This window comes from Coregonus clupeaformis, chromosome 34, assembly GCF_020615455.1.
Source record: "Coregonus clupeaformis isolate EN_2021a chromosome 34, ASM2061545v1, whole genome shotgun sequence".
NCBI classification, from domain to species: domain Eukaryota; kingdom Metazoa; phylum Chordata; class Actinopteri; order Salmoniformes; family Salmonidae; genus Coregonus; species Coregonus clupeaformis.
This window is the reverse complement of record NC_059225.1, coordinates 9831685-9903773: the sequence shown is the minus strand read 5'-3', so window position 1 is coordinate 9903773 and position 72089 is coordinate 9831685. Positions and strand designations below refer to the sequence as shown.

The following is a 72089-nucleotide window of genomic DNA, read 5'->3' as shown; positions in this document are numbered from 1 at the left end:
GTCAGACCATCATGTAATAGGCATATATATTACTCTTACTGAATTTCCACGTGGGCGAGGATATTGGAAATTTAATCAAAGCCTATTGGATGATAATTTATTTATAATTAGAACAAAGGAATTTATAACTGATTTTTTCCAACATAACATAGGTACAGCGAATCCCCTTATTGTATGGGACACCTTTAAATGTGCCTTTAGAGGCCATGCAATTCAGTACTCATCTCGAAAACAAAAGCAATTTAGGTCAAAAGAGTTTATACTAAGAAAGGAAATAGAAAGTCTAACAGAACAGATAGATGGCAATAAAAACTGTAACATAGAGGCTCAGAATAAATTAGAGGAAAAACAAAAAGAAATTGAGAAATTTATTCAAGAAAGATCAAGTGTAACATATTATAAAAATAAAGCAAACTGGATGGAATATGGGGAAAAATGCACAAAATTCTTTTTTAATCTTCAACATAGGAATGCTACCAAAAAGAACTTAATGAAACTGGTTACAATTGACGGAGTCACCCATGATTCACCAAATGACATTTTGAAGGAAGAAACAAAGTACTTTAAGCATATGTTTTCTTTTCAGTCGCCTCCATCTCCTCTAACTGAAGCTAATTGTAGAGATTTTTTTTCTATTGATAATGTCAAATTAACAGCCACACAGAAAGACTCATGTGAAGGTGAAATTACAGAGGAGGAACTTCTGGATGCAATTAAAGACTTTAAGTCTGGGAAAACTCCAGGGTTGGATGGCATACCAGTCGAGGTATACCAAACCTTTTTTGATATACTAAGAGGACCGTTATTAGCATGTTTTAACCACTCCTATGTAAATGGTAGATTATCTGACACTCAAGAAGAAGGACTGATCTCGTTATTACTGAAACAGGATACAAGTGGAAAATATAAAGATCCAGTCCATTTACAAAATTGGAGGCCCCTTACACTTCAGTGTTGTGATGCAAAAATCCTAGCAAAATGTATAGCGCATAGAATTAAAAAGGTATTGCCGGATATTATTCATTCTAATCAGACAGGTTTTTTTACATGGAAGATACATTGGAGATAATATAAGGCAAGTATTGGAAACATTAGAACACTATGGAAAATATGGGAAACCAGGCCTGCTATTCATAGCAGACTTCGAAAAAGGCATTTGATAAAGTTCGACTGGGGTTTATATATAAATGCCTGGAGCATTTCAATTTTGGAGAATCTCTTATAAAATGGGTCAAAATCATGTATAGTAACCCTAGGTGTAAAATAGTAAATAATGGCTATTTCTCAGAAAGTTTTAAACTGTCAAGAGGAGTGAAACAAGGTTGTCCACTATCGGCATATCTATTTATTGTGGCCATCGAGATGTTAGCGATTAAAATCAGATCTAATAATAATATCAGAGGATTAGAAATAAAGACCTTAAAAACAAAGGTGGCATTGTACGCTGATGATTCATGTTTTTTTTTAAATCCACAACTAGAATCCCTCCACAGCCTCATAGAGGATCTAGATACATTTTCTAACCTCTCTGGATTACAACCAAATTATGACAAATGTACTATATTACGTATTGGATCACTAAAAAATACAATTTTTACATTACCATGTAGTTTACCAATAAAATGGTCTGATGGTGATGTGGATATACTCGGAATACATATCCCAAAGGAAATAAATGATCTCACTTCAATAAATTTTAATAGAAAATTAGCAAAAATAGATAAGATCTTACTACCATGGAAAGGAAAATACCTGTCAATTTGTGGAAAAATCACCCTGATTAACTCATTAGTATTATCACAGTTTACCTATTTGCTTATGGTCTTGCCTACGCCTAGCGAACAGTTTTTTAAATTATATGAGAAAAAAATATTCAATTTTATTTGGAACGGCAAGCCAGACAAAATTAAAAGAGCATATTTATATAATGAATATGAATTCGGAGGACAGAAATTATTAAATATTAAAGCATTAGACCTATCACTAAAAGCTTCAGTCTTACAAAAGTTATACTTAAATCCGAACTGGTTCTCAAGCAAATTAGTAAGATTGTCTCACCCAATGTTCAAGAAAGGCCTTTTTCCCTTTATTCAGATTACAACCTCACACTTTCAGTTATTTGAAAAGGAAATAATCTCCCAAATGTCACTATTTCTAAAACAAGCCATAGAAAGTTGGTTGCAATTTCAATTTAATCCTCCAGAAACGACAGAACAAATAATGCAACAAATATTGTGGTTAAATTCAAATATACTAATTGACAAAAAACCTTTATTTTTTGACAGAATGTTTAAAAAGGTATAATCTTTGTAAATGATATCATCGGTAGGACTGGTGGAGTTATGACGCACATGCAGCTAACAAAAACATATGGAAATGTCTGCTCTACCCAAAATTACAACCAAATAATGGCAGCATTACCGCAAAAATGGAAGAGGAAAGTGGAGGGGGGAGAAAGTAAGGAACTTGTCTGTCGGCCTTGCATTAAAGAACATAATTGGTTAAGGAAAACTGTGATAAATAAAAAAATATATCAGTTTCACTTAAGGACCAAAGGATTGACAGCCGTCCCATATAGATTGCAAAATAGTTGGGAAGAGATCTTTGATGTACCGATCCCATGGCATAGTGTTTATGAACTGACACGCAAAACGACACCGGATTCAAAAATTAGAATCTTTCAATTTAAATTATTATATAAAATCCTTGCTACCAATAGAATGTTATTTATATGGGGGATACAATCCTCCCAGCTCTGCAGATTTTGCTGTGAAGAGACGGAATCATTGGACCATTTGTTTTGGTTCTGTCCATTTGTAGCTTGTTTTTGGACACTGGTCCAGGAATGGCTAAAGGATTGCAATATTTACCTGGAACTAACCTTGCAGATAGCATTACTGGGTGATCTGAAAAGTCATAGTCAATCAATCAATAATATAATAATACTTTTAGCAAAGCTGTTTATTTTTAACTCTCAATCTGTAGAAGCAATGAGAATAGAAAGGTTCAGAATTATTGTAAAACATCACAGTACGGTTGAAATATATATGGCAAATAGAAATCCGATATGGATGGTGTTAAGAGATAGATGGGAGGTATTGAATAGAGCTGAAGGATGGGACTAATAACAAATAACAACAAATAATAACAAAGATAGCTAATAATGTAAAGCATACTGTGTCCATAATAAGTATATAGGCTGTATGTTGGGAGCTTTTGGGAAAGAGCACAGTTAGAAAGATATGGCATATAGAAGCAAACCGGATGGACATCATGAAAACGATCGGAGAGGTTGAGAGTAGAAGTAGTTCAGGAGCAAAAAATAAATAAATAATAATAATAATAATAATGATATATATGTATGTATGTATATGTATATATATATGTATATATATAATAGAATTATTGTAAAATTAACTGTGTCCATAAGGTGTAGATAGTAAGTATAGACCGGAAGTAGAGACCTGGGCATTGTTGTTCACTAATTTACTCCAAGTAGGGAAAGGATGGTGGGGTTGAAAAGTAATAAAGGGGAGTATATATATAAAAAAAAAAAATAAAAAAAAAAAATGGGGGATTGGAAGTGATGCAGACAATTACATTGATAGAAGATACAATCTATCTGCAATATTAAGCTGATCCATTCCCCCAATAAAAAAAAAAAAAAAAAAAAAAAAAAAAAAAAAAAAAAAAAAAAGTATTTGAAAACCGCTCAACAGATAAATAATATCGTGCACTATCATTAGTGTTAGGAGTTACCACGGCACATTTTGGAATGCATTTTTCGTGAATACAACATTGTACCATTTCGAGATGAATTCTGCGTTTGGATTCCTGCAACACAGTAAAATTGTCAGTTGGCAGAAGGGCCTATTGAAAAACAGTGATGGACAATTAATGACTAACAAGACGATAGTAAATCACATAGAGGCGTTTATCATCATGGCAGTGGAGGGAGAGGCACATTTTTATGTTTCTGAACAATGATAGCTTTCTTTAGCCTCCTCCATTACTCACACAGACATCCAAACAGAGAAGATGGTTTCTAAGGAGAGAGGGAGGGAAGGAGGGAGGGAAAGAGAAATAAGGGATGACGGAGGGAGGGAGGGTACAGGGAGAGATGGAGGGAGGGAGGTAGAGGGAGAGATGGAGGGAGGGAGGTAGAGGGAGAGATGGAGGGAGGGAGGTAGAGGGAGAGATGGAGGGAGGGAGGTAGAGGGAGAGATGGAGGGAGAGAGGGTAGAGGGAGAGATGGAGGGAGGGAGGGAAGTAGAGGGAGAGATGGAGGGAGGGAGGTAGAGGGAGAGATGTAGGGAGAGAGGGTAGAGGGAGAGATGGAGGGAGGTAGAGGTAGAGGGAGAGATGGAGGGAGGGAGGTAGAGGGAGAGATGGAGGGAGAGAGGGTAGAGGGAGAGATGGAGGGAGGGAGGGTAGAGGGAGATATGGAGGGAGAGAGGGTAGAGGGAGAGATGGAGGGAGAGAGGTAGAGGGAGATATGGAGGGAGGGAGGTAGAGGGAGAGATGGAGGGAGGGAGGTAGAGGGAGAGATGGAGGGAGCGGGGTAGAGGGAGAGATGGAGGGAGGGAGGTAGAGGGAGAGATGGAGGGAGGGAGGGTAGAGGGAGAGATGGAGGGAGGGAGGGTAGAGGGAGAGATGGAGGGAGAGAGGGTAGAGGGAGAGATGGAGGGAGAGTTATTTGACCCCAAAAACTACCGTGGGATATGCGTCAACAGCAACCTTGGGAAAATTATCTGCATTATCATTAACAGCAGACTAGTTCATTTCCTCAGTGAAAACAATGTTCTGAGCAAATGTCAAATTGGCTTTTACCAAATTACCGTACGACAGACCAGGTATTCACCCTGCACACCCTAATTGACAAACAAACAAAACAAAACAAAGGCAACGTCTTCTCATGCTTTGTTGATTTCAAAAAAGCTTTTGACTCAATTTGGTATGAGGGTCTGCTATACAAATTGATGGAAAGTGGGGTTGGGGGAAAAACATTATAAAACCCATCTACACAAACAACAGGTGTGCGGTTAAAATAGCAAAATACGCACACATTTCTTCCCACAGGGCCGTGGGGGGAGACAGGGATGCAATTTAAGCCCCACCCTCTTCAACATATATATCAACGAATTGGCGAGGGCACTAGAACAGTCTGCAGCACCCGGCCTCACCCTGCTAGAATCTGAAGTCAAATGTCTACTGTTTGCTGATGGTCTGGTGCTTCTGTCACCAACCTAGGAGGGCCTACAGCAGCACCTACAGTGGGGGAAAAAAGTATTTAGTCAGCCACCAATTGTGCAAGTTCTCCCACTTAAAAAGATGAGAGAGGCCTGTAATTTTCATCATAGGTACACGTCAACTATGACAGACAAATTGAGAGAAAAAAATCCAGAAAATCATATTGTAGGATTTTTAATGAATTTATTTGCAAATTATGGTGGAAAATAAGTATTTGGTCACCTACAAACAAGCAATATTTCTGGCTCTCACAGACCTGTAACTTCTTCTTTAAGAGGCTCCTCTTTCCTCCACTCGTTACCTGTATTAATGGCACCTGTTTGAACTTGTTATCAGTATAAAAGACACCTGTCCACAACCTCAAACAGTCACAATCCAAACTCCACTATGGCCAAGACCAAAGAGCTGTCAAAGGACACCAGAAACAAAATTGTAGACCTGCACCAGGCTGGGAAGACTGAATCTGCAATAGGTAAGCAGCTTGGTTTGAAGAAATCAACTGTGGGAGCAATTATTAGGAAATCGAAGACATACAAGACCACTGATAATCTCCCTCGATCTGGGGCTCCACGCAAGATCTCACCCCGTGGGGTCAAAATGATCACAAGAACGGTGAGCAAAAGTCCCAAAACCACATGGGGGGACCTAGTGAATGTCCTGCAGAGAGCTGGGACCAAAGTAACAAAGCCTACCATCAGTAACACACTACGCCGCCAGGGACTCAAATCCTGCAGTGCCAGACGTGTCCCCCTGCTTAAGCCAGTACATGTCCAGGCCCGTCTGAAGTTTGCTAGAGTGCATTTGGATGATCCAGAAGAGGATTGGGAGAATGTCATATGGTCAGATGAAACCAAAATATAACTTTTTGGTAAAAACTCAACTCGTCGTGTTTGGAGGACAAAGAATGCTGAGTTGCATCCAAAGAACACCATACCTACTGTGAAGCATGGGGGTGGAAACATCATGCTTAGGGTCTGTTTTTCTGCAAAGGGACCAAGACGACTGATCCGTGTAAAGGAAAGAATGAATGGGTCCATGTATCGTGAGATTTTGAGTGAAAACCTCCTTCCATCAGCAAGGGCATTGAAGATGAAACGTGGCTGGGTCTTTCAGCATGACAATGATCCCAAACACACCGCCCGGGCAACGAAGGAGTGGCTTCGTAAGAAGCACTTCAAGGTCCTGGAGTGGCCTAGCCAGTCTCCAGATCTCAACCCCATAGAAAATCTTTGGAGGGAGTTGAAAGTCCGTGTTGCCCAGCGACAGCCCCAAAACATCACTGCTCTAGAGGAGATCTGCATGGAGGAATGGGCCAAAATACCAGCAACAGTGTGTGAAAACCTTGTGAAGACTTACAGAAAACGTTTGACCTGTGTCATTGCCAACAAAGGGTATATAACAAAGTATTGAGAAACTTTTGTTATTGACCAAATACTTATTTTCCACCATAATTTGCAAATAAATTCATAAAAAATCCTACAATGTGATTTTCTGGATTTTTTTTTCTCATTTTGTCTGTCATAGTTGACGTGTACCTAAGATGAAAATTGCAGGCCTCTCTCATCTTTTTAAGTGGGAGAACTTGCACAATTGGTGGATGACTAAATACTTTTTTTCCCCACTGTAGATCTTCTGCACAGATTCTGTCAGACCTGGGCTCTGACAGTAAATCTCAGTAAGACAAAAACAATGGTGTTCGAAAAAAGGTCCAGTTGCCAGGATCACAAATACAAATTCCATCTAGACACCGTTGCCCTAGAGCACACAAAAAACTATACATACCTCGGCCTAGACATCAGCGCCACATATTGGGTCTACCTCTAGTTCTATAGCAAACATATTGGGTCTACCTCTAGTTCTATAGCAAACATATTTCACACAAACTACATTGACACTCCCACACACATTCACTACATACACACAGACACACGCATACCGACACGACACAAACACACATACACACGTTACACACACACTTATCATTTGCTGCTGCTACTCTGTTCTTTATTTTAGTCTTATTATTATCTATCCTGATGCCTAGTCACTTTACCCTGCCTTCATGTACATATCTACCTCAAATACCTTATTATTATCTATCCTGATGCCTAGTCACTTTACCCTGCCTTCATGTACATATCTACCTCAAATACCTTATTATTATCTATCCTGATGCCTAGTCACTTTACCCTGCCTTCATGTACATATCTACCTCAAATACCTTATTATTATCTATCCTGATGCCTAGTCACTTTACCCTGCCTTCATGTACATATCTACCTCAAATACCTTATTATTATCTATCCTGATGCCTAGTCACTTTACCCTGCCTTCATGTACATATCTACCTCAAATACCTTATTATTATCTATCCTGATGCCTAGTCACTTTACCCTGCCTTCATGTACATATCTACCTCAAATACCTTATTATTATCTATCCTGATGCCTAGTCACTTTACCCTGCCTTCATGTACATATCTACCTCAAATACCTTATTATTATCTATCCTGATGACTAGTCACTTTACCCTGCCTTCATGTACATATCTACCTCAAATAGCTTATTATTATCTATCCTGATGCCTAGTCACTTTACCCTGCCTTCATGTACATATCTACCTCAAATAGCTTATTATTATCTATCCTGATGCCTAGTCACTTTACCCTGCCTTCATGTACATATCTACCTCAAATACCTTATTAATATCTATCCTGATGCCTAGTCACTTTACCCTGCCTTCATGTACATATCTACCTCAAATACCTCGTACCTCTGGTACTCCCTGTATATACTACAGCTCTGCACATTGATCTGGTACTGGTTCTCCCTGTATATACTTTATATATGTACTGTATATATGTACAGTAAACTCCAGTCGTACTTTATCAAATGCCTTTTCAAAGTCTGCTATGATTGTTCATAGTGTTCTGTTGTTTCCAGTACATGCCTTGTATTATATCCAATTAAAGGCCTGATTGATGGAGTGCTGCAGAGATGGTTGTCCTTCTGGAAGGTTCTCCCATCACCACAGTGGAACTCTGGAGCTCTGTCAGAGTGACCATCGGGTTCTTTGTCACCTCCCTGACCAAGGCCCTTCTCCCCTGATTGTTCAGTTTGGCCGGGCGGCCAGCTCTAGGAAGAGTCTTGGTGGTTCCAAACTTCTTCCATTTAAGAATGATGGAGGCCACTGTGTTCTTGGGGACCTTCAATGCTGCAGAAATGTTTTGGTACCCTTCCCCAGATCTGTGCCTCGACACAATCCTGTCTCAGAGCTCTACGGACAATTCCTTCGACCTCATGGCTTGGTTTTTGCTCTGACATGCACTGTCAACTGTGGGACCTTATATAGACAGGTTTGTGCCTTTCCAAATCATGTCCAATCTATTGAATTTACCACAGGTGGACTCCAATCAAGTTGTAGAAACATCTCAAGGATGATCAATGGAAACAGGATGCACCTGAGCTCAATTTCGAGTCTCATAGCAAAGGGTCTGAATACTTATGTAAATAAGGTAGTTCTGTTTTTATTTTTAATGAATTTGCTAAAATTTATAAAAACCTATATTCGCTTTGTCATTATGGGGTATTGTGTGTAGATTGAAGAGGATTTATTTTTATTTAATCCATTTTAGAAAAAGGCTGTAATGTAACAAAATATGGAAAAAGTCAACGGGTCTGAATACTTTCCGAAGGCACTGTACATACAGTCAGATTTTAGGTGACTTTCAGATTTTACAAGATTATCTTATTAATGTACTAAAACATAAATTGGCATTAGGAAGTAAAAATATACTTTTAATTGTAACTGACAAGTTCCTAAAATGGAACTTGTCAGTTTGGATGATGACCAATGTGTAACAGCCTCCTTTAGTGTAATGGTTTTACTTTATATTTTAAATTCAGGGAGAGAGATTTCACATGGCCTGGAGCGCTCAGCTGATCTATCGAGGGAGTGTGTGTCTGGCCAGGCAGTCTGTTGAACCTCACTACACCCTCTGGCTTCCTCTCACACACACACACACACCGTCACACACGTCACACACACTCTCACGCAAAACCATCACACCCCCACAGCCTCCGGTTTCCTCTGTGCTCAGGGTGCCTGCAAGGTAAATAACAGCAGGACTGAGACACTCATTCCTACCGCTGTACCCCTCTCCCTAACACACTGGGATTTCTTCCATTTCACAAGTCTTATAAACAAACACGCAGACACTATCACTGCTGACCTTCCACAGACAACCACTGCCAAAACTCCCCTATACACACCTGTCCTGTATGACGAACAAGCTGTGGGAGTGCTCTCCCTCTTCAGTCCAGACATACACAGATGGATTATCTTTCATTACACCGGCTTCTCTGGCATTATCATTCATTACCTCTAACACTGTTTATTTTCCTCCGTCAACCCCTCCATCCCTCCCTCCCTCCTTCCTTGCATTTCTGGCCAGCAGGTCCTTCCATCTGTTGGCCAGCTGGTGAAGGGGGGGATGATGGGAGGGAGCGATGGAGGGGAGGGAGGGGTGAGGGGAGGGGGGGAGTGGTGAGGGGAGGGAGGGGTGGAGGGGCGGGAGGGAGGGGTGAGGGGAGGGGAGGTAGGGGTGGAGGGAGGGATAGAGGGGTGAGGGGAGGGGGGGGAGTGGTGAGGGGAGGGAGGGAGGGGTGGAGGGGAGGGAGGGAGGGGTGAGGTAAGGATGGGTGGAGGGGAGGAGGGAGGGGTGAGGGGAAGGAGGGGTGAGGGGAGGGGAGGGGAGGGGAGGGAGGGAGGGGTGGAGGGGAGGAGGGGTGAGGGGAGGGGAGGGAGGGGTGGAGGGAGGGATAGAGGGGTGAGGGGAGGGAGGGGAGGAGTGGTGAGGGGAGGGGGGTGAGGGGAGGGAGGGGTGAGGGGAGGGGAGGGAGGGGTGAGGTAAGGGAGGGAGGAATGGGTGAGGTCATGTCATATTTAGGGGACAGCAACTGGTACTGGGACTGGATTGCTGGGATCAACTCAACTCACCACGATGAGGTCATATTCAGGGGACAGTAGAGTACTGACACTGGGCTGATGGGTTCAATTCACCACGATGTTGAGGTCATCTTCAGGGGACAACAGTGCTGTGGCACTGGACTGCTGGAGTATTGCGTTATTCGGAACCCACGCTGTTCTCAGGACAGATCTGCCGGTTTTGACTAGTAGAAGTGGCTTTTCGTGTCAGGTTAGGAGAACTTACGCAGCAGGTTTGGAGAATAAATGTGGCAGGTTAGGTGAATTAGGTTAAGGTTAGGAAAAGGGTTAGGGTTAGCATTCAACTCACCACGATGAGGTCATATTAAGGGGTCAGACAAAACAGAGTATACGGTATTATACGTTGGGCGCAGGCTCCCAGGCTGCAGTTGGGACATGATGACAGGTGTAAGACGACACGGGGTAAAGGGTCATCCGTGGCAACACAGGTTTGGGCGGATACCCTCCGTGTTGGTTAAGCAGTATAACCACGGTAACTAAAAGACTAGAACAAACTGAAGTATGTGATGTTAATACTTCCACACCACCGGAGAGCAGGTTAAGGTTAACAGGTTAACCCTTTGGTACATCTTCAGATATAACAATATGTAAACTAAGTTAACAGTTTACTGAAAGCACATTCTTTAAAGTGGTTTATTGCCTTTAAAGCATATTCATTCATATCACCTTGTAGATACGATCATCATGTAATGTTTGTGTCTGAGGAATGCTATTGAAGAGTAAGATTGGTCCGATATGGATGACTTGTGTGATAAATCTCTCCTGCGGTGCTCGGCATGTTGTCGACTACATTCATGTACACATCTTTGATTGCAGACATGAGAGCACATTCCAGCTCAGTTAGGTTGTGACATCGGTAAATTGTAGTTGACAGGGGAGGCAGCTAGCGGCGTGGGGCTAGCTAGCTAGCACTGAACTGATGGTCTCCTCAGACAGAGAGAGGGGAAAGGAGAAAGAGGGGGGAGAAAGGAGAGAGAGGAGGAAAGGAGAGAGAGAGGGGAAGGAGAGAGAGAAAGCGAGAGGGAGGAAAGGAGAGAGAGAGAGGGCAAAGGAGAGGAGGGGAAAGGAGTGAAAGAGGGGAGAAAGGAGAGAGAGAAGGGGGAAAGGAGGAGAGAGAGGGGGGGAAGGAGAGAGAGAGGGGAGAGGGCTGGGCTGAGAGGGAGGACTTGGAAGAGAGAGGGAGAGAGAGGGCTGGGGGAGAGAGAGGACTGGGAAGAGAGGGGACAGAGGGCTGGGGGAGAGAGAGAGGACTGAAAAGAGCGAGAGAGGACTGGGAAGAGAGGGAGAGAAAAATAAATGGGTAGAGGAGAGACAGAAACCGGCCAGGGTCATGTTTCATGTGGCCAGATCCTAAACCTGCCCTGCACCGGTCTGACAGACAGGAGGAGGAAGGGAAGGAGGGAGGGAGGGAGGGAGGGAGGGAGAGAGGGAGAGAGGGAGGGAGGGAGGGAGGGAGGGAGGGAGGGAGGGAGGGAGGTAGAGGGAGGGAGGGAGGGAGGGAGGGAGGGAGGGAGGGAGAGAGGGAGAGAGGGAGGGAGGGAGGAGGGAGGGAGGGAGGGAGGGAGGGAGGGAGGGAGGGAGGGAGGGAGGGAGGGAGAGAGGGAGGGAGGGAGGGAGGGAGGGAGGGGAGAGAGGGAGGGAGGGAGGGAGGGAGATGATTGACACACTCTGACATTGCCTCCCCCCCTCCCCTCTTCATCTCCCCTCCCTTCAATGGGATCCATTCATCCTGACACTGTCACCAGGTCCGGCCGGTTGAGTTAGTTGAAAATCAGAGCCTAAATTCAACATGATTTTACACAGGTCTTCCGAGTGCAAGTTAGATATTCTCTAAAAAATGTTTTCTTTAAAGAGAAATCTGCAGGTGCTACAAAAAAAAATGGAATTTGATATGTACCCATTGATTCTTGAAGAATATAACTTAGAAATGCCTCATGATTTTAGTTCAATTTTAGTTCAAGAGGCTTGTTTAACGCCAATGTTTGTAAACCAAAGTAAAAACAATTTTTTTCAACACAATAAAGCCACAAAACGTGTATAGAAACGGTTACATTTCTCCAGGCCTCAGCTTTTTACCAAAACAGTGGTGGGGAATCGCTTTGTTATTGTTTCAACTGCGGATTGCCGCTTTAAGATACTATCTCAATGGTCTTCTGTAGCTTATTTATTGAATACATTTGAATTTATTTTACCAGGTATTTGACCCGTTTAACATCCCATCCGAAAGACGGCACCCTACACAGGGCAATGTTCCCAATCACTGCCCTGGGGCATTGTAAAGTTGTTGTTTTTTTTGGGGGGGAGACCAGAGGATCGAGTGCCTCCTACTGGCATCTGGTCTCCCATCCAGGACCATCCCTGCTTAGCTTCAGAGGCAAGCCAGACCTGGGATGAAGGCTGGTATGCTGCTGGCGGTTGGTAGAGCATGACACTTGCAATGCCAGGATAGTGGGTTCGATTCCCGGGACAACCCATAGGTAAAACGTGTATGCACCCATGACTAACTGTAAGTCGCTTTTTTTTTTTAATGGAACAATGTAGTGGGAAAAGGTCAAATAATGTTATACCATTTTAATCGAAGTCAATCAACAATACTTTAAATTCCTTTCACTGTAGAGTAAAATACACACATTATCTTTGGCGTGGAGTTAGACTTGGCCACCCTACTGCTCTTCAGAACTGGGCTCTCAACTAAACTAGTGTGTAAAGACAACTTGAGAACTCCCCTGGACCCTCCCTCCCAACACAGGGTTTTTGTGTCTGGCCTTAACTTGGCGATTCCTTCTGACAATACACTGCTGTTCTGTTTAGTGATTCCCTGGGGTTAGTCAGTAGAGTGCCAGAGATAGAACACACACACAGAGTACACACACACACACACACACACACACACACACACACACACACACACACACACAACAAACGTAGGAACTCAGGACGTCCATCAGAATCCACTAACACACACACTTTTAAATCATCCACAGCATGCTGGTACATTTACTGCCAAAGGGAATCTCATCACATTGGAGAATAGAATACCATTTGTTTTCAAGCCTTAACCCTAATGAACAAACATGAAACATTCAGTGACAGTCAAGGGCATTCATATTACACTGACATTTATCTTACACACACAAACACACACAAACCCTATCCTATTCTGAGCCTGTGTAAGGGTGAACTCTGGTGTCTAACCCCTGTTCAATAAGATTGCTGTCCATCCCAGGCTGGGTTTCCATGTATGTCCACACAAACACACAGAGAGATGCAGAGAGAGGCAGAGAGTGGTCAGACAGAAAGAGGAGAGAGAGAGACAGAGAGCGGTCAGACAGAGAGGAGAGACAGAGGCAGAGAGCGGTCAGACAGAAAGAGGAGAGAGAGAGACAGAGAGCGGTCAGACAGACATAGGAGAGAGAGAGACAAAGAGCGGTCAGACAGAGAGGAGAGGCAGAGAGCGGTCAGACAGAAAGAGGAGAGAGAGAGACAAAGAGCGGTCAGACAGACAGAGGAGAGAGAGACAGAGAGCGGTCAGACAGACAGAGGAGAGAGAGACAGAGAGCGGTCAGACAGACAGAGAGGAGAGAGAGAGACAGAGAGCGGTCAGACAGAGAGGAGAGAGAGACCGAGAAAGGTCAGAAGGAGAGGAGAGAGAGACAGAGAGCGGTCAGACAGAGAGAGGCGAGAGAGAGACAGAGAGCGGTCAGACAGACAGGAGAGAGAGACAGAGAGCGGTCAGACAGAGGAGAGACAGAGGCAGAGAGCGGTCAGACAGAAAGAGGAGAGAGAGAGACAGAGAGCGGTCAGACAGACATAGGAGAGAGAGAGACAAAGAGCGGTCAGACAGAGAGGAGAGAGAGAGACAGAGAGCGGTCAGACAGAGAGGAGAGAGAGACAGAGAGCGGTCAGACAGAGAGGAGAGGCAGAGAGCGGTCAGACAGAAAGAGGAGAGAGAGAGACAAAGAGCGGTCAGACAGACAGAGGAGAGAGAGACAGAGAGCGGTCAGACAGACAGAGGAGAGAGAGACAGAGAGCGGTCAGACAGACAGAGAGGAGAGAGAGAGACAGAGAGCGGTCAGACAGAGAGGAGAGAGAGACCGAGAAAGGTCAGAAGGAGAGGAGAGAGAGACAGAGAGCGGTCAGACAGAGAGAGGCGAGAGAGAGACAGAGAGCGGTCAGACAGACAGGAGAGAGAGACAGAGAGCGGTCAGACAGAGGAGAGACAGAGGCAGAGAGCGGTCAGACAGAAAGAGGAGAGAGAGAGACAGAGAGCGGTCAGACAGACATAGGAGAGAGAGAGACAAAGAGCGGTCAGACAGAGAGGAGAGAGAGAGACAGAGAGCGGTCAGACAGACAGAGGAGAGAGAGACAGAGAGCGGTCAGACAGACAGAGAGGAGAGAGAGGCAGAGAGAGGTCAGACAGACAGAGAGGAGAGAGAGGCAGAGAGAGGTCAGACAGGCAGAGAGGAGAGAGAGTCAGAGAGCAGTCATTCAGACAAAGAGAGCTTTGTTCCCATCCATTCTCCTGGCCTGGACATGAGCAAATACATCGCTGGCTTTCACTACCCGTCCTGCCTGGCAACCATTTAGACTCTTGAGACATTAGGGGTATGATTCCAATCAGAGTTAAGCTCGTAAATGGAATGCAATTACCTTTTTCTGCACTTTTCTCTCTTATGCGTATTCAAACCTTGAACTTAAGCTTGAGAATAGCATGCAATTCACCCACTATTCGTTCGGGTGAAGATTGAGTGAATGAAGGTGTGGCAGAGGTGTGTCTACAGATACACTGTATTCTGATCTTGACTTAATTCCATAATAATTCCACCACCTTTACTAGCGATGAAACCATGAATAAGGTCTAGCGAACCTATCGTCTCCAAGTGGAAAAGGCGTCGACTTTCTATTTCCAATAGTAATAACACCATTCTCCATGCACTGCAATTTAAAACTTGATAAGAGCTAACAATAATAATAATTATAATTATAATAATTAGGTGCATTTATCTTAAGCCATCCCTTTGAATACGGTGTACCTTTTTATTTTGGAATTTTGTCGACTGACTCACTAGAACATAGCGAGAGGACGGGTTCCGAATATTAGAGCTCAATATTTGCATATTCGCCTCCGCTTCCTGTCTCCAAGAGATGAACATACTTTGTTGTGAAAAGTGCAAATCAATCCCAGAACAACATCAAAGGACCTTGTGAAGATGCTGGAGGAAACAGGTACAAAAGGTATCTATATCCACAGTAAAACGAGTCCTATATCGACATAACCTGAAAGGCCGCTCAGCAAGGAAGAAGCCACTGCTCCAAAACCGCCATAAAAAAGCCAGACTACAGTTTTGCAACTGCACATGGGGACAAAGAGCGTACGTTTTGGAGAAATGTCCTCTGGTCTGATGAAACAAAAGTAGAACTGTTTGGCCATTATGACCATCGATATGTTTGGAGGAAAAAGGGGGTGTGGCTTGCAAGCCGAAGAACACCATCCCAACCGTGAAGCATGGGGGTGGCAGCGTCATGCTGTGGGGGTGTTTTGCTGCAGGAGGGACTGGTGCACTTCACAAAATAGATGACATCATGAGGAAGGAAAATGATCTGGATATATTGAAGCAACATCTCAAGACATCAGTCAGGAAGTTAAAGCTTGGTCGCAAATGTGTCTTCCAAATGGACAATGTCCCCAAGCATACTTCCAAAGTTGTGGCAAAATGGCTTAAGGACAACAAAGTCAAGGTATTGGAGTGGCCATCACAAAGCCCTGACCTCAATCCTATAGAAAAAAATGTGTGGGCAGAACTGAAAAAGCGTGTGCGAGCAAGGAGGCCTACAAACCTAACTCAGTTACACCAGCTCTGTCAGGAGGAATGGGCCAGAATTCACCCAACTTATTGTGGGAAGCTTGTGGAAGGCTACCCGAAAAGTTTGACCCAAGTTAAACAATTTGAAGGCAATGCTACCAAATACTAATTGAGTGCATGTAAACTTCTGACCCACTGGGAATGTGATGAAAGAAATTAAAGCTGAAATAAATCATTCTCTCTACTATTACTCTGACATTTAACATTCTTTAAAATAAAGTGGAGATCCTAACTGACCTAAGACAGGGAATTTTTACTCTGATTAAATGTCAGGGATTGTGAAAAACTGAGTTTAAATGTATTGGCTAAAGTGTATGTAAACTTCCGACTTCAACTGTAAATGGAATGATAATGTAGGTTCTACCAACTGAAGGGAACTAACCGTAAATTGGCAGTGTAATATGTGTGGTTGTTAGGCCCACTGATGGTCGATACTGATGGTGATAGAAACAGGAAAAAATTATAATTACCACAACAGTCCAAGAAAGTAATAAACAAATCAATTTTTAATATATTTTTTAAAAACATTTGTCACATAAAAAAAAAAGCCTGAGTAATGAGAAGTGGGGTAAAGGGGGTGTTGGAGAATAGAACCTGATTCTGAAGGCTGTTAAGTGAATACATGAACTTACCTTCTACTGCTCTTCTAGATGATGCATCATGGGGTGAAAAAAAAAAAAAACGTTATTTAAAAACTGGAATTTTAACAGGAACTTGAAAAAGTGTTACTGTAATGAGACATGTCCACAGACACTGTTTGTGCGTAGTAAATATTCTAGTTTAATGTACAACTTCAATTAATATACCGTTTGTATGATTTTTGGACAAACTACAGCCACATATTTTGTGTTTTATTCAAATAAGTTAGTAAAGTAACATTTTGTAAAATGACAAGAATCCGGACGCATACCAGCAACGAGAATTTGGGGTGAAAATTTACAAAATTCAGGCGAGAATGTGAAATGGATTTAAAATAAGACACTTTGGCAAAAACTAAACATCTTAGTCCTCAGAATGGTAGTTGATGTTTTGCAGATGCATCATGGTTTTGTAACTCAATTTGCTGCAGACATTGATTGATTTAATGAGGATCACCCATTTACTGAAAACCCTATTTAATGAAAACTCCACAAGAATATCTGTTAGCCAGTAAGTGGGAGGGTTTTCAGCGGTCGAATGAAAGATGTTCAAGGTAGGCACACCTGCAGAGCGCATTACTGTCTGAATCAGCCCCAAGGTGCACAGTGCACACAGACACACACACACACACACACACACACACACACACACACACACACACACTGCGCACACACACACACACACACACACACACACACACACACACACACACACACATGCGCACCCACCCACCCACACACACACACACACACACACACACACACACACACACACACACACACACACACACACACACACACACACACACACACACACACACACACACACACACACACACACACACACACACACACACACACACACACACACACACACACACACACACACACACACACACACACACACACACACACAGAGTAGAAACCTAAACATCAAGTGAATCGTGGAGAAGGAGAAGGGGGAGACATGGTTGCATCCCAAATGGCATTATATCCCCTATACAGTGCACTACTTTTGACCATTATGGGGCCATATAGGGAATCTGGTGCCATTTGGGACGCAGACCAAGACTTTCTGGACATTTGGACGGAACCTTTCCAGATAATGACAGGAAGAGGTTGAACGTCTGAAAGGGGGAATAGAGGGATACATCTATGGGACACAGTGGTTGGGAAAACATTGGGTTTAAATGGCAAGAGCTGAACTGTCGGGCACAGTACTGCACTGTGGGCATGTATTTAGGTTGCGTCTCAAATGGCACACTATGGACCCTGGTCGAAAGTAGTGCACTATATTGGGAAAAAGGGTGCCATTTGAAACGCACCCATAGTGTTTGAATACGGTAACGGTTGGCTTCAAATCAGCCTGGCCAGTTAACCAGGTCAAATGTCTTTAATGTGGGGTCGTAAAAATAACATATTAAAATCCTGGCAGATAAACATACATACAAATAAATGTGGTCGTCTAAAACCAATATTGTTTAATCTTTTATATTCTCACCACTAGATTTTATGTTTAGTTAGACACACAAACCTGCTGGACTTTGGGCACCCAGCAAAGTTATTGATATCCTGCTATCTTTTGTTCCAAGATGGCGTAGCAGTGCGGTCGCGGTTTTATTCATTGTCCTTGTGTAAATATCCCGTTTCTTGTTTTTTTTTGTCTATTTTGTATATATTTCTCAATTTTTACTTTTCATTCTTTAACTAAATATACTTTCCTGCAACCCGCCTCACCCAACATGGAAAGGATTCTATTATTTCTTTATAACTTTCATCAAGAACCTTTAAGCTGAAACTAGTGTAGCTGCAACTGAATGGCTACTTGCTATTAGTCACCGTTAGCGTCTTCACCATTGTCCGTGGCCTGCACTATCCACCAGCCAGCTCTAGCTCTAGAGGGCACCCAGCAAAGTTATTGTTATCCTGCTATCTCTGTTTTCATCTTAGTTGTAAAATGTGAATACATTTGAGAGCCGTTATTTTTTTTGACTCGGTCAACAAAGAGGAGGCAGAGGTGCGTGGTTTAGTTTGGCAAAGCTAATTACGGCTAAAATGGCTGAATTTATTTGTTAGTTATGCTGCTGCCTCCTGCTCAGTTCAAAGCATCATCCGTCTTCCAATTACATGTCTTCAATTGGAGAGTTTAAGACATTACCCCCATTCCATTCCAATCTTTTTTTTTATTATATGAAAGCAAGCTTTGCTTCAGGCTTGACTGAGTGAGACGTTTTTGTCTTGTAGTAATGTGGTGCCTGCTTGTATTTCCTTAAATCTTATCATTGAAAAACTTTTTTTTTGGGGGGGGGGGGTCAGTAGGTACCCAACATAACAGGAGGAGGTGTGTAGGTCTATAGAGCCTGTCTGCATTCCTGGTTTCTGTAAACGTCAGCTTGCCTGTGTAATATTGACGTAAGCTCAGAAACAAAAAACATGGTCCTGTTTTATCAATTGCTGTGCTGATCAAAGGACAGTTCATTACCTCTGTCAAATGAATATGGAGCTTAAAGTTGTGTGTATTTGTATATATATTTTTTGCAATAAAGATTGTGACGCTACAATAATACACGTTTACAATAGGGTCTATATCTAGAAATACATACAGCCTAATGAGATATACAGTACCAGTCAAAAGTTTGTACACACCTACTCATTCAAGGATTTTTCTTTATTTTTACTATTTTCTACATTGTAGAATAATAGTGAAGACATCAAAACTATGAAATAACACATATGGAATCATGTAGTAACCAAAAAAGTGTTAAACAAATCAAAATATATTTTATATTTGAGATTCTTCAAAGTAGCTACCCTTTGCCTTGATGACAGCGTTGCACACTCTTGGCATTCTCTCAAACAGCTTCACCTGGAATGCTTTTCCAACAGTCTTGAAGGAGTTCCCACATATGCTGAGCACTTTCCTTTACTCTGCCGTCCGACTCATCCCAAACCATCTCAATAGGGTTGAGGTCGGGGGATTGTGGAGGCCAGGTCATTCAGCACTCCATCACTCTCCTTCTTGGTAAAATAGCGCTTACACAGCCTGGAGGTGTGTTGGGTCATTGTCCTGTTGAAAAACAAATGATGGTCCCACTAAGCCCATACCAGATGGGATGGCGTATCGCTGCAGAATGCTGTGGTAGCCATGCTGGTTAAGTGTGCCTTGAATTCTAAATAAATTACAGACAGTGTCACCAGCAAAGCACCCCACACCATAACACCACCTCCTCCATGCTTTACGGTGGGAACTACACATGCAGAGATAATCCGTTCACCCACACCGTGTCTCACAAAGACACAGCGGTTGGAACCAAAAATCTCCAATTCGGCCTCATCAGACCAAAGGACAGATTTCCACATGTCTAATGTACATTGCTCATGTTTCTTGGCCCAAGCAGGTCTCTTCTTCTTATTGGTGTCCTTTAGTAGTTATTTATTTGCAGCAATTCAACCATGAAGGCCTGATTCACACGGTCTCCTCTGAACAGTTGATGTTGAGATGTGTCTGTGACTTTGGCCTGCAATTTCTGAGGCTGGTAACTCTAATGAATTTATCCTCTGCAGCAGAGGTAACTCTGGGTCTTCCATTCCTGTGGTGGTCCTCATGAGAGCCAGTTTCATCATAGACCTTGATGGTTTTTGTGACTGCACTTGAAGAAACTTTCAAAGTTCTTGAAATGTTCCGTATTGACTGACCTTCATGAATTATGGACTGTCGTTTCTCTTTGCTTATTTGAGCTGTTCTTGCCATAATATGGAATTGGTCTTTTACCAAATAGGGCATTATTTTGTATACCCCCCTACCTTGTCACGACACAACTGATTGGCTCAAACGCATTAAGAAGGAAATCAATTCCACAAATTAACTTTTAAGAAGGCACACCTGTTAATTGAAATGCATTCCAGGTGACTACCTCATAAACGTGGTTGAGATAATGCCAAGAGTATGCAAAGCTGTCATCAAGGCAAAGGGTGGCTAATTGAAGAATCTAAAATCTAAAATCAATTTTGATTTGTTTAACCCTTTTTTGGTTACTACATGATATTTGTTATTTCATAGTTTTGATGTCTTCACTATTATTCTACAATTAAAAAAATAGTAAAAATAAAGAAAAACCCTTGAATGAGTAGGTGTCTCCAAACTTTTGACTGATACTGTATATATACACTGTACAGTTTATTAGGTACACCACCCCAGACAGGCATCGAGGCATTCCGTTTCTGTTCGATTGAACTTTAAAACTGGCTAAAATGACCTAAGCGACGTTGAGCATGGTATGATCGTCGTTGCCTGGCGCACAAGATCCAGTATCACAGAAACGGTCGCCCTCCTGGACTTTTCAAAAGATCAGTAGCAGTCCTGTGTGCGAAAACAGCTCGTTGGTGAGAGAGGTCGAAGTAAAATGGCAAGAATCTTGCAAGCCGGGCGGGCAACAAACAGACAAATAACAGCGCAGGACAACAGTAGAGGGCAGAACAGTATCTCGGAACACACAACTCATCAATCCTTGTCACGGATGGGCTATTGCAGCAGACGACCACGCCGGTTTCCACTCCTATCAGCTAAAAACAAGAAGAATCGGCTCCAGTGGGCAGGCGATCACCAACAATGGATAATTGAGGAGTGGAAAAACATTGCCTGGAACATGACAGTGAGTTCAGTTTACTTGAGTGATCTGCACAGTCCCCAGACCTCAATACAATAGAGCATCTTTGTTTGCAGCATGAGTGTACCGCCGTCCAATCTACAGCAACCGCGTCAGCATGGACCAATATACCTGTGGAACGTTTCCGAAACCTTGTAGAATGCCTCAAAGGAATTCAGGGAGTTCTGGACAAAAGGGGGTACTAGATTGGTGTACCTATTAAACTGGCTGCTGACAGTATACAGTGAGGGAAAAAAGTATTTGATCCCCTGCTGATTTTGTACGTTTGCCCACTGACAAAGACATGATCAGTCTATAATTTTAATGGTAGGTTTATTTGAACAGTGAGAGACAGCATAACAACAAAAAAATCCAGAAAAACACGTCAAAAATGTTATAAATTGATTAGCATTTTAATGAGGGAAATAAGTATTTGACCCCTCTGCAAAACATGACTTAGTACTTGGTGGCAAAACCCTTGTTGGCAATGACAGAGGTCAGTCGTTTCTTGTAGTTGGCCACCAGGTTTGCACACATCTCAGGAGGGATTTTGTCCCACTCCTCTTTGCAGATCTTCTCTAAGTCATTAAGGTTTCGAGGCTGAGGTTTGGCAACTCGAACCTTCAGCTCCCTCCACATATTTTCTATGGGATTAAGGTCTGGAGACTGTCTAGGCCACTCCAGGACCTTAATGTGCTTCTTCTTGAGCCACTCCTTTGTTGCCTTGGCCGTGTGTTTTGGGTCATTGTCATGCTGGAATACCCATCCACGACCCATTTTCAATGCCCTGGCTGAGGGAAGGAGGTTCTCACCCAAGATTTGACGGTACATGGTCCTGTCCATCGTCCCTTTGATGCGGTGAAGTTGTCCTGTCCCCTTAGCAGAAAAACCACCAAAGCATAATGTTTCCACCATGTTTGACGGTGGGGATGGTGTTCTTGGGGTGATAGGCAACATTCCTCCTCCTCCAAACACGGCGAGTTGAGTTGATGCACTCGATTTTGGTCTCATCTGACCACAACACTTTCACCCAGTTCTCCTCTGAATCATTCAGATGTTTATTGGCAAACTTCAGACGGCCCTGTATATGCGCTTTCTTGAGCAGGGGGACCTTGCGGGCGCTGCAGGATTTCAGTCCTTCACGGAGTAGTGTGTTACCAATTGTTTTCTTGGTGACTATGGTCCCAGCTGCCTTGAGATCATTGACAAGATCCTCCCATGTAGTTCTGGGCTGATTCCTCACCGTTCTCATGATCATTGCAACTCCACGAGGGGAGATCTTGCATGGAGCCCCAGGCTGAGGGAGATTGACAGTTATTTTGTGTTTCTTCCATTTGCGAATAATCGCACCAACTGTTGTCACCATCTCACCAAGCTGCTTGGCGATGGTCTTGTAGCCCATTCCAGCCTTGTGTAGGTCTACAATCTTGTCCCTGACATCCTTGGAGAGCTCTTTGGTCTTGGGCATGGTGGAGAGTTTGGAATCTGATTGATTGATTGCTTCTGTGGACAGGTGTCTTTTATACAGGTAACAAGCTGAGATTAGGAGCACTCCCTTTAAGAGTGTGCTCCTAATCTCAACTCGTTACCTGTATAAAAGACACCTGGGAGCCAGAAATCTTTCTGATTGAGAGGGGGTCAAATACTTATTTCCCTCATTAAAATGCAAATCAATTTATAACATTTTTGACATGCGTTCTTCTGGATTTTGTTGTTGTTATTCTGTCTCTCACTGTTCAAATAAACCTACCATTAAAATTATAGACTGATCATTTCTTTGTCAGTTGGCAAACGTACAAAATCAGCAGGGGATCAAATACTTTTTTCCCTCACTGTATACACATTATTTTAATAACAGGACACTGTAAAGTCCATTATCCCCCTGCAGACACATTGTTTGAAGTACATGCCTACACATACTGTAGTTTGAAGTACAATAGACCAACATAGCTACTGTAATAGGTCAAAGCTGTGTGCTGGAAAACCTTGGTAGAGCATGGGTGAAGTACGCACTGTGAATTTCCTTTCTTTTTCAATGCCTACTTTTCACTTAAAACGCTAGTTTTTTAAAATACTTTCCATGGTTTATACACCGGAAGTTGATTATACAACATTATTATACAACATTATAATACAGCAAAACAAATTAATAAAGTAAAGTAAAAGTACACAATAATGACTAATGGCAACAGAAATAATGTAGTTATTAGTATTTATTTAATATTTTTTCCAGAAACCCAACATGGAATAAACTGGAAACATATGTACTTTAAAGTTTACTGAAGAAAGGCCTAGTACTACATGACCTGTAAACAATAGTGAGTTATTACAAAAATATACAATTTACAATCAAACGTACATTCATCAGATATAGTAAACTTTGTACATACTATTCAGGGATGGCCACAACTGCTCTTGAATATGCAGGTTTTCTTGTTCAAGCCCAGTTCTACCACACCTCATTCTACTATTCAAGGTCTTGATGAACAGCTGAGGTCTTGATTAATAGCTGACTTGTAGAATTAGGTGTGGTAGCACTGGGCTTGAACAAATAAAGCCTGCATAACCCTATGGCTCGTCAATAGCGATTTTGGTAACTCCTGATACCAAATTCTGTGACAAATGACAAACTGCTGAGAAACACCTGCAAAATACAGTCATTAGACAAGTACAAAACCCTTTTAAGAATACATACAGTTGAAGTCGGAAGTTTACATACACCTTAGCCAAATACATTTAAACTCAGTTTTTCACAATTCCTGACATTTAATCCTAGTAAAAATTCTCTGGGTTAGGTCAGTTAGGATCACCACTTTATTTTAAGAATGTGAAATGTCAGAATAATAGTAGAGAGAATTATTTATTTCATATTGTATTTCTTTCATCACATTCCCAGTGGGTCAGAAGTTTACATAAACTCAATTAGTATTCGGTAGCATTGCCTTTTAAATTGTTTAACTTGGGTCAAACGTTTCGGGTAGCCTTCCACAAGCTTCCCACAATAAGTTGGGTGAATAAATTGGGTGAATTTTGGCCCATTCCACCTGACAGAGCTGGTGTAACTGAGTCAGGTTTGTAGGCCTCCTTGCTCGCACACGCTTTTTCAGTTCTGCCCACAAATGTTCTATAGGATTGAGGTCAGGGCTTTGTGATGGCCACTCCAATACCTTGACTTTGTTGTCCTTAAGCCATTTTGCCACAACTTTGGAAGTATGCTTGGGGTCATTGTCCATTTGGAAGACCCATTTGCGACCAAGCTTTAACTTCCTGACTGATGTCTTGAGATTTTGCTTAAATATATCCACATAATTTTCCTTCCTCATGATGTCATCTATTTTGTGAAGTGCACCAGTCCCTCCTGCAGCAAAGCACCCCCACAGCATGATGCTGCCACCCCCGTGCTTCACGGTTGGGATGGTGTTCTTCGGCTTGCAAGCGACCCCCTTTATCCTCCAAACATAACGATGGTCACTATGGCCAAACAGTTCTATTTTTGTTTCATCAGACCAGAGGACATTTCTCCAAAAGGTACAATCTTTGTCCCCATGTGCAGTTGCAAACCATAGTCTGGCTTTTTTTTATGGCGGTTTTGGAGCTGTGGCTTCTTCCTTGCTGAGTGGCCTTTCAGGTTATGTCGATATAGGACCCGTTTTAATGTGGATATAGATACTTTTGTACCTGTTTCCTCCAGCATCTTCACAAGGTCCTTTGCTGTTGTTCTGGGATTGATTTGCACTTTTCACAACAAAGTATGTTCATCTCTAGGAGACAGAACGCATCTCCTTCCTGAGCGGTATGACGGCTGCGTGGTCCCATGGTGTTTATACTTGTGTACTATTATTTGTACAGATGAACGTGGTACCTTTAGGCATTTGGAAATTGCTCCCAAGGATGAACCAGACTTGTGGAGGTCTACAATATTTTTTCCGAGGTCTTGGCTAATTTCTTTTGATTTTCCCATGATGTCAAGCAAAGAGGCACTGAGTTTGAAGGTAAGCCTTGAAATACATCCACAGGTACACCTCCAATTGACTCAAATGATGTCAATTAGCCTATCAGAAGCTTCTAAAGCCATGACATCATTTTCTGGAATTTTCCAAGCTGTTTAAAGGCACAGTCAACTTAGTCTATGTAAACATCTGACCCACTGGAATTGTGACACAGTGAATTATAAGTGAAATAATCTGTCTGTAAACAATTGTTGGAAAAAGTACTTGTGTCATGCACAAAGTAGATGTCCTAACCGACTTGCCAAAACTATAGTTTGTTAAAAAGAAATGTTGTGGAGTGGTTGAAAAACAAGTTTTAATGACTCCAACCTAAGTGTCTGTAAACTTCCGACTTCAACTGTATATGTATGGAGACAATGACCGCATTAAAGGGTTAAAGTGACTAGCTGCCACACAGATGTCTTAACTTCTAACTACTCATGGAGCAGAACCGAGAGAAGGGAAACGCATGTAGTAAGAGAAAATATTGATACTAAAAAGTGAACTGTGCGTAGCTGGCTAAATAATAGTCTATCTGTGAAATAAAACATTACAGATGGCAATCAAACAACATAGTTTTCCGTCAACAAAGAGATTGTGTACGTCCCAAAATGCACCCTAACCCCTATCCCTATGTTGTGCAGTACCCATAGGACTCAAGTCAAATGTAGTGCACTATATAGGGACTGTTTAGGATGCAACCATCGTTTTTAATCAAGGAATATCAAAGATGTTGATCTAATTTCACAGCTGAGGGAACATTGTTGAAAAGCTACATGTACAATGGTGTTAATTACACCAAATCAACACACCCTTGTGACTTGAATAGGCCAAATCAACACACTCTTACACGTCCTTTGTGGGCAAGGATCGTTTTGAAAAACCACATCTACCACCCGTTCCGCTGAATAAACCTTTCCCACAAAAGGTGAATAAACGTTCAGATGAAATACCTGGGATGTTTTAGTCTGCCATACCATGCTTTATGAAATGTGTGTATGTGTGTGTGTATGTATGTGTGTGTGTATGTGTGTGTGTGTGTGTGTGTGTGTGTGTGTGTGTGTGTGTGTGTGTGTGTGTCTTTTAACACAGAAGGGAGGCTGCTGATGGTAGTGTTGACATATCCCTGTACAGAACCAACCCTCAGGATGTGTCCCAAAGGTCACCCTAGAGGGTCCTGGTCCAAGTGTACTATATAGGGAATAGGGTGCCATTGGGCCACAACCTGTGGCTGAAAGGCTTTCTTTAGACCACATCCCGAGAGGGAGGGAGGGAGGGAAGGAGGGGGAGGGAGACTGAGGGAGGGAGGGAGACTGAGGGAGGGAAGGAGAGACTGAGGGAGGGAGAGAGGGAGGGAAGGAGGGGAGGAGGGTGTTGAGGAGGGAGGGAGGGAGGGAGTGGGGAGGGAGACTAAGGGAGGGAAGGAAAGACTGAGGGAGGGAGACTGAGGGAGGGAGGGAGGAGGGAGGGAGGGAGGGAGGGAGGGAGGGAGGGAGGGAGGGAGGGAGGGAGGGAGGGAGGGAGGGGGGAGGGAGACTGAGGGAGGGAAGGAGAGACTGAGGGAGGGAGTTCAAACAAGGGTTGTGAGGGTTTGGCATGGAGCAGCATGGAGCAGCATGGAGCAGTATGGAGCAGCATGGAGCAGCATGGAGCAGCATGGAGCAGAATGGAGCAGCATGGAGCAGCATGGAGCAGCATGGAGCGGCATGGAGCGGCATGGAGCAGCATGGAGCAGCATGGAGCAGCATGGAGCAGCATGGAGCAGCATGGAGCAGTATGGAGCAGCATGGAGCGGCATGGAGCAGCATGGAGCGGCATGGAGCGGCATGGAGCTTGGTGAGACACGGCGGGCGCACGTTTGAACAAGGTGATAGGGCTGGAGCAGGGTGTGTCTTCTCACACTCAAACCAGCATACTGTCCATGGTATGTGTGTGTGGGGAGGGGTGTGTCTGTGTGTGTGAGTGTGAGTGTGTGTGTGTGTGTGTGTGTGTGTGTGTGTGTGTGTGTGTGTGTGTGTGTGTGTGTGTGTGTGTGTGTGTGTGTGCTGTGTGTGTGTGTGTGTGTGTGTGTGTGTGTGCTGTGTGTGTGTGGGGAGGGGTGTGTCTGTGTGTGTGAGTGTGAGTGTGAGTGTGAGTGTGAGTGTGTGTGTGTGTGTGTGTGTGTGTGTGTGTGTGTGTGTGTGTGTGTGTGTGTGTGTGCCGTGTGTGTGTGTGGGCCTTTGCGCATGGAAAACTGAATCTGACATCTCCACTCTCAGACAGCCACAGTTTAACTTCCACACGCCCAGACAAACACAGCATTGTTAGAAATGTACCTGGTCAGTGGGCGTGGCTCTGCTCCTAACCACAGCTAGCCACACAGAACCTCTGCTTGCAGACCTGGGTTCAAGTACTATTTGAAATCTTTCAAATAATTTCAGTTTGGTGAAGTTTGCTCTGTTCTATTGATTCCAATGCAACAGAGAAGTTCAATCAAGCACAGCTAAATGATGTGTAATTATTTCAAATAGTATTTGAACCCAGGTCTGTCTGAATAAATAATTGATGAAGTGTTACGATAGCCTTTAAATTTGTAGAGAAATTCGCTTTTTTGTGCGTATGGAACATTTCTGTGAACTTTTATCTCAGCTCATGAAACATTGGACCAACACTTTACACGTTGCGTTTATATTTTTGTTTTGTATAGCTAGAAATGGAACATATAGGTAGAAAAGGAACATATACCTAGAAAAGGAACAGTGTAGATAAACATATCAGTGTATACCAGGATTAAATGAGTGGTCAACTAACAGGTGTGATTAGAAAACAAAGTGATTACGAGAAAGGTGTGCAAGGATGAACCATATCCTTTTCACAGCCACCATGACTGTAAATGTAACAGAGTCCCTTGAAAGCTACAGTACTCTAAAACCATGGGGAAAATAATCTTCAAATCAAGGTGAAGTTCTGCTCCATTATTGTATTATTTTCGAACGCCATTCCCCTTGAAAAAACCTTTAATAACTTTAATAACAGAGATTGCATCCTATACAGTACATATGCTACCGTCTCAAAATATCCAACTAGCTTTAAGAAAAAAGGGTTGGCAACCAGAAAATGCTTTTTTTTTTTTTTCTTTCAGATCGCTAAACGATTACCTCGCTAAAAAACCTAACACAAATAGTTAAGTTATATTTTCCACCATAGTTCAAACATCATCTAAGAAATATCAACTTCTGTGGAAAAAGTATACAATCTTTTCTTGTATAAAATAATGCTCTCTGTACACAATATTGAAAATGTCCAGTGGTTTTGCATAATTATTTGATTGGATCAATGTCTCTTTCTCTGGTTTTCATCACTATAGGCCTGCAAAAACACACACACACACACACACACACACACACACACACACACACACACACACACACACACACACACACACACACACACAAAGATGAAAACACTAGTCAGTCTCCTTAGAAACCAAGATTCAGATGCATGCAATTCAACAAACCCTAATAAGGAATAATAGCCTGAGCTATTACAATAAAACAGCCTTTAATATTTGAACATGTCAAACATCAACATGAGGGGAAAAATGAGACTGAAGCCTGGTTGGTTGAGCTTGGACCGAGAGAGAGGCATCCAGAGGGCGGTATTTCAAACTATGAATTCTGGGAGATGAGTGATACGGGAACCATGACATCAGCACCCAGCATTGGGGTTTGGGTCGAGTGTCATGGTTACAGCATTGGATTGTTGGTGGTTTGTCATGGTTACCATGGCAGTGTTAGTTCATGGCATCTCAGATAGCCAAAGCACCGGCCCGATCTCTCTCTCTGACTCCGGGAACTGTGGGCAGAACTTGTTGACAAGCTAGCGCCATGATAAGGCAGAACCGCAGACAACCTCCTCTAACCAATCAGACAGTCTCATTGACGCTGTCTGCAGAGCGTTAAACCCTGTAAAGCCTTGACGCTGTCTGCAGAGCGTTAAACCCTGTAAAGCCTTGACGCTGTCTGCAGAGCGTTAAACCCTGTAAAGCCTTGACGCTGTCTGCAGAGCGTTAAACCCTGTAAAGCCTTGACGCTGTCTGCAGAGCGTTAAACCCTGTAAAGCCTTGACGCTGTCTGCAGAGCGTTAAACCCTGTAAAGCCTTGACGCTGTCTGCAGAGCGTTAAACCCTGTAAAGCCTTGACGCTGTCTGCAGAGTGTTAAACCCTGTAAAGCCTTGACGCTGTCTGCAGAGCGTTAAACCCTGTAAAGCCTTGAGGTGTCAAACTAATTCCATGGAGGGTCTAGTGTCTGCAGGTTTTAGTTTTTTCCTTTCAGTTAAGACCTAGACAACCAGGTGAGGGGAGTTCTTTACTAATTAGTGGCCTTAATTCATCAATCATGTACAAAGGAAGAGAGAAAACTTGCAGACACTCTGCCCTTCATGAAATTAGTTTCACACGTGCTGTAAAGCCTTGACACTGTCTGCAGTGTTAAACCCTGTATCAGTTTTGCACATCTGGATTTGGGGATTTTCTCCCATTCTTCCTTGCAGATTTTCTCAAGATCTGTTATGTTAGATGGGGAGCAACTGTAAACAGCAATCTTCAAGTCTTTCCACAGATTTTCAATAGGATTAACAGCGTTCACTATCTGCAGAGTGTTAAACCCTGTAAACTCTGTAAAGCCTTGACACTCTCTGCAGAGTGTTAAACCCTGTAAACTCTGTAAAGCCTTGACACTATCTGCAGAGTGTTAAACCCTGTAAACTCTGTAAAGCCCTGATACTATCTGCAGAGTGTTAAACCCTGTAAACTCTGTAAAGCCTTGACACTATCTGCAGAGTGTTAAACCCTGTAAACTCTGGAAAGCCTTGACACTATATGCAGAGTGTTAAACCCTGTAAACTCTGTAAAGCCTTGACACTATCTGCAGAGTGTTAAACCCTGTAAACTCTGTAAAGCCTTGACACTATCTGCAGAGTGTTAAACCATGTAAACTCTGTAAAGCCTTGACACTATATGCAGAGTGTTAAACCTCTGTAAACTCTGTAAAGCCTTGACACTATCTGCAGAGTGTTAAACCCTGTAAACTCTGTAAAGCCTTGACACTATCTGCAGAGTGTTAAACCCTGTAAACTCTGTAAAGCCTTGACACTATCTGCAGAGTGTTAAACCTCTGTAAACTCTGTAAAGCCTTGACACTATCTGCAGAGTGTTAAACCCTGTAAACTCTGGAAAGCCTTGACACTATCTGCAGAGTGTTAAACCCTGTAAACTCTGTAAAGCCTTGACACTATCTGCAGAGTGTTAAACCCTGTAAACTCTGTTCATTCTACACCCAACACTGACCTAATGGAACAGGGCATCGGAAAGGTGCCTCCATCTCTCTGTTTCCCCCACTCTCTCTCCTTCCCTCTCTCTTTGTTATTCTCTCTCTCCCTCTGTCTCCCCCCTCACGCTCTTGCTCCCCATTCCCCATTTCTCCCCTCTCTCTCCCCCTCTGATCTCCCCCTCTCCAAAATGGCTGACGTCCCCCAATGGCACCAATGGCATTGCCAAGCCACACTATGTCTTCATCTAGCGGCTAATTGGTGGGTCTATAAAAGAAGGTGTCGGCTTCTGAGTCACCCATTGGTGGTTGCCTGGGCAATGTACACTGCGGTGGTTGCCGGGGACTCTGAGTGAGGTCATTGACAGACAGACATGGAGGCTCTGTCAAATAAAGACGTCGCTCGTCTCTCTAATGGGGTAAAGGAGTTGTCTCAACCCAAAGTGGTCGGTATATACACTACTAATGAGAAACATTCTGGCTGATATTATGGTGTTATCGGATGGCTTTTTGACCATTAAATAATATATTAATTCATGACTGCTGCTACCTGGTATAATGCCATTGCAAGACTAAGTTGTTATGCATTTGAGCGTAAATTCTGTTACACTTCTAAGAGTCAAGCGGAAATATGTTACCGTTTTCAAAACTTACATATGCCAGCTCTATGCTGGTTGATTCTTATTGGATGGCTTTTTGATCCACATAACCATGTTATCATAATATAATCAATATAATATTATCATATCCAGGACTGCTACCTGGTGTTCCGGTAGACCACGTTGGTATGATTCTGAGCGTAAATACGTTCTGCTTTAACTTCTACGGGATCGGTGTCCCGTATATGGGACGGTTGAGCTAACGTGCGCTAATGTGATTAGCATGACTGTTGTAAGTAACAGCAAACTTTCCAGGACATAGACATGTCTTATATGGGTAGAAATATTAAATTGCACTGTCTAACTGCACTGTCCAATTTACAGTAGCTATTAGAGTGAAAAAATACCATGCTATTGTTTGAGGAGAGTGCACAACAACAAAAAACGTATCACAGGAACTGGTTTGATACATTCACCTCTGAAGGTAAATAATGTACTTACATTCAGTAATCTTGCTCTGATTTGTCATCCTAAGGGTCCCAGAGATTAAATGTATTATAGTTTTGTTTCATAAAATCCATTTTTATATTCAAATGTAGGAACTGGGTTCTACAGTTTGAACCCCTGCTGTCTCTGGCTCCACACCCACCCGGCCATCTCGATGTGTGAAAGTTAGTGTATAAGCTAATGATCCATCATGTATTATATTCCTGGGAGTGTGTAAACTTACATTTTGTATTACCATATAATTTTTGTATGTTCTCTATAGTTATGTACTTGAAAATGTATCAATTGACCAATTCGGCACATTTGGGCAGACTTGATACAAAATAGTCCAGTATTGCAACGCTTCACTGGATCAATCTGAAACTTTGCACACACACACTGCTTCCATCTAGTGGCCAAAACCTAAATTGAGCCTAAACTGCAATATTATATTGGGGCCTTTCTCTTGCATTTCAAAGATGATTGAACAAAAAAATATATATAAAAAGCATGTTTTTTTGTTTGAACTATCTTTAACCAGATCTAATGTGTTATATTCTCCTACATTAAATTTCACATTTACACAAACTTCAAAGTGTTTCCTTTCAAATGGTATCAATAATATGCATATCCTTGCTTCAGGTCCTGAGCTACAGGCAGTTAGATTTGGGTATGTCATTTTAGGCGAACATAAAAAAAAAAAAGGGGTCCGATCCTTATTAAGAATAAAGCGTGAATAAGTTACAGTTTTCAAAAGGTGTATACGACAGGGAGATGGGTGAGCTGCTGGTTGATTATGACTGGTTGATTGGGTACCCTTATTGTTGTGAAGACGGTTGATTGCGACAGACAGGAAACATCCATTTTAGATTTTTACCTGAGAACACTGACCTCTTATTGACATCATGTATCCCACCTGAGAATGGATCAGAACAGACAATAACACACTAGTCTACGACATAACTCATATCCATTTATCCATTATGAAACCCATGGAAAAGGTGAGAGATGGTCAATTAGCCTCATCCCATCTCCACTTGTGACAATATAGTGTAGTGTATTCATGGGGTGTTAGCCTCATCTCATCTCCACTGTGACAACATAGTGTAGTGTATTCAGGGGGTGTTAGCCTCATCTCATCTCCACTGTGACAACATAGTGTAGTGTATTCACGGGGTGTTAGCCTCATCTAATCTCCACTGTGACAACATAGTGTAGTGTATTCAGGGGTTATACTAACTAAGACCAACCACAACCTCAAACAAGATAACTCTGTTGGTAGGTGTCTACAAACAGTACACTGAACTCTTAAATGAGGCAGTTTGTCTGAGACATGAGCCACGGGGGGGGGTTTGGAGGAGGAGGGGGGGGGAGGGGGGGGGGACTGACTACTCCATAGACTACAGACTATTTTCATCTCATTGAGGACGTTGCAGTTACCCCATTGTGGAAGTCTCTAGAATAACAGGAAATAGCTATGGATGCAGCTTTGTGCCATAAACTTCCACAGACACAAGAACCTAGGCACTGGCAGGGTAAGAAGAGGGGGCTGGGAAGAAGGGGGGGGGGGTGTCACTGTGCCAATGAGCTGGGACGGATACATCTAACGACACATACGCACGTGCACTCACAGACGCTGAGACCTGTCCACGCACGCACATATACCCTCCCCCCATCTCTCTCTCTCTCTCTCTCCCCCTGTCCTCCACCTCTCTCTCTCTCTCTCTCTCTCCCCCTGTCCTCCACCTCTCTCTCTCTCCCTCTCCCTCCCCCCTCTCTCCTCTAGCGTGTGACTTGTTATATAAATGACACGTTATTGTCATATCCAGACCCTAGTGCAGCTCTCTACAGCATATTAGCTACATGCATTCACTCATTTCACCCAGATACATTCCTTTGGCAAAACAAGCCTCCTTCCCTCAGAGAGACCTGTCATGTAACTCTGATGTTTCCATTTGATTACGGCCGTTTTGTGTGCACAATGTTTGGTTTGACTCCCAAATGACACCCTATTCAATATATAGTGCACTACTTTTGATCAGAGCCCTATGGTCCTTGGTCGAAAGTAGTGCACTACATAGGGAATATAGTGCCATTTGGGACGCAGTCCCTGTTTCATGAACTCCATAAAATTGTTTGGCTCTCCGACTCCGATTCCTACGTGCATTTCAGTCTCTGTACAAGCAGCTGATTCCAGGCCATGTTGTTTACTGAGAACTGTGTGGACATCCCAGATCCCTATAGGCCCTGGTCAAAATGAGTGCGCTACATAGGGAATAGGGGCTACCATTTGGGACATAGCCTGTAAAACATTAATTTGCGGAACATTTCTGTCACTCTTCTGGGAAGGAGAGGAATCAGGGCCAAATTGACAGATTAAAGTTCCCTCTGGCTTGATACATAAATGAAGATGAATTGACTCCAACAGGAACAGAGTTTGGTATGATGATAAACTTTGCTAACGCAGTAGAACATAACAGACCCTCTTTAGGCCCATGGAAAGTCATACTTTGTATAATAATCACTCAAAATTTGAGTAATGACATGACTAAATGGAGCTAAGGAAAAGATGGTGTAAACCAAATGGTGTTAAGAACGTAGTCGGTTATACTGCGGACCCTGGAATACCAAACACTCCATGAGAATGGAATACACTAGAAGTCTTACACTAGAATGCTGAGGAAAGTTCACTTCAAAAAAGACAAAAAGCAAAAAGAGAGAAAGCGCAGAGAAAGAGAGGGAGAGGTATAGTGCATTCGGAAAGTATTCAGACCACTTGACTTTTTCCACATTTTGTTACGTTACAGCCTTATTCTAAAATGTATTAAATTGTTTTTTCCCCGCTCATCAATCTACACACAATACCCCATGATGACAAAACAAAAGCTAATGTATAAAAAAAAAGAAGAAGGAAATATCACATTTACATAAGTATTCAGACCTTTACTCAGTACTTTGTTGAAGCACCTTTGGCAACGATTACAGCCTTGAGTCTTCTTGGGTATGACACTAAAAGCTTGGCACACCTGTATTTGGGGAGTTTCTCCCATTCTTTTTTCAGGTCTCTCCAGAGATGTTTGATCGGGTTCAAGTCCAGGCTCTGGCTGGGCCACTCAAGGAAATTCAGAGACTTGTCCCGAAGCCACTCCTGTGATGTCTTGGCGGTGTGCTTAGGGTCGTTGTCCTGTTGGAAGGTGAACCTTCGCCCCAGTCTGAGGTCCTGAGTGCTCTGGAGCAGGTTTTCAACAAGGATCTTTCTGTACTTTGCTCCATTCATGTTTCCCTCGATCCTGGCTAGTCTCCCAGTCCCTGCCGCTGAAAAACATGCCCACAGCATCCCCCCATGCTTCAATGTAGGGATGGTGCCAAGTTTCCTCCAGACGTGACGCTTGGCATTCAGGCCAAAGAGTTCAATCTTGGTTTCATCAGACAAGAGAATCTTGTTTATCATGGTCTGAGAGTCCTTTAGGTGCCTTTTGGCAAACTCCAAGTGAGCTGTCGTGCCTTTTACTGAGGAGTGGCTTCCATCTGGCCACTCTACCATAAACGCCTGATTGGTGGAGTGCTGCAGAGATTGTTGTCCTTCTGGAAGGTTCTTCCATTTCCACAGAGGAACTCTGGAGCTCTGTCAGAATGACCATCGGGTTCTAGGTCACCTCCCCGACCAAGGCCCTTCTCCCCTGATTGCTCAGTTTGGCCGGGCGGCCAGCTCTAGGAAGAGTCTTGGTGGTTCCAAAACTTCCAAACTTCTTCCATTTAAGAATGATGGAGGCCACTGTGTTCTTGGGGACCTTCAATGCTGCATAAATGTTTAGTTAACATTTGACATTTTAGTCATTTAGCAAATAAAAAATAATGTATGCACGCACTAACTGTAAGACGCTCTGGATAAGAGCGTCTGCTAAATGACTAAAATGTTAACCTTCCCCAGATCTGTGCCTCGACAGAATCCTGTCTCGGAGCTCTACAGACAATTCCTTCGACCACATGGCTTGGTTTTTACTTTGACATGCACTGTCAACTGTGGGACCTTATATAGACAGGTGTGTGCCTTTCCAAATCATGTTCAATCAATTGAATTTACCACAGGTGGACTCCAATCAAGTTGTAGAAACATCTCCAGGATGATCAATGGAAACAGGATGCACCTGAGCGTAATTTCGAGTCTCATAGCAAAGTGTCTGAATACTTATGTAAATAAGGTATTTCTGTTTTGTATTTTTTATAGATTTACAAAAAAATCTAAAAACCTGTTTTCGCTTTGTCAATATTGTGGTGATGTGATTGAAGGAGTCAGGTGCTGTCACGTTCGTTGATAAATGGGACGGACCAAGGCGCAGCGTGATATGCGTACATGTTTATTAAATATTAAACACAACGACAAAATAACAAACAAAACGAAACGTGAAGTCCAAGGCAGCACAACACAACATACCTTAACTGGAACAAGATCCCACAACCCACTAGTGCCAATAGGCTGCCTAAGTATGGTCCCCAATCAGAGACAACGAGCGACAGCTGCCTCTGATTGGGAACCACACAGGCCAACATAGATCTATACATACTAGAATGTACAACCTGGACAAACACAGCAAGGAAAATACACACCCTGACTCAACATATAAGCGTCCCCCCCCCCCCCAAAGGTGCGGACTCCGACCGCACAACATAAACATAACAGGGTAGGGGCCGGGTGGGCATTCCGCCTCGGAGGCGGATCCGGCTCAGGGCGTGACGACCACTTACTCTCCGCCTCCCTGTTGCGCCCCTGGTCTGGTCTGGACCTCGGCGCGCTGCTTCCCCTCTCCTTCCTCCCACGACGTACCAAGCCCTGTCTGGACCCTGGTGTGGGAGACCCCGAACCTGGAGAGGGGCTGACGTCTGGGTCTGGACTGGAGCCGCTGACAGGAGCTGGACCGGGCACCGGTGGAGCGGACTGCACAGGCTCCGGACTGGAGCCGCTGACCGGAGCTCGCATGGGCACCGGTGGAGCGGACTGCTCTGGCTCCGGAGTGGAGCCGCTGACCGGAGCTTGACTGGACCCCGGTGAAGCGGATTGCTCTGGCTCCGGAGTGGAGCAGCTGACCGGAGCTGAACTAGGCACCGGTGGAGCGGACTGCTCTGGCTCCGGAGTGGAGCAGCACCGGTGGAACAGGCACGGGCCGTGCCGGACTGGACACACGCACCACTGGCTTGGTGCGAGGGGCAGGAACAGGCCGGACCGGGCTGGCGAAGCGCGCCACTGGCTTGGTGCGAGGGGCAGGAACAGGCCGGGCTGGCGATGCGCACCACTGGCTTGGTGCGAGGGACAGGAACAGGCCGGACCGGACTGGCGACGCGCACCACTGGCTTGGCAAAATCTGATTCTGGATTTTCTTAAAACTCTGACGCGTTTCGGCTGCATGGCTTTTGTCAGGGAGGACGAAGGCCATGCTCCCCCCTGACGAAGGCCATGCTCCCCCCTGACGAAGGCCATGCTCCCCCCTGACGAAGGCCATGCTCCCCCCTGACGAAGGCCATGCTCCCCCCTGACGAAGGCCATGCTCCCCCCTGACGAAGGCCATGCTCCCCCCTGACGAAGGCCATGCAGCTGAAACGCGTCAGTTCTAAAACTTTGTTTCCTTTGAACATGCCATTGAAATAAAGGCATTTTAATGAATTACAGTGGCAAGAAAAAGAATGTGAACCCTTTGGAATTACCTGGGTTTCTGCATAAATTGGTCATAAAATGTGATCTGATCTTCATCTAAGTCACAACAATAGACAACCCCAGTGTGCTTAAACTAATAACACACAAATTATTGTATTTTTCTTGTCTATATTGAATACATCATTTAAACATTCACAGTGTAGTTTTGAGAAAGCATGTGAACTTCTAATGACTTCTCCAAAAGCTAATTGGAGTCAGGAGTCAGCTAACCTGGAGTCCAATCAATGAGACAAGATTGGAGATGTTGGTTTGAGCTGCCTTGCCCTTGCAAGAAGCATTGCCTGATGTGAACCATGCCTCGAACAAAAAATATCTCAGAAGACCTAAGATTAAGAATCGTTGGCTTGCATAAAGCTGGAAAGGGTTACAAAAGTATCTCTAAAAGCCTTGATGTTCATCAGTCCACGGTAAGACAAATTGTCTATAAATGGAGAAAGTTCAGTACTGTTGCTACTCTTCCTAGGAGCGGCCTGTCCTGCAAAGATGACTGCAAGAGCACAGCGCAGAACGCTCAACGAGGTTAAGAACAATCCTAGAGTGCCAGCTAAAGACTTACAGAAATCTCTGGAACATGCTGACATCTCTGTTGACGAGTCTACGATACGTAAAACACTGAACAAGAATGTTTACACGGTGTGTTCAATAAAGACATGAAAACGTATCATTGTTTGCGTGTTATTAGTTTAAGCAGACTGTGTTTGTCTATTGTCAGATCAAACTTTATGACCAATTTATGCAGAAATCCAGGTAATTTCAAAGGGTTCACATTTTCTTGCCTCTGTAATGAAGACTGCCTTGGTTCTCCTTTCTTTTTTGCTGATTTCTAGAAGTCTTGGCGGTTGAAAACAGAGAACGTGTCTCTCTCTCTCTCTCTCTCTCTCGCCCTAGCTTTTAAAGGCTCTAAAGACTACTAATGGTATTACAAGGAAAGGTGCACGTGGAGTTGGAGCAGCCTGTCACAGGGAGAACCCCTCGGTGAACTCAACTAAAGACGCTGAGTGTTGGCGAACGCCAATGTCAGCCCCATTAGTTCTACAGCTGTTTTTATTTTCTTTAAAAACCAAGTACACCTCAGAGTACAGTCCTCCGGGCCAAACTTTAATAAATAAATTGCCCCGTGTTCCCTTCTAAAAGCTTCTAAGTGTTCTAGTTTTAAGTGTTAAAAGGTGATGGAGGTTTCCCAGCCAGTCATTCAGTCAGTCGGCCGGCCAGTACACCTCAGAGTATAGTCCTCCAGGCCAAACTTTAATAAATAAATTACCCGTGTTCCCTTCTTAAGGCTTCTATGTATTCCAGTTTTTCAGTGTTAAAAGGTGATGGAGGTTTCCCAGCCAGTCAGCCAATCAGCCAGTACAGCCAGTCAGCCAATCAGCCAGTACAGCCAGTCAGCCAATCAGCCAGTACAGCCAGTCAGCCAATCAGCCAGTACAGCCAGTCAGCCAATCAGCCAGTACAGCCAGTCAGCCAATCAGCCAGTACAGTCAGTCAGCCAATCAGCCAGTACAGTCAGTCAGCCAATCAGCCAGTACAGCCAGTCAGCCAATCAGCCAGTACAGCCAGTCAGCCAATCAGCCAGCACAGTCAGTCAGCCAATCAGCCAGTACAGTCAGTCTCTATGTAGGGTGCACCCTATTCCCTATAAACTGTAGTGCACTACTTTTGACCAGAGGCCTATGAGGCCTATATGGGCCCTGGTCAAAAGTAGTGCACTATGTGGGGGATAGGGTGCCATTTGGGACGCAATGTTTCAAGGAAGAAGAGTTACATCAGGAAGAAGAAGAGAGGGAGAATCAGATCTGTATATCCCTTCTTTCCTCTACATACAGTTTTATAAACAGGCCCATGATTCTCTCTCTCTCTCTCTCTCTCTCTCTCTCTCTCTCTCTCTCTCTCTCTCTCTCTCTCTCTCTCTCTCTCTCTCTCTCTCTCTCTCTCTCTCTCTCTCTCTCTCTCTCTCTCTCTCTCTCTCTCTCTCTCTCTCTCTCTCTCTCTCTCTCTCTCTCTCTCTCTCTCTCTCATTCTCTCGCTCTCTCGCTCTCTCTCGCTCTCTCTCTCGCTCTCTCTCGCTCTCTCTCTCGCTCTCTCTCTCGCTCTCTCTCTCTCTCGCTCTCTCTCTTTCTCAACCCTCTCTCTTTCAATTCAATTCAAATGGGCTTTATTGGTATGGGAAACATATGGTTATATCGCCAAAGCAAGTGAAATGAACAAATTTAACAACATCAACTAAAAACTATTAGAAAATAACAGTAAACATTGCACTAAAAAGGATTCAAAAATACATGTCAAATGTTATATTATCAGCTGTGTATAGTGTTTTAGCAATAACACAAATATTTGTAGTACGAACAGTGTGGGAAGATTTATACAATATAAAATAATAATGATCTCTATTTCCCTCTCTAACTCATCCCCCAGCTCTAGCTCCAATCATTTGTGAATCAGAATCAGGCTGGTCCACTCTGGTCCGCTCTGGTCCGCTCTGGTCCACTCTGGTCCACTCTGGTCCGCTCTGGTCCGCTCTGGTCCGCTCTGGTCCACTCTGGTCCGCTCTGGTCAGCTCTGGTCCGCTCTGGTCCACTCTGGTCCACTCTGGTCAGCTCTGGTCCACTCTGGTCAGCTCTGGTCCACTCTGGTCCACTCTGGTCAGCTCTGGTCCGCTCTGGTCAGCTCTGGTCCGCTCTGGTCCGCTCTGGTCAGCTCTGGTCCGCTCTGGTCCACTCTGGTCCACTCTGGTCCACTCTGGTCCACTCTGGTCCACTCTGTTTAGCTCTGGTCCACTCTGCTCAGCTATGTTTAGCTCTGGTCCGCTCTGCTCAGCTATGTTTAGCTCTGGTCAGCTCTGTTCAGCTCTGCTCAGCTATGTTTAGCTCTGGTCAGCTCTGTTCAGCTCTGCTCAGCTATGTTTAGCTCTGGTCCGCTCTGCTCAGCTATGTTTAGCTCTGCTCAGCTCTGTTCAGCTCTGCTCAGCTATGTTTAGCTCTGGTCCGCTCTGGTCCACTCTGGTCCACTCTGGTCCGCTCTGGTCCACTCTGGTCCACTCTGTTTAGCTCTGGTCCGCTCTGCTCAGCTATGTTTAGCTCTGGTCCGCTCTGCTCAGCTATGTTTAGCTCTGGTCAGCTCTGTTCAGCTCTGCTCAGCTATGTTTAGCTCTGGTCAGCTCTGTTCAGCTCTGCTCAGCTATGTTTAGCTCTGGTCCGCTCTGCTCAGCTATGTTTAGCTCTGCTCAGCTCTGTTCAGCTCTGCTCAGCTCGCTGGGGTTTTTCATCATCTAACTAGGCGTCAGCCTCAAAGCAAATGTCAGAAGAATACAGAGGAATCGCAAAATTCCTGCCTGCGGTTAATAAAATCCCTCAGAAAGGGGTAGTGATGGGGGGAAAAAATTGATAGTTGCATATCGCAATATTATTTTAGGACGATATTATATAGATATATGACCCCCAAAAACTTTTTTTGCTAGTGTAGGTAGCGTTAGCTAGCGCTAGTAGGCTATACCAGCACCAAAAATCTGGTATTTTTCATCCTATAGCTTGTTCTCCATCGTCTTTTTACTTTTTAATTTCATTTTAATATGTAATTGAATATGCCATTTAGCAGACGCTTTTATCCAAAGCGACTTACAGTCATGCGTGCATCAATTTTTACGTATGGGTGGTCCCGGGGATCGAACCCACTACCCTGGCGTTACAAGCGCCATGCTCTAACAATTGAGCTACAGAGGACCAATTGAGCTATATAGTGAGCCAACATGTTTTCAGCACTTTTATTTCCCTGATAAATCAAAACTATTTTTCTCATGCTCTCTCTTGTCTCTCTGCAGCAAATCACAATAAAAGCACAGTGTCGAATCGCAATACATATAGAATTATGAAAATCACAATACATATCGTATCGGCACCTAAGTATCGTGATAATATTGTATTGTGAGGTCCCTTGCAATTCCCAGCCCTAGAAAGGGGTCCCCACAAGGGAAAATTATATTTTAGGGTTAGGATTAGGGTTAGAATTAGGGTTAGGTTTAGGGTTAGGGTTAGGGGTTTGGGAAAATAGGATTTTGAATGGGAATCAATTATTAAGTCCCCACAAGGATAGTAAAACAAACGTGTGTGTGTGTGTGTTTGTGTATATGTGCACGACACAAACAAGATATGTGACCAGGCTAACATCTGTGATGCATTGTGGGTAAATTGTGACTGACTGACCGATCTACAAATAATAATTTTATTTATGATGCAAAGTGATTAGTATATCTGTCACGCCCTGGCTCTGGGGACTCTTAAATGTTGAGCCAGGGTGTGGATTTTCTATGTTTAGTTTTCTATGTTTTTGTTCTAGATCGTGTTGATCTATGTTGGCCAGGGTGGTTCCCAATCAGAGACAGCTGTAGCTCATTGTCTCTGATTGGGGACCATACTTAGGTAGCCTGTTGGCACCAGTTAGGTTGTGGGATCTTGTTCCGTAAAGGTTTGTGTTGTTGTAACCTCAGGACTTCACGTATCGTTCGTTTTGTTGTTTTGTTCGTGTGTTCAGTACTTAATAAAATGTACGCTTATCACGCTGCGCCTTGGTCCGTCTCATCGTTAAACGATCGTGACAATATCAGTCAGCTGATGTGATCTGGGTGATCTGAAAAGTCATAGTCAATCGATCAATAATATAATAATACTTTTAGCAAAAATGTTTATTTTCAATTTACAATCTGTAGAAACAATGAGAATAGAAAGGTTCAGAACTTTTGTAAAACATCACAGTACAGTTGAAAAATATATGGCAAATAAAAATCCAATATGGATGGTGTTAAGAGATAGATGGGAGATGTTGAATGGAGCTGAAGGATGGGACTAATAACAACTAACAACAAGATAACTAATAATGTAAGCAAACGGTGTCCATAATAAGTATATAGGTTGTAGGTTGGAAGCTTTTGTGAAAGAGCACAGTTAGAAAGATATGGCATATAGAAGCAAACTGGATGGACATCATGAAAATGATTGGAGAGGTTGAGAGTAGAAGAAGTTCAGGAGAAAAAACAAACAAAATAGAATTATTGTAAAATTGACTGTGTCCATTAAATGTATATAGTAAGTATAAGCTGGAAGTAGAGGCTTAAGCATTGTTGTTCACTAGTTTACTCCAATTAGGGAAGGGTGGTGGGGTTGGAAAGTAATAAAGGGGAATATATAAAATAAAATAAAAATATGTGAGGGAAAAAAGTATTTGATCCCCTGCTGATTTTGTACGTTTGCCCACTGACAAAAACATGATCAGTCTATAATTTTAATGGTAGGTTTATTTGAACAGTGAGAAAAAGCATAACAACAAAAAAATTCAGAAAAACGCATGTCAAAAATGTTAGAAATTGATTTGCATTTTAATGAGGGAAATAAGTATTTGACCCCTCTGCAAAAAATGACTTAGTACTTGGTGGCAAAACCCTTGTTGGCAATCACAGAGGTCAGACGTTTCTTGTAGTTGGCCACCAGGTTTGCACACATCTCAGGAGGGATTTTGTCCCACAGATCTTCTCCAAGTCATTAAAGTTTCGAGGCTGACGTTTGGCAACTCGAACCTTCAGCTCCCTCCACAGATTTTCTATGGGATTAAGGTCTGGAGACTGGCTAGGCCACTCCAGGACCTTAATGTGCTTCTTCTTGAGCCACTCCTTTGTAGCCTTGGCCGTGTGTTTTGGGTCATTGTCATGCTGGAATACCCATCCACGACCCATTTTCAATGCCCTGGCTGAGGGAAGGAGGTTCTCACCCAAGATTTAACGGTACATGGCCCCGTCCATCGTCCCTTTGATGTGGTGAAGTTGTCCTGTCCCCTTAGCAGAAAAACACCCCCAAAGCATAATGTTTCCACCTCCATGTTTGACGGTGGGGATGGTGTTCTTGGGGTCATAGGCAGCATTCCTCCTCCTCCAAACACGGAGAGTTGAGTTGATGCCAAAGAGCTCGATTTTGGTCTCATCTGACCACAACACTTTCACCCAGTTCTCCTCTGAATCATTCAGATGTTCATTGGCAAACTTCAGACGGGCCTGTATATGTGCTTTCTTGAGCAGGGGGACCTTGCGGGCGCTGCAGGATTTCAGTCCTTCACGGCGTAATGTGTTACCAATTGTTTTCTTGGTGACTATGGTCCCAGCTGCCTTGAGATCATTGACAAGATCCTCCCATCTAGTTCTGGGCTGATTCCTCACCATTCTCATGATCATTGCAACTCCACGAGGTGAGATCTTGCATGGAGCCCCAGGTCGAGGGATATTGACAGTTCTTTTGTGTTTCTTCCATTTGCGAATAATCGCACCAAATGTTGTCACCTTCTCACCAAGCTGCTTGGCGATGGTCTTGTAGCCCATTCCAGCCTTGTGTAGGTCTACAATCTTGTCCCTGACATCCTTGGAGAGCTCTTTGGTCCTGGCCATGGTGGAGAGTTTGGAATCTGATTGATTGATTGCTTCTGTGAACAGGTGTCTTTTATACAGGTAACAAGCTGAGATTAGGAGCACTCCCTTTAAGAGTGTGCTCCTAATCTCAGCTCGTTACCCGTATAAAAGACACCTGGGAGCCAGAAATCTTTCTGATTGAGAGGGGGTCAAATTCTTATTTCCCACATTAAAATGCAAATCAATTTATAACATTTTTGACATGTTTTTTCTTGATTTTTTTGTTGTTATTCTGTCTCTCACTGTTCAAATAAACCTACCATTAAAATTATAGACTGAACATTTCTTTGTCAGTGGGCAAACGTACAAAATCAGCAGGGGATCAAATACTTTTTTCCCTCACTGTATGTGTATGTGTGTATGTATGTATGTATGTGTATATGTATATGTATATATATATGTATGTATATATATATATATATATATATATATATATAAAACATGGGGGATTGGAAGTGATGCAGACAATTACATTGATGGAAGTTACAATCTATCTGTAATATTAAGCTGACCTACCCCCTAAAAAAAAAAGTGTGGCCGTGTTCAACAGAATCAAATCTGTGATGCATTGTGGGTAAATTGTGACTGATCGATCTACAAATAATAATGTCATTTATGATGCAAAATGATTAGTATTATCAGTCAGCTGATGTTGAACAAACCTCTGACAGATAGGCCCTGAGGCTCGAGGCCTTGCCCAGACTATCTGTCGTACTCAGCCCAGGAGGGGTGAGCAGGGGCCTGGGTCGGGTCGGCTGACTGGTGGGGGTCACCGGCCTGCTCCGTGACCTCCTGAAGGTCACCTCCTTATGACCCTTGTGACCTCCGTGAACCCCGACCCCTGGGGTCACGGCCGTCATGGCAGACCTGGAGGTCAGCAGGCTGTTGGGGGTCATGGGTCTGCTGCTGGGGGTTCTGGGGGTCGTAGTTCTGCTGCCGGGGTTGCTGGGGGAATGAGTCCGGTGGCTGCCGGTCATGGTAAGGGAGGTGGGCTTGCGGGTGAGCAGGGGGCTGAGTTTAGGACTGACCAGGGGATAACCTATAGAGCTGGGCTTGGCTGAGCGGGTGAGGATGGGAGACTGAGGTCTGGAGGGGGGTCTGGAGGTCTGGCCGGGTAATGGGAGGGTGTTGGGGAGTGTGCCCGGGAGAGAAGTGTGGAACAGGGGGGTGAGTAGGAGAGAGCTGTAGGGGCTGTTGGGACTCCGCTGGGCTAGTTTCCCCTGCTCGGCCAGCTTGGCCAGATCCTTCTCCACCTCTGGAAGGGGACAGAGACAGACCGGTTGGGGATATAAATGCAGAATTACCAATAACATTAGGACCTAGAGTTTTCCCTGACGACGTAACATAGTCAGGTCCTTCTCCACCTCTGGAAGGGGCACAGAAACAAAGACAGACTGACAATTAATGAATGATAAACAAACAAGATTTATAAGTAGGGCCCAGAGATGTTCCTGACCACCAGACCTGGCAGGGAAAGACTCTGAACCTTAAGACATTAGACAGGGGCAGAGAGCTATGTAAAAGTGGACTATGTTTCATATCAGTGACCTTTTCAATCCTTCACATACATACTGCTATAATGCATATAAATGTTCAGATCTTCTCTGATGTTGGAATCAAAGCACGTGTGTATCATGGTGGTCTCTACATGTCTGAAGATATAGGGTGGACTCACTAATATTAATATCATGGTACGATCCAAGAGGGATGTTTTCTGAAATGACTCACCACAAAGGGTTTGTGCTGTATATAGGCGCCGGTCAAAAGTAATCGAAATCGTCTGATGTCGGCATGTATCAAATACTTCTTCTCCCCACTGTATCTGAAGATATAGGGTGGACTCACTAATATTAATATCATGGTGGTCTCCACATATCTGAAGATATAGGGTGGACTCACTAATATTAATATCATGGTGGTCTCCACATATCTGAAGATATAGGGTGGACTCACTAATATTAATATCATGGTGGTCTCCACATATCTGAAGATATAGGGTGGACTCACTAATATTAATATCATGGTGGTCTCCACATATCTGAAGATATAGGGTGGACTCACTAATGTTAATATCATGGTGGTCTCCACATATCTGAAGATATAGGGTGGACTCACTAATATTAATATCATGGTGGTCTCCACATATCTGAAGATATAGGGTGTTGGCAAACATCAACACCATAAGAGATCACATGCTTCATAACAGGGGTGTGGGACTGCTGCATTTTTCCTTTTTCATGACGTTTGTCTTCAAAACCTTTTTTACTGGTCATAGAAAACAATATTAATTGACTGTCAATTTGCGGTGAATCCTGCTTCCTCTGTCAATCCGAATTCCAGATTGACATTAAAAACATCGCCCACGTAGAATGAAGCATGCTTCCCAAATGACACCCTATTTCCTACATAGTGCACCCATAGGCTCTGGTCAAAAGTAGTGGACCATCTAGGGAATAGCATTGAGGATGCACAGAAGTGTTCTGCCAGAAATTCGGAAAAAATATAATTGTTTGCTTTATTGGTAGATACGAAAACAGTTTTCTTTTTGAGGAGGGGATGTGACTGCCAAGAAGAACATCTGGGAGTTGGCTGCTCTACTCATCTCTCCTCCCCCCCGTTTTTGTCCTTTTCAGATTTTGACGCTGTTGGGTTTTCAGCGATCCAAGAGGGATGTTTTCTGAAATGACTCACCACAAAGGGTTTGTGCTCTATAGGCGCCGGTCAAAAGTAGTGTACTATATAGGGAAAAGGGTGCCATTTGGGATGCACTCTAAGTATTTTCAGGGAACCGCGTATGTGTGACTATTAATAAATAACATGTAGCGGAAGCATGGCGTGTATTTTATAAATCTCTTACTTCAACCATTTATGAGCAAACAGAGCCTTCTCCTAAACAAACAGCATTTACATTTTTAGTGTACTACTTTTGACTATATAGGGAATAGGGCGCCATTTGGGACACAGATCATAGCTGTATGTTTGAATGAGAATATATGAGCCACTGAGATTATGGGAAGCTTTATGGCTGTAACATGGATTATGGGAAGCTTTATGGTTGTAACATGGATTATGGGAAGCTTTATGGTTGTAATATGGATTATGGGAAGCTTTATGGTTGTAACATGGATTATGGGAAGCTTTATGGTTGTAACATGGATTATGGGAAGCTTTATGGTTGTAACATGGATTATGGGAAGCTTTATGGTTGTAATATGGATTATGGGAAGCTTTATGGTTGTAACATGGATTATGGGAAGCTTTATGGTTGTAACATGGATTATGGGAAGCTTTATGGTTGTAATATGGATTATGGGAAGCTTTATGGTTGTAACATGGATTATGGGAAGCTTTATGGTTGTAACATGGATTATGGGAAGCTTTATGGTTGTAATATGGATTATGGGAAGCTTTATGGTTGTAACATGGATTATGGGAAGCTTTATGGTTGTAATATGGATTATGGGAAGCTTTATGGTTGTAACATGGATTATGGGAAGCTTTATGGTTGTAATATGGATTATGGGAAGCTTTATGGTTGTAACATGGGTTATGGGAATATTTATGTCTGTAACATGGATTATGGGAAGCTTTATGGTCGAGTTCCATTAACCTCTTTACTGCATCTATTGGTTAAGTAATTTAATGTCAAACTAAATGTAAAAATATATATATTTCAGAGGTTTAAAAAGGAACAGATAGGAACGATATATTTTGGGGGGTTCGAACTGGTTCAGAACTTTTTTTTGCCGGTCGGAACAGTGGAACGGAACGAAAAATAATAATGGTTCTGTTCAGAACAAAACGATTGGAAAATAATTTTGGTTCCAAGCCCTGGTAAGGAGTTAGGGGTTAGGGTTATGTGGTTAAGGTTAGGGTTAGGTTAAGGGTTAGGGTTAGGGATTAGAAATTAGGGAAAATAGGATTTTGAATGGGAATCAAGTGTTTGGTCCTCACAAGGATAGTAAAACAAAAAAAAAACGTTTGTGTGTGTCAAGATATTTACCAGCTGTGAGTGCCTCTGGATGACATTAACAGGCTAAGTGGTGCCATTATGCTTCACATAACCCTGGAATGTAGAGACTATGTGGTGTACATGAAGCAGAGGCTTACGTCCCAAATGGCGCCCTATTCCCTTTATAGTGCACTACTTTTGACCAGAGTCCATAGGGTAGTGCGCTACATAGGGAATAGGGTGCCATTTGGGACACAGAAAGAGGGACCCACAGATAAATGGAGCGACACGCACAAACAAACAACTGGGTGATACATGTCTTAGATGTGACTGCGGATAGAGACATCACTCTTTGGTCTACTTTTCATCTGGTTAATAAATTAATAAATATCTCTCTCTCAGTCACCCGTGACGACCGTCTCAGAGAGTTACCCAGACAGACATCACGTCAACTGTCATTTAAAGAGAGGAAAGAGATCCAGCCTGATGGAAAGACACAGTGACTGCCCTTATATTTTGGTCCTGGTATTTGTAATTTAAAATGTGTTAGTTCACAGCAGTGTGTGTGTGTGTGTGTGTGTGGGTTAGCCAATCAAACTGCTCCGGCCCCAAATATGTTCTTTGGCAGGAGCTAGGTTCATTCTGTCTCTCCCTATGTTCGTTCTCTGTCACGTGTGTCTTTTTGATCTGGGTGACCCAGTATTTGTTACTGTATAAAACCCCACCTGTCACACAAAGAACCCCCCACACACACCATACACATGCAGACAGATACCTACCAGCGAGGTGTTTGCCCATGTTCTCCAGTTCTTTGGAGAAGACAGAGTCACTTAGTAGCACTCCTCCCGTCTGTCCCCGCAGATCCCTGGATGAAATCCCTCCTCCTCCTCCTCCTCCTCCTGCTCCTCCTCCCCCTGCTCCTCCTCCTGCTCCTCCTCCCCCTGCTCCTCCTCCTCTTCCTCCTGCTCCTCCTCTAGCCACCTTCACGTCAGCCTCCCAGACTGCCTGACGCTGCTACAAACAAACAGAGAGAAGAGAAAGAGGGAGTAAAAAGAGGAGAGTCACATTACAAAAAGAAAGACGACCCCTCAATTACAACACGACCCCTGAATTACAACACGACCCCTGAATTACAACACAACCCCTGAATTACAACACGACCCCTGAATTACAACACAACCCCTCAATTACAACACAACCCCTGAATTACAACACAACCCCTGAATTACAACACAACCCCTCAATTACAACACAACCCCTCAATTACAACTCAACCCCTGAATTACAACATTACAGAAAGACCGACCCTTCAATTGCAAACACGACCCCTCAATTACAACACAACCCCTCAATTACAACACAACCCCTCAATTACAACATGACCCCTCAATTACAACACGACCCCTCAATTACAACACGACCCCTTAATTACAACATTACAGAAAGAACGACCCCTCAATCACGACATTATAGAATAATCCAGCTACTGCTCAAAAGCTCAAGATGGCGGCAGGCCCCAGCATAACAAGAGGCAATTATTACATTTTACGGGCATTAGAAAAACGTTGGGTAACCGCAGAGAGTGTAGATGAAAGTGGGTTGGTTGGTTGGTTGGTGGGGCGGGGTTCCGTAGAACATCGACTGGCAGTAGTGGTCGATTTTTAAATAACAACCACAGTGATCCATCAATAGGCAGTTAACAGACAATAAATCAAACAAAACCAAACTACTTCCTTGAATATTGTTTCATAAAGTCTACGGATATGAGAAAGAATTGTTGCATACTAAAATTAAAATAAAACGTATTTCAATTTCACATGAACAGGCACACAGGGAACATGAATAAGCAGAACGCATGATGGCTTCGTCCCAAATGGAACCCTTTCCCCTATATAGATCTATAGGGCTCCGGTCAAAAGTAGTGCACTATATAGGGAATAGGGTGCCATTTGGGACGAGACCTATGGTTGCAACTTGCACCTATTCCTTGATTCAGACATCATTTAGTAAGGGCCGGGTTGCCAGGTCTGTGTAATTGGAGTCTACTTTATCAGTCCCTTTTATCCCACTGATCACAGTCGGGTCAGATGAGTTGTAATGGGTCCCAAATGGCACCCCATTCCCTATATAGTGCACTACTTTTGACTTGGGGCCCACAGGGCTATATAAGGAATAGAGTGTAATTTGGGACTCACCCACTGTATGTGTGAGCCTCTTGTACAGGCGAGACAGAAAACCATCCTGCCTTTGTGGTGTAGCTATAATCCATGCTCTCCTTTATGTTAGGGGGCGTCCCAAATGGCACCCCATTCCCTACGTAGTGCACTACTTTTGACCAGAGCCCTATGGGCAAATAGGGTGCCCCTTGGGGACATACTGTAGACTTAGTAAACCCTAACGTTACTTAAGTGTCAATGTATGTCAATGACTCAAGTTTCCTCTTAAGTCCGCAATCTGGATCCCTGCAGAGTCTCAGTGAAGATCTAGATCACTTTTATAGCCTCTCTGGACTAAAGCCCAGTTGTGTTCCTGAGTGGCGCAGTGGTCTAAGGCACTGCATCACAGTGCTAGCTGTGCCACTAGAGATCCTGGTTCGAATCCAGGCTCTGTCGCAGCCGGCCGCGACCGGGAGACTCATGGGCAGCGCACAATTGGCCCAGGGTAGGGGAGGGAATGGCCGGCAGGGATGTAGCTCAGTTGATAGAGCATGGTGTTTGCAACGCCATGGTTGTGGGTTCGATTCCCACGGGGGACCAGTATGGAAAAAATAAAAATGTATTCACTAACTGTAAGTCGCTCTGGATAAGAGCGTCTGCTAAATTATGTAAATGTGATACAGTAAGTGTCCCATATTGGATCGTTAAAAGACACCATTTTTTCTACATGACCTAATAGTTGACCAATACAACAGGCTGATGGTGAAGTAGACGTACTTGTAGTTCATTTCCCTGAAGATATTAAATGAACTTCCACAATCAATTTCAATAGAAAGCAGACAATATTCTGCAAACCACGGAGAGGTAAATACCTGTCTATTTATGGGCAAATCACATTGATTAAATCTTTAGTCCTATCACAGTTTAATGACTTACTTATGGCACTGCCTACTCCAGATGACTCGTTTAAAAAAAATATCATATGAGCAAAAAAATATTTAACTTTATTTGGAACGCTAAACCAGACTAAATTAAACGTGCCTATTTATATAATGAATATGAGTTTGGGGGGCTGAAAGTATTAAATATTGAGGCGTTAAACCTCTCACTAAAAAGCTTCACTCATACATGTCATCCCTAAACCTGAACCTGAACTGGTTCTCCAGTAGATTATTAAGAAAGGCTCGTCCTTTGTTCAAAAAGGCTTTTTGCCTTTATACAGATTACAACTTCTCATTTTCGGTTAATTGAACATTTTAATTTGTTCAAAGTATCACCCTTTCTTAAACAAGCCATACAAAGCTGATTACAATTTCAATGTTATCCTCCAGAAAAGACAGAACAAATATTACAATAAATATTATTGTTAAACTCAAATATACTGATTGATAAAATAAATAAATATTAACAATATTATGAATAGGAATGGTGGCGTTATGTTACATATGCAGCTATCTAAAAAATATGGGAATGTCAGCTCAATCCAAAGTTACAACCAACTGATTGCAGCATTACCACAAATATAGAGGAGGCAAGTGGAAAAGAGAGAAGGTAGGGAACTTGTTTGCCTGCCATATATTAAAGATACCATTTAAAAAAAAATGTTTAGTCATTTAGCAGATGCTCTTATCCAGAGGAACTTACAGTGAGTGCATACATATTTTTTTCATACTGGCACCCCGTGGGAATCGAACCCACAACCCTGGTGTTGCAAACACCATGCTCTACCAACTGAGCTACATTCCTGTCGGCCATTCCCTCCCCTACCCTGGGCCAATTGTGCGCCGCCCCATGGGTCTCCCGGTCCCGGTCGGCTACGACAGAGCCTGGATTCGAACCAGGATCTCTAGTGGCACAGCAAGCACTGCGATCCAGTGCCTTAGACCACTGCGCCACTCGGGAGGACATTGGCTGAAAAGGATTGGCATAAATAGAAAGATGCAGCAGTTTGATTTGAGGACAGACATGTTGACAGCAGAGCCATACAGGTTGCAACATAGCTGGGAAGAGATTGTCCATGTACCGATTCCATGGCACACTGATACAAAAACCAACACCTGATTCAACCCTTCAATTTAAATTATTAGAAAAAAGTATTGCCACCAACATGATGTTATACTGTATAGTGCACTACTTTTGCATGATCCCTGGTAAAAAAAAAAAAAAAACACAATAGGGAGAAGAGGGGTGGAGATGGGCTGGAGAGGAGAGGAGAGGAGAGGAGAGGAGAGGCTTAAATCAGGAATATAATTGTGTATTGTCAATACCCTGTTGGCTGTTATGACTCAGTCATGTCATTGGGTCTGTGTGCCTGGGAGCGAACAGATCAACCACACAGTACATTAGGTCTGCGTCCCAAAGGGCTATTCCCATTGGGCTCAGGTCTAAAGTAGTCCGCTATATAGGGATTAGGATGCCATTTGGGATACACTCTAGGTGAGTCTATAGCCACGCCAAGACAACAGGAATGGATTATCTGAAGCATTAGACCTCATATTATTCATATCCTCCTGTGGCTGTGGGGTTAGGGGTTAGGTTAGGGGTTAGGTTAGGGGTTAGCTGTGGCTGTGGGGTTAGGGGTTAGGTTAGGGGTTAGGTTAGGGGTTAGGTTAGGGGTTAGGTTAGGGTTAGCTGTGGCTGTGAGGTTAGGGGTTAGATTAGGGTTAGCTGTGGCTGTGGGGTTAGGGTTAGGTTAGGGGTTACATTAGGGGTTAGGTTAGGGGTTAGCTGTGGCTGTGGGGTTAGGTTAGGGTTAGCTGTGGCTGTGAGGTTAGGGGTTAGATTAGGGTTAGCTGTGGCTGTGGGGTTAGGGTTAGGTTAGGGGTTACGTTAGGGGTTAGGTTAGGGGTTAGATTAGGGTTAGCTGTGGCAGTGGGGTTAGGGTTAGGTTAGGGGTTAGGTTTTGAATTAGGGTAAGGTTAAAAAGAGACTGGTTTGTCTTGTGGTGCGCAGGCCTATTGTTGTGTGCCCCTCCAAAATAATGCTATAAAAATTCCACTGTTAAAATGATCTAGATTGCCTCCTAAGAACCTCACCAAAAGTAAGTAGGTTATTGTTGTTTCTAAAATGAAAGTCTGAGTGGTTATCTAGGACCATGAAGGGACTGGGATGTTAAAATATACAAGGGATCAGGAGATAGACGCTTTAATAATACATATACAAACACAATTATAGACACATATATAAGCGCTATAAGACAAAGTGCTAGGAGATAAAATGCTAAAATGTCAATACAAATTCAAATACATAAAAAAGGAAGGAATAAAACTATTTCAGATGAGCATGCAAATATTAAATATTAGACAACCACCTGAAACTTTATTTATTGTATTTTTTGTTAAAATAGTGCATCCTCTTTCACCTCCTTGAGATCCCTGTAAACAAGTGCTATCCCTTTCAATTGATCCTATCTAACTGGTTAAAAACGCTCATTCAGACCGGTGGGCGTAATCGTTTGTAGATCTCTTATCCACCCACGTTCCACTGCTTTTCGCCGTCCACTGGTCCAACTAGAACACGACTGTAAGCCGGATATATTGAGGTAAGTGATGGGGTGATCCTGGAAATGAGTCACTAGTTCTGTGTGTAGATGGGCCCGTTTGATGTTGTATAGATGTTGTTTAAGTCTAGTTTCTATTGTATACTGAGTTTCCCCGATGTAGTGTTTTTTGCATAATGTACAGGTAATTATATAAATGACATTTGGAGTGTTGAGTGAGATAGAGTCTAAAATTGGAGTGGAGGTCTTGCTATGTGGATTTGAAATGAATTTTCTTGGTCTGAAATGGGCCGTGTGAGGTTTGGGTGGTTGTGGGGGCTTAGTGCTGTATTTGGCTTTGATTAGGACGTCTTTAAGACTCCTATTCCTTCTGAATGCTGAGATGATTCTATATGGCTGGAAGGGTGTGAATGCCTGATGTAGCGGTCTGATCCTCTGGGAGAATGGAGTGACTAAGGGGATAAGGATTATCTGATGATTGGAAGAGGAATCAGAGGTTGTGATTCAGAGAGGGGGGGGGGGGGGGTTTTGGTGGGGTTAGGGTTAGGAGTAGGGTTAGGGGTGGGAACAGGATACGAACCCGGGTTAGGGTAAGGGTTAAGGTTAGGAGTAGGGTTAGGGGTGGGAACAGGATACGAACCCGAGTTAGGGTCAGGGTTAAGGTTAGGGTCAGGGTTAGGAGTAGGGTTAGGGGTGGGAACAGGATACGAACCCGAAGTTAGGGTCAGGGTTAAGGTTAGGGTCAGGGTTAGGAGTAGGGTTAGGGGTGGGAACAGGATACGAACCCGAGTTAGGGTCAGGGTTAAGGTTAGGGTCAGGGTTAGGAGTAGGGTTAGGGGTGGGAACAGGATACGAACCCGGTTAGGGTCAGGGTTAAGGTTAGGGTCAGGGTTAGGAGTAGGGTTAGGGGTGGGAACAGGATACGAACCCGAGTTAGGGTCAGGGTTAAGGTTAGGGTCAGGGTTAGGAGTAGGGTTAGGGGTGGGAACAGGATACGAACCCGAGTTAGGGTCAGGGTTAAGGTTAGGGTCAGGGTTAGGAGTAGGGTTAGGGGTGGGAACAGGATACGAACCCGAGTTAGGGTCAGGGTTAAGGTTAGGGTCAGGGTTAGGAGTAGGGTTAGGGGTGGGAACAGGATACGAACCCGAGTTAGGGTCAGGGTTAAGGTTAGGGTCAGGGTTAGGAGTAAGGTTAGGGGTGGGAACAGGATACGAACCCGAGTTAGGGTCAGGGTTAAGGTTAGGGTCAGGGTTAGGAGTAAGGTTAGGGGTGGGAACAGGATACGAACCCGGGTTAGGGTAAGGGTTAAGGTTAGGGTCAGGGTTAGGAGTAAGGTTAGGGGTGGGAACAGGATACGAACCCGAGTTAGGGTCAGGGTTAAGGTTAGGGTCAGGGTTAGGAGTAGGGTTAGGGGTGGGAACAGGATACGAACCCGGGTTAGGGTCAGGGTTAAGGTTAGGGTCAGGGTTAGGAGTAGGGTTAGGGGTGGGAACAGGATACGAACCCGGGTTAGGGTAAGGGTTAAGGTTAGGGTCAGGGTTAGGAGTAAGGTTAGGGGTGGGAACAGGATACGAACCCGAGTTAGGGTCAGGGTTAAGGTTAGGGTCAGGGTTAGGAGTAGGGTTAGGGGTGGGAACAGGATACGAACCCGGGTTAGGGTCAGGGTTAAGGTTAGGGTCAGGGTTAGGAGTAGGGTTAGGGGTGGGAACAGGATACGAACCCGGGTTAGGGTAAGGGTTAAGGTTAGGGTCAGGGTTAGGAGTAAGGTTAGGGGTGGGAACAGGATACGAACCCGAGTTAGGGTCAGGGTTAAGGTCAGGGGAAGGGGGGGATTTGGCAGTGCCTCCAGAACCTCTGGAATGAAAGTTGTGGTCAGAAAGAGTGATTGACAGACTTGTGTTTTGTGGGTGTGTTGGCTGAATGGGAGAGAGGGCCGCCAAGGTGCTGGTTTTTATGGTTCTGAGATATCGCGTTAGGGGTTAGGGGTTAGGGGTTAGGTTAGGGGTTAGATTAGGGTTTGCTGTGGCAGTGGGGTTAGGGGTTAGGTTAGGGGTTAGGTTAGGGTTAGGGGTTAGATTAGGGTTAGGGGTTATGTTAGGGGTTAGATTAGAATTAGCTGTGGCAGTGGGGTTAGGGTTAGGTTAGGGGTTAGGTTAGGGGTTAGGTTAGGGTTAGGGGTTAGGTTAGGGGTTATTTTAGGGGTTAGATTAGGGTTAGCTGTGGCAGTGTTGTTAGGGTTAGGTTAGGGGTTAGGTTAGGGGTTAGGTTAGGGTTAGGGGTTAGGTTAGGGGTTATTTTAGGGGTTAGATTAGGGTTAGCTGTGGCAGTGTTGTTAGGGTTAGGTTAGGGGTTAGGTTAGGGGTTAGGTTAGGGTTAGGTTAGGGGTTAGGTTTGGGTTAGGTTAAAGGTTCGGGGTTAGGTTAGGGGTTAGGTTAGGGGTTAGGTTTGGGTTAGGTTAAAGGTTCGGGGTTAGGTTAGGGGTTAGGTTAGGGGTTAGGTTAGGGTTAGCTGTGGCTGTGAGGTTAGGGGTTAGGGGTTAGGTTAGGGGTTAGGTTAGGGGTTAGCTGTGGCTGTGGGGTTAGGGGTTAGGTTAGGGGTTAAGTTAGGGTTAGCTGTGGCTGTGAGGTTAGGGTTAGCTGTGGCTGTGGGGTTAGGGGTTAGGTTAGGGGTTAGGTTAGCGGTTAGGTTAGGGTTAGGTTAGGGGTTAGGTTAGGGTTAGATGTGGCTGTGGGGTTAGGGGTTAGGTTAGGGGTTAGGTTAGGGTTAGCTGTGGCTGTGGCTGTGGGGATAGGGGTTAGGTTAGGGGTTAGGTTAGGGTTAGCTGTGGCTGTGAGGTTAGGTGTTAGATTAGGTGTTAGGTTAGGGTTAGGTTAGGGGTTAGGTTAGGGTTAGCTGTGGCTGTGAGGTTAGGGGTTAGGTTAGGGGTTAGGTTAGGGTTAGGGTTAGGTTAGGGGTTAGGTTAGGGTTAGCTGTGGCTGTGAGGTTAGGGGTTAGGTTAGGGGTTAGGTTAGGGTTAGGGTTAGGTTAGGGGTTAGGTTAGGGTTAGCTGTGGCTGGGAGGTTAGGGGTTAGGTTAGGGTTAGCTGTGGCTGTGGGGTTAGGGGTTAGGTTAGGGGTTAGGTTAGGGTTAGCTGTGGCTGTGGCGTTAGGTTAGGTGTTAGGTTGGGGTAAACTGTGGCTGTGGGGTTAGGGTAGGGTTAGGGCTGGGTTAGGGTTAGGGCTGGGTGAGGTTAGCTGAAGGATGATGGAGTAGGTTAAGGTTGGGTTAGGGATGGGTTAGGGTGTGGTTAGCTGGAAGATGGTGGAAACAAGTATGAAAAAAGTATGAAAATGTATGCACTCACTACTGTAAGTGGCTCTGGACAAGAGCATCTGCTAAATTACTAAAATGTAAATGTAAATGGGTGTCCATGGATGGAATGGAGGGAAATAATGGTTTTATTGCAAATTAATTCTGGGTATCTGATTTGTATTGATATGATCTATGTTTTATTGATATATGGCTGGTGGATGTTAAAGTTGAATTAAATACATATACTTCAGAATGAATTTTATTTACATTAGAGTATGTGTTTTGCAACCAAATGCATTACAATAGCATTTCTATGGGGCATGCTTTGTTAACTACACAGAAAACACTCAACATGCCATTAGTGATTAATATTAGCTTCAACAGTGTTACCCTGATATGATTAAGGACTCCTGGCTGTGTGGGATTAACCTCGCTGTGTGAAATTACTGAATGGCAAGTTTGATTGAACGTTGGCCCTTGAAGAGTGAGAATTGAAAACTCACGCTCACTAAAGTTGAAAGAGTCAGACATTCTTTTCTAATACGTAGTGCGGTGCGGGAGAGCGAGCTGGGGTTCGTGCTCTGCTCTGCATGCATTCACAAGCAATCTCTTAAAGTTGTATTAGTAGCTCTATATTTAGCAGAGCTGTTGTAACCACAGCAGCACGATCCCTCTCTCTCCCTCTCTCTCACCCTCTCCCTCTCCCAGCTCTCTCCCTCTCTCTCTCTCTCTCTCCCAACTCTCTCCCTCAGCTCTCTCCCTCTCTCTCCCAACTCTCTCCCTCTCTCCCCCTCTCTCCCAGTTCTCTCTCCCTCTCTGTCCCTCCCAACTCTCTCCCCCTCTCTCCCAGCGCTCTCTTTCTCTCCCTCTCTCTCCCAGCTCTCTCTCCATCTCCCTCTCTCCATCTCCCTCTCTCTCCTTCTCTCTCTCGCTCCCTCTCTCTCCCAGCTCTCTCTCCCTCTCTCTCTCTCTCTCTCTCCACCTCTCTCCCAACTCTCTCTCTCTCTCTCTCTCTCTCTCCCAGCTCTCTCTCCCTCTCTCTCTCTCCTTCTCTCTCTCGCTCCCTCTCTCTCCCAGCTCTCTCTCCCTCTCTCTCTCTCACCTCTCTCCCAGCTCTCTCTCTCTCTCTCCCTCAATCTCCCAGCTCTCTCTCCCTCTCTCTCCCAGCTCTCTCTCCCTCTCTCCCAGCTCTCTCTCTCTCTCTCCCCGTTCTCCCTCTCTCTCCCAGCTCTCTCCCTCTCTCTCCCCCTCTCTCCCAGCTCTCTCCCTCTCTCCCAGCTCTCTCCCTCTTTCCCAGCTCTCTTCCTCTCTCTCCCTCTCTCTCCCAGCTCTCTCCCTCTCTCTCCAAGCTCTCTTCCTCTCTTTCCCAGCTCTCTCTCCCTCTCTCTCTCTCTTTCTCTCCCACTCTCCCTCTCCCTCTCTCTCCCAGCTCTCTCTCCCTCTCTCACCCAGCTCTCTCCCTCTCTCTCCCCCTCTATCCCAGCTCTCTCCCTCTCTCCCAGCTCTCTCCCTCTCTCCCAGCTCTCTCCCTCTCTCCCAGCTCTCTCCCTCTATCCCAGCTCTCTCCCTCTCTCCCAGCTCTCTTCCTCTCTCTCCCTCTCTCTTCCAGCTCTCTCCGTCTATCTTCCTCTCTCCCCCAGCTCTCTCCCTCTCTCCCAACTCTCTTCATCTCTCTCCCTCCCTCAATCTCCCAACTCTCTCCCTCTCTCTCCCTGCTCTCTCCATCTCTCCCCCTCTCTCCCAGCTCTCTCCCTCTCTCTCCCAGCTCTCTCTCCTCCTCTCTCCCAGCTCTCTCCCTCTCTCTCACCCTCTCTCCCATGCCTCTCCCAGTTCTCTCCCTCTCTCTCCCAGCTCTCTCCCCCTCTCTCCCTCTCTCTCCCAGCTCTCTCTCCCTCTTTCTCCCAGCTCTCTCTCCCTCTCCCTCTCTCTCCTTCTCTCTCTCTCCTTCTCTCTCTCTCCCTCTCCCTCTCTCTCCTTCTCTCTCTTACTCCCTCTCTATCCCTCTTCCTCTCTCTCCCTCTCTCTCCCAGCTCTCTCTCTCTCAGCTCTCTCGCTCTCTCAGCTCTCTCTCTCTCCCTCTCTCTCCCTCTCTCTCCCAGCTCTCTCTCCCTCTCTCACCCAGCTCTCTCTCCCTCTCTATCTCCCCATTCCTCCCTCGCTCTCCCAGCTCTTTCCCTCTCTTTCCCCCTCTCTCCCAGCTCTCTCCCTCTCTCCCTCAGCTCTCTCCGTCTCTCTTCCTCTCTCCCCCAGCTCTCTCCCTCTCTCTCCCCCTCTCTTCCAGCTCTCTTTCTCTCTCTCCCTCCCTCACTCTCCCAACTCTCTCCCTCTCTCTCCCCCTCTCTCCCTGCTCTCTCCATCTCTCCCCCTCTCTCCCAGCTCTCTCCCTCTCTCTCCCAGCTCTCTCCCTCTCTCTCCCCCTCTCTCCCTTTCTCTCCCAGCTCTCTCTCCCTCTCTCTCCCAACTCACACCCTCTCTCCCAGCTCTCACAACTCTTTGTTTCTCAGGTCCATTGAAGGTGAGTAATTTGCTACTGTTTGTTGTGATTGAGGCTTTACAAATGAAAACCCCAGGCAGCAGGGGGTTTGGGCTGCAATTAAAGAAGGCATTAGTTATCATTCCTCGCTGATGGTGGCTTTGCATGTAAGGCTGGTCTGGTGGGGATAGTCTGTGCTGAGAGGGAGAGAGGGAGAGAGGGAGGAGAGAGGGATGGAGAGAGGGATGGAGAGAGGGAGAGAGGGATGGAGAGAGGGAGAGAGGACGGAGAGAGAGGAGAGAGAGAGAGAGAGAGAGAGAGAGAGAGAGAGAGAGAGAGAGAGAGAGAGAGAGAGGGATGGAGAGGGAGGGAGAGAAGGAGAGAGGGATGGAGAGAGGGAGAGAGGGATGGAGAGAGGGAGAGAGGGATGGAGAGAGGGAGAGAGAGAGGGAGGGATGGAGAGGGAGGGAGAGAAGGAGAGAGGGATGGAGAGAGGGATGGAGAGAGGGATGGAGAGAGGGAGAGAGGGATGGAGAGAGGGATGGAGAGAGGGAGAGAGGGATGGAGAGAGGGATGAAGAGAGGGAGAGAGGACGGAGAGAGGGAGAGAGAGAGAGAGAGAGAGAGAGAGAGAGAGAGAGAGAGAGAGAGAGAGAGAGAGAGAGAGAGAGAGAGAGAGAGAGAGAGAGAGAGAGAGAGAGAGAGAGAGAGAGAGAGAGGGATGGAGAGAGGGATGGAGAGAGGGATGGAGAGAGGGAGAGAGGGATGGAGAGAGGGAGAGAGGACGGGAGAGAGGGAGAGAGAGAGAGAGAGAGAGAGAGAGAGAGAGAGAGAGAGAGAGAGAGAGAGAGAGAGGGGGATGGAGAGGGAGGGAGAGAAGGAGAGAGGGATGGAGAGAGGGAGAAAGGGATGGAGAGAGGGAGAGAGGGATGGAGAGAGGGATGGAGAGAGGGAGAGAAGATGAGGGGGAAGCACAGAGCCATGACTGGGCTTAGACACGCTGCTGTTCGGTCATGGTGGATATCAGCAGCAACAGAGTCCGCTTTAGGACCTACTGGGTGTAGAGAGAAATAAGAGACAATAGAAGAGAGATATGCATCATGCCTTAGACCGCAGTTAGACCCCAAATAGGGCAAAATACAGTGCTACAACCTGTGGTCCTGCAGAGTGTGGAGCACACAAACCAAATATATGAAAGCCTGGAAAAACTAAAGAGACAAACCTTTGTATGGGAATAAAGCAGCTATTGGGTAACCGAATTGCACCCTAATTGCATCCCCAATTGCACCCTATTCCCTATAGTGCACTTATTTTGACCAGGGCCCATTGGGCTCGGATTAAATGTAGTGCACTATAAAGGGAATGGAGTGCCTTTTGGGACGTGTCCCTGGAGTTTAAAACATTGAGATTGGGTCTGCTGATAATCATGTGTATAACAAATGACCACAGAGAGTTGGGAGCATGCAGGTATATCTCACTGGTCATCCCCAAAGCCAACACCTCCTTTGGCCGCCATTCCTTCCAGTTCTCTGCTGCCAATGACTGGAACGAACTGCAAAAATCTCTGAAGCTGGAGACTCTTATCTCCCTCACTAACTTTAAGCATCAGTTGTCAGAGCACTTTACCGATCACTGCACCTGTACACAGCCCATCTGAAATTAGCCCCCTCAACTACCTCATCCCTATATTGTTATTTATTTTGCTCATTTGTACCCCAGTATCTCTATTTGCACATCATCTCTTGCACATCTATCATTCCAGTGTTAAAACTAATTGTAATTATTTTGCACTATAGCCTATTTATTGCCTTACCTCCATAACTTGCTACATTTGCACACACTGTATATATACTTATTTCTGTTGTATTTTTTACTTTGTTTTGTTTTACCCCATATGTAACTCTGTGTTGTTGTTTTTATCGCACTGATTTGCTTTATCTTGGCCAGGTCGCAGTTGTAAATGAGAACTTGTTCTCAACTGGCTTACCTGGTTAAATAAAGGTGAAATAAATAAATAAATAATAAATAAAATAGAGTGGAGAGGTGGTCGGTGCCAAATACCTGGAAAGAGAGAAAGGTCTGTGCATTATATCAGCTGAACTACATCCAAAAGGCACCTGGAAACACAAACAAACCCTGAACCATCACGCTCATGCCCTGAAACATAGAGACATACACACAGCATTGCATCACGCTAATTATCTTATTCTTATTACTTAAAAAAATTGAACAATTTTCCTCCCCAGTGACTTTATGATGGTAATACCCAGTTATAAGGGCTATAGGGGCTAGGTTTGATTTAAAAATGAACGTAGCAATTGACACTTATGAAGGAAAATGAGCCGAAATTATTGGTAAATTATTCCGGCTATTGCTTTAGGAACATATCTGGCTTTTATGAAGCAATTATCCCCTAGAGAAGCTGTCACGGCTAGTGTGTGAGTTTGAGTGTGAGTGTGTGAGCGTGGACGTGTTTAACTATACATGTGGGGACCAGAAGTCCCCACAAGAATAGTAAACAAACAGACATTTGACCAACTGGGGACATGTTGTTGGTCCCCACAAGGTCAAATGCTATTTCTAGGGGGTTTAGGGTTAGAGCAGTGATAATTGTGAGGATAAGAGCGTCTGCTAAATGACGTAAATGTAAATGTGTAAGGTGAGCTGGATTGTTTGGTGGGAAGTAGGGAAGAGCAGAGGTAGGGAAAGGTGAACAGAGAGAGGAAAAGGAGAACAGAGAGAGGGAAAGGAGAACAGAGAGAGGAAAGGGTGAACAGAGAGAGGAAAAGGAGAACAGGGAGAGGGAAAGGAGAACAGAGAGAGGAAAAGGAGAACAGAGAGAGGAAAAGGAGAACAGAGAGAGGAAAAGGAGAACAGAGAGAGGAAAAGGAGAACAGAGAGAGGAACAGAGAGAGGGAAAGGAGAACAGAGGGAGGAACAGAGAGAGGGAAAGGAGAACAGAGAGAGAGAGGGAAAGGAGAACAGAGAGAGGAAAAGGAGAACAGAGAGAGGGAAAGGAGAACAGAGAGAGGGAAAGGAGAACAGAGAGAGGGAAAGGAGAACAGAGAGAGGAAAAGGAGAACAGAGAGAGGAAAAGGAGAACAGAGAGAGGAAAAGGAGAACAGAGAGAGGGAAAGGAGAACAGAGAGAGGAAAAGGAGAGCAGAGAGAGGAAAAAGGAGAACAGAGAGAGGGAAAGGAGAACAGAGAGAGGGAAAGGAGAACAGAGAGAGGAAAAGGAGAACAGAGAGAGGGAGGGAAAGGAGAACAGAGAGAGGAAAAGGAGAACAGAGGGAGGAAAAGGAGAACAGAGAGAGGGAAAGGAGAACAGAGAGAGGGAAAGGAGAACAGAGAGAGGAAAAGGAGAACAGAGAGAGGGAAAGGAGAACAGAGAGAGGAAAAGGAGAACAGAGAGAGGAAAAGGAGAACAGAGAGAGGAAAAGGAGAACAGAGAGAGGAAAAGAAGAACAGAGAGAGGGAGGGAAAGGAGAACAGAGAGAGGGAAAGGAGAACAGAGAGAGGAAAAGGAGAACAGAGAGAGAGAGGGAAAGGAGAACAGAGAGAGGGAAAGGAGAACAGAGAGAGGAAAAAGGAGAACAGAGAGAGGAAAAAGGAGAACAGAGAGAGGAACAGAGAGAGGGAAAGGAGAACAGAGGGAGGAACAGAGAGAGGGAAAGGAGAACAGAGAGAGAGAGGGAAAGGAGAACAGAGAGAGGAAAAGGAGAACAGAGAGGGGGAAAGGAGAACAGAGAGAGGGAAAGGAGAACAGAGAGAGGAAAAGGAGAACAGAGAGAGGAAAAGGAGAACAGAGAGAGGAAAAGGAGAACAGAGAGAGGAAAGGGTGAACAGAGAGAGGAAAAGGAGAACAGGGAGAGGGAAAGGAGAACAGAGAGGAAAAGGAGAACAGAGAGAGGAAAAGGAGAACAGAGAGAGGAAAAGGAGAACAGAGAGAGGAAAAGGAGAACAGAGAGAGGAACAGAGAGAGGGAAAGGAGAGGAGGAACAGAGAGAGGGAAAGGAGAACAGAGAGAGAGAGGGAAAGGAGAACAGAGAGAGGAAAGGAGAACAGAGAGAGGGAAAAGGAGAACAGAGAGAGGGAAAAGGAGAACAGAGAGAGGAAAAGGAGAACAGAGAGAGGAAAAGGAGAACAGAGAGGGAAAAGGAGAACAGAGAGAGGAAAAGGAGAACAGAGAGAGGAAAAGGAGAACAGAGAGAGGAAAAGGAGAACAGAGAGAGGAAAAGGAGAACAGAGAGAGAGGGAAAGGAGAACAGAGAGAGGGAAAGGAGAACAGAGAGAGGAAAAGGAGAACAGAGAGAGGGAAAGGAGAACAGAGAGAAGAAAAGGAGAACAGAGAGAGGAAAAGGAGAACAGAGAGAGGGAAAGGAGAACAGAGAGAGGAAAAGGAGAACAGAGAGAGGAAAAGGAGAACAGAGAGAGGAAAAGGAGAACAGAGAGAGGAAAAGAAGAACAGAGAGAGGGAGGGAAAGGAGAACAGAGAGAGGGAAAGGAGAACAGAGAGAGGTAAAGGAGAACAGAGAGAGAGAGGGAAAGGAGAACAGAGAGAGGGTAAGGAGAACAGAGAGAGGAAAAAGGAGAACAGAGAGAGGAAAAGGAGAACAGAGAGAGGAACAGAGAGAGGGAAAGGAGAACAGAGGGAGGAACAGAGAGAGGGAAAGGAGAACAGAGAGAGAGAGGGAAATGAGAACAGAGAGAGGAAAAGGAGAACAGAGAGGGGAAAAAGGAGAACAGAGAGAGGGAAAGGAGAACAGAGAGAGGAAAAGGAGAACAGAGAGAGGAAAAGGAGAACAGAGAGAGGGAAAGGAGAACAGAGAGAGGAAAAGGAGAACAGAGAGAGGAAAAGGAGAACAGAGAGAGGGAAAGGAGAACAGAGAGAGGGAAAGGAGAACAGAGAGAGGAAAAGGAGAACAGAGAGAGGGAAAGGAGAACAGATAGAGGAAAAGGAGAACAGAGAGAGGAAAAGGAGAACAGAGAGAGGAAAAGGAGAACAGAGAGAGGAAAAGGAGAACAGAGAGAGGGAGGGAAAGGAGAACAGAGAGAGGGAAAGGAGAACAGAGAGAGGAAAAGGAGAACAGAGAGAGAGAGAGAAAGAGAGAACAGAGAGAGGAAAAGGAGAACAGAGAGAGGGAAAAGGAGAACAGAGAGAGGAAAAGGAGAACAGAGAGAGGAACAGAGAGAGGGAAAGGAGAACAGAGGGAGGAACAGAGAGAGGGAAAGGAGAACAGAGAGAGAGAGGGAAAGGAGAACAGAGAGAGGAAAAGGAGAACAGAGAGAGGAAAAGGAGAACAGAGAGAGGGAAAGGAGAACAGAGAGAGGAAAAGGAGAACAGAGAGAGGAAAAGGAGAACAGAGAGAGGAAAAGGAGAAAAGAGAGAGGGAAAGGAGAACAGAGAGAGGAAAAGGAGAACAGAGAGAGGAAAAAGGAGAACAGAGAGAGGGAAAAGGAGAACAGAGAGAGGGAAAAGGAGAACAGAGAGAGGAAAAGGAGAACAGAGAGAGAGGAGAGAGGGAAAAGGAGAACAGAGAGAGGGAAAAGGAGAACAGAGAGAGGGAAAGGAGAACAGAGAGAGGGAAAGGGAGAACAGAGAGAGGGAAAGGAGAACAGAGAGAGGAAAAGGAGAACAGAGAGAGAGGAAAAGGAGAACAGAGGAGGAACAGAGAGAGGGAAAGGAGAACAGAGAGAGGAAGGGACAGAGAGAGGGAAAAGGAGAACAGAGAGAGGGAAAGCAGAGAGAGGAAAAGGAGAACAGAGAGAGGGAAAAGGAGAACAGAGAGAGGGAAAAGGAGAACAGAGAGAGGGAAAGGAGAACAGAGAGAGGAAAAGGAGAACAGAGAGAGGAAAAGGAGAACAGAGAGAGGAAAGGAGAACAGAGAGAGGAAAAGGAGAACAGAGAGAGGGAAAGGAGAACAGAGAGAGAAGAGAGAGAAGGGGAAAAGGAGAACAGAGAGAGGAAAAGGAGAACAGAGAGAGGGAAAGGAGAACAGAGAGAGGGAAAAGGAGAACAGAGAGAGGAAAAGGAGAACAGAGAGAGGAAAAGGAGAACAGAGAGAGAAAAGGAGAACAGAGAGAGGGAAAGGAGAACAGAGAGAGGAAAAGGAGAACAGAGAGAGGAAAAGGAGAACAGAGAGAGAGAGGGAAAGGAGAACAGAGAGAGGAAAGGAGAACAGAGAGAGGAAAAGGAGAACAGAGAGAGGAAAAAGGAGAACAGAGAGAGGAAACAGAGAGAGGGAAAGGAGAACAGAGAGGAGGAACAGAGAGAGGGAAAGGAGAACAGAGAGAGAGAGGAAAGGAGAAACAGAGAGAGGAAAAGGAGAACAGAGAGGGGAAAGGAGAACAGAGAGAGGGAAAGGAGAACAGAGAGAGGAAAAAGGAGAACAGAGAGAGGAAAGGGAGAACAGAGAGAGGAAAGGGAGAACAGAGAGAGGGAAAGGAGAACAGAGAGAGGAAAAGGAGAACAGAGAGAGGAAAAGGAGAACAGAGAGAGGGAAAGGAGAACAGAGAGAGGGAAAGGAGAACAGAGAGAGGAAAAGGAGAACAGAGAGAGGGAGGGAAAGGAGAACAGAGAGAGGAAAAGGAGAACAGAGGGAGGAAAAGGAGAACAGAGAGAGGGAAAGGAGAACAGAGAGAGGGAAAGGAGAACAGAGAGAGGAAAAGGAGAACAGAGAGAGGAAAAGGAGAACAGAGAGAGGAACAGAGAGAGGGAAAGGAGAACAGAGGAGAAAGAGAGAGAGGGAAAGGAGAACAGAGAGAGGGAAAGGAGAACAGAGAGAGGGAAAGGAGAACAGAGAGAGGGAAAGGAGAACAGAGAGAGGGAAAGGAGAACAGAGAGAGGAAAAGGAGAACAGAGAGAGGAAAAGGAGAACAGAGAGAGGGAAAGGAGAACAGAGAGAGGGAAAGGAGAACAGAGAGAGGAAAAGGAGAACAGAGAGAGGGAAAGGAGAACAGAGAGAGGGAAAGGAGAACAGAGAGAGGAAAAGGAGAACAGAGAGAGGGAAAGGAGAACAGAGAGAGGAAAAAGGAGAACAGAGAGAGGAAAAGGAGAACAGAGAGAGGGAAAAAGGAGAACAGAGAGAGGGAAAAGGAGAACAGAGAGAGGAAAAAGGAGAACAGAGAGAGGAAAAGGGAGAACAGAGAGAGGGAGGGAAAGGAGAACAGAGAGAGGAAAAGGAGAACAGAGAGAGGAAAAGGAGAACAGAGAGAGGGAAAAGGAGAACAGAGAGAGGGAAAGGAGAACAGAGAGAGGGAAAGGAGAACAGAGAGAGGAATAGAGAACAGAGAGAGAGGAAAAGAGAACAGAGAGAGGAAAAGAGAGAACAGAGAGAGAGGAATAGAGAACAGAGAGAGAGGAAAAGAGAACAGAGAGAGAGGAATAGAGAACAGAGAGAGAGGAATAGAGAACAGAGAGAGAGAAAAAGAGAACAGAGAGAGAGAAATAGAGAACAGAGAGAGGAATAGAGAACAGAGAGAGGAAAAGGAGAACAGAGAGAGGAAAAGGAGAACAGAGAGAGGAAAAAGAGAACAGAGAGAGGAAAAGGAGAACAGAGAGAGGAAAAGGAGAACAGAGAGAGGGAAAAGGAGAACAGAGAGAGGAAAGGAGAACAGAGAGAGGAAAAGGAGAACAGAGAGAGGGAAAAGGAGAACAGAGAGAGGAAAAGGAGAACAGAGAGAGGAAAAGGAGAACAGAGAGAGAGAGGTAAAGGAGAACAGAGAGAGGGAGGAAAAGGAGAACAGAGAGAGGGAAAAGGAGAACAGAGAGAGGAAAAGAGAACAGAGAGAGAGAGGAATAGAGAACAGAGAGAGGAATAGAGAACAGAGAGAGGAAAAGGAGAACAGAGAGAGGAAAAGGAGAACAGAGAGAGGGAAAAGGAGAACAGAGAGAGGAAAAGGAGAACAGAGAGAGGAAAAGGAGAACAGAGAGAGGGGAAAGGAGAACAGAGAGAGGAGAAAGGAGAACAGAGAGAGGAAAAGGAGAACAGAGAGAGGGAAAGGAGAACAGATAGAGGAAAAGGAGAACAGAGAGAGGAAAAGGAGAACAGAGAGAGGAAAAGGAGAACAGAGAGAGGAAAAGGAGAACAGAGAGAGGGAGGAAAGGAGAACAGAGAGAGGGAAAGGAGAACAGAGAGAGGAAAAGGAGAACAGAGAGAGGAGGGAAAGGAGAACAGAGAGAGAAAAGGAGAACAGAGAGAGAGAAAAGGAGACAGAGAGAGAGGAAAAGGAGAACAGAGAGAGGAACAGAGAGAGGGAAAGAGAAAGAGGGAGAACAGAGAGAGGAAAAGGAGAACAGAGAGAGGAAAAGGAGAACAGAGAGAGGAAAAGGAGAACAGAGAGAGAGAAAAGGAGAACAGAGAGAGGAAAAAGGAGAACAGAGAGAGGAAAAGGAGAACAGAGAGAGGGAAAGGAGAACAGAGAGAGGAAAAGGAGAACAGAGAGAGGGAGGAAAAGGAGAACAGAGAGAGGGAAAAGGAGAACAGAGAGAGGAAAAAGGAGAACAGAGAGAGGAAAAGGAGAACAGAGAGAGGGAAAGGAGAACAGAGAGAGGAAAAGGAGAGCAGAGAGAGGGAAAAGGAGAACAGAGAGAGGGAAAGGAGAACAGAGAGAGGGAAAAGGAGAACAGAGAGAGGAAAAAGGAGAACAGAGAGAGGGAAAGGAGAACAGAGAGAGGAGAAAGAGAGAGGAAAAGGAGAACAGAGAGAGGAAAAGGAGAACAGAGAGAGGAAAAGGAGAACAGAGAGAGGGAGGGAAAGGAGAACAGAGAGAGGGAAAGGAGAACAGAGAGAGGAAAAGGAGAACAGAGAGAGAGAGGGAAAGGAGAACAGAGAGAGGGAAAGGAGAACAGAGAGAGGAAAAGGAGAACAGAGAGAGGAAAAGGAGAACAGAGAGAGGAACAGAGAGAGGGAAAGGAGAACAGAGGAGGAAACAGAGAGAGGGAAAGGAGAACAGAGAGAGAGAGGGAGGAAAAGGAGCAGAGAGAGGAAAAAGGAGAACAGAGAGAGGGAAAAGGAGAACAGAGAGAGGGAAAGGAGAACAGAGAGAGGAAAAGGAGAACAGAGAGAGGAAAAGGAGAACAGAGAGAGGAAAAGGAGAACAGAGAGAGGGAAAGGAGAACAGAGAGAGGAAAAGGAGAAACAGAGAGAGGAAAAGGAGAACAGAGAGAGGGAAAGGAGAACAGAGAGAGGGAAAGGAGAACAGAGAGAGGAAAAGGAGAACAGAGAGAGGGAGGGAAAGGAGAACAGAGAGAGGAAAAGGAGAACAGAGAGAGGGAAAGGAGAACAGAGAGAGGGAAAGGAGAACAGAGAGAGGAAAAGGAGAACAGAGAGAGGAAAAGGAGAACAGAGAGAGGAAAAGGAGAACAGAGAGAGGAACAGAGAGAGGGAAAGGAGAACAGAGGGAGGAACAGAGAGAGGGAAAGGAGAACAGAGAGAGAGGGAAAAGGAGAACAGAGAGAGGAAAAGGAGAACAGAGAGAGGGAAAGGAGAACAGAGAGAGGGAAAGGAGAACAGAGAGAGGAAAAGGAGAACAGAGAGAGGAAAAGGAGAACAGAGAGAGGGAAGGGAGAACAGAGAGAGGGAAAGGAGAACAGAGAGAGGAAAAGGAGAACAGAGAGAGGGAGGGAAAGGAGAACAGAGAGAGGAAAAGGAGAACAGAGGGAGGAAAAGGAGAACAGAGAGAGAGAAAAGGAGAACAGAGAGAGGAAAAAGGAGAACAGAGAGAGGAAAAGGAGAACAGAGAGAGGAGGGAAAAGGAGAACAGAGAGAGGGAAAAGGAGAACAGAGAGAGGAAAAGGGAGAACAGAGAGAGAGAGGAAAAGGAGAACAGAGAGAGGGAAAGGAGAACAGAGAGAGGAAAAGGAGAACAGAGAGAGGAAAAGGAGAACAGAGAGAGGAACAGAGAGAGGGAAAGGAGAACAGAGGGAGGAACAGAGAGAGGGAAAGGAGAACAGAGAGAGGAAAAGGAGAACAGAGAGAGGAAAAGGAGAACAGAGAGAGGGAAAGGAGAACAGAGAGAGGGAAAGGAGAACAGAGAGAGGAAAAGGAGAACAGAGAGAGGAAAAGGAGAACAGAGAGAGGAAAAGGAGAACAGAGAGAGGAAAAGGAGAACAGAGAGAGGGAAAGGAGAACAGAGAGAGGGAAAGGAGAACAGAGAGAGGAAAAGGAGAACAGAGAGAGGGAGGGAAAGGAGAACAGAGAGAGGAAAAGGAGAACAGAGGGAGGAAAAGGAGAACAGAGAGAGGGAAAGGAGAACAGAGAGAGGGAAAGGAGAACAGAGAGAGGAAAAGGAGAACAGAGAGAGGAAAAGGAGAACAGAGAGAGGAACAGAGAGAGAGAAAGGAACAGAGGGAGGGAACAGAGAGAGGGAAAGGAGAACAGAGAGAGAGAGGGAAAGGAGAACAGAGAGAGGAAAAGGAGAACAGAGAGAGGGAAAGGAGAACAGAGAGAGGGAAAGGAGAACAGAGAGAGGAAAAGGAGAACAGAGAGAGGAAAAGGAGAACAGAGAGAGGGAAGGGAGAACAGAGAGAGGGAAAGGAGAACAGAGAGAGGAAAAGGAGAACAGAGAGAGGGAGGGAAAGGAGAACAGAGAGAGGAAAAGGAGAACAGAGGGAGGAAAAGGAGAACAGAGAGAGGGAAAGGAGAACAGAGAGAGGAAAAGGAGAACAGAGAGAGGAAAGGAGAACAGAGAGAGGGAAAGGAGAACAGAGAGAGGAAAAGGAGAACAGAGAGAGGAAAAGGAGAACAGAGAGAGGAAAAGGAGAACAGAGAGAGGAAAAGGAGAACAGAGAGAGGGAGGGAAAGGAGAACAGAGAGAGGGAAAGGAGAACAGAGAGAGGAAAAGGAGAACAGAGAGAGAGAGGGAAAGGAGAACAGAGAGAGGGAAAGGAGAACAGAGAGAGGAAAAGGAGAACAGAGAGAGGAAAAGGAGAACAGAGAGAGGAACAGAGAGAGGGAAAGGAGAACAGAGAGAGAGAGGGAAAGGAGAACAGAGAGAGGAAAAGGAGAACAGAGAGGGGGAAAGGAGAACAGAGAGAGGGAAAGGAGAACAGAGAGAGGAAAAGGAGAACAGAGAGAGGAAAAGGAGAACAGAGAGAGGAAAAGGAGAACAGAGAGAGGGAAAGGAGAACAGAGAGAGGAAAAGGAGAACAGAGAGAGGAAAAGGAGAACAGAGAGAGGGAAAGGAGAACAGAGAAAGGGAAAGGAGAACAGAGAGAGGAAAAGGAGAACAGAGAGAGGGAAAGGAGAACAGAGAGAGGGAAAGGAGAACAGAGAGAGGAAAAGGAGAACAGAGAGAGGAAAAGGAGAACAGAGAGAGGGAAAGGAGAACAGAGAGAGGAAAAGGAGAACAGAGAGAGGAAAAGGAGAACAGAGAGAGGGAGGGAAAGGAGAACAGAGAGAGGGAAAGGAGAACAGAGAGAGGAAAAGGAGAACAGAGAGAGAGAGGGAAAGGAGAACAGAGAGAGGGAAAGGAGAACAGAGAGAGGAAAAGGAGAACAGAGAGAGGAAAAGGAGAACAGAGAGAGGAACAGAGAGAGGGAAAGGAGAACAGAGGGAGGAACAGAGAGAGGGAAAGGAGAACAGAGAGAGAGAGGGAAAGGAGAACAGAGAGAGGAAAAGGAGAACAGAGAGAGGGAAAGGAGAACAGAGAGAGGGAAAGGAGAACAGAGAGAGGAAAATGAGAACAGAGAGAGGAAAAGGAGAACAGAGAGAGGAAAAGGAGAACAGAGAGAGGGAAAGGAGAACAGAGAGAGGAAAAGGAGAAACAGAGAGAGGAAAAGGAGAACAGAGAGAGGGAAAGGAGAACAGAGAGAGGGAAAGGAGAACAGAGAGAGGAAAAGGAGAACAGAGAGAGGGAGGGAAAGGAGAACAGAGAGAGGAAAAGGAGAACAGAGGGAGGAAAAGGAGAACAGAGAGAGGGAAAGGAGAACAGAGAGAGGAAAAGGAGAACAGAGAGAGGAAAAGGAGAACAGAGAGAGGGAAAGGAGAACAGAGAGAGGAAAAGGAGAACAGAGAGAGGAAAAGGAGAACAGAGAGAGGAAAAGGAGAACAGAGAGAGGAAAAGGAGAACAGAGAGAGGGAGGGAAAGGAGAACAGAGAGAGGGAAAGGAGAACAGAGAGAGGAAAAGGAGAACAGAGAGAGAGAGGGAAAGGAGAACAGAGAGAGGAAAAGGAGAACAGAGAGAGGAAAAGGAGAACAGAGAGAGGAAAAGGAGAACAGAGAGAGGAAAAGGAGAACAGAGGGAGGGAAAGGAGAACAGAGAGAGGAAAAGGAGAACAGAGGGAGGGAGGGAAAGGAGAACAGACACTTACTGGGACAGACATCTGGGACGCAGTTTCGCATTCCTGATTTCGTGCCAGGCCTGTGTCCACCCCAGGCAAGGGACCTTCTCCAGACGACAACCACACACAGAAAGAAAGAGGAAGAGTGATGCCACTATACATTTAGCAGACTCTATTATCCAGAGTGACTTACAGTAGTGAGTGAATACATTTTTGCACAGGTTCCCCCCTGCGAATCTAACCCACCACCCTGGCGTTGCAAGCACCACGCTCTACCAACTGAGCTACACAGTCAGTATACACCTCACCTGGCACTCGATATACTGTACTGCTCTCTGAGTTCACTGGCTACACCTCACCTGGCACTCGATATACTGTACTGCTCTCTGAGTTCACTGGCTACACCTCACTTGGCACTCGATATACACTGCTCAAAAAAATAAAGGGAACACTTAAACAACACAATGTAACTCCAAGTCAATCACACTTCTGTGA

The 72089-nt window shown here is 44.7% G+C and overlaps 1 protein-coding gene across 1 annotated transcript; it reads right to left on the bottom strand.

Moving 5' to 3' along the window:
* Positions 1 to 44468: 44468 nt before the first annotated feature.
* Positions 44469 to 48742, bottom strand: LOC121549589 (uncharacterized protein C8orf34 homolog). Its single transcript, XM_041861374.1, has 2 exons — positions 48670 to 48742; positions 44469 to 45193 (listed from the first exon to the last, which is right to left on the bottom strand). Exons 1-2 carry the CDS (start codon positions 48686 to 48688, stop codon positions 44577 to 44579), a joined length of 636 nt encoding a protein of 211 aa, XP_041717308.1. The 5' UTR covers positions 48689 to 48742; the 3' UTR covers positions 44469 to 44576.
* Positions 48743 to 72089: the final 23347 nt, after the last annotated feature.